Source organism: Dromiciops gliroides, chromosome 1, assembly GCF_019393635.1.
Source record: "Dromiciops gliroides isolate mDroGli1 chromosome 1, mDroGli1.pri, whole genome shotgun sequence".
Classification (NCBI taxonomy): Eukaryota; Metazoa; Chordata; class Mammalia; order Microbiotheria; family Microbiotheriidae; genus Dromiciops; species Dromiciops gliroides.
The window spans coordinates 163,403,857-163,475,945 of record NC_057861.1 but is presented as its reverse complement, the minus strand read 5'-3'; the positions used below and the strand labels follow the sequence as shown (position 1 = coordinate 163,475,945).

The following is a 72,089-nucleotide window of genomic DNA, read 5'->3' as shown; positions in this document are numbered from 1 at the left end:
AACAGATGCTTATTGCAAAAATTTCCTTCTCACTGAATTATGCCAACTGGGAACACCTAATAGCATTTAAAAGTCAAATAGTGCCCAGAATTTTTGGTAGCTAGGTGACTTAGTGGATAGTGTTGGACTTGGGGCCAAGAAGACTCGAGTTCAAATCCCACTTCAGATATTTATTAGCTGTGACCATGAACAATTCACTTTGCTTCTCAGGGTCATCTTCTTCATCTATAATATGTAAATAATAATTGCACCTACCTCATAAGGGTTTTGTGAGGATTAAATAAGATAACAAAAATAAAGCTCTTTGCAAATCTTAAAATGCTATAAATGCTAGCTATGTTGTTTGATTATGTGGCCAAATAAATAAGGGACAAGAAACCTAACTGAAGGAAAGAAATAAGATTTATTATTTTTTTTCTAATATGTAGTGATAGAGCAAGTCTTATTTATCCAGACTAGGGGAACTAACTAATGCAAAAAACAATTATAATTGAAAATATAGCAAAGGGGATACCAGTAGCAAATGACTGACCAAAGCCTGCCTCCTCCTAGGGTCCTTCTGTGGAAGAGAAATCCTCCCCATAGTACTGAGATCTCTTTCCTCAAACTACTGTCATTTTCCAATGCCCCATTCAAGACCAGCGAATGGCCCTGAATCCTGAAAGGCTATACTGGCAGAGCACACACTCTAACCCATTCTACTAAGCTGGATATTGTTTAAGCACTGACTAGGCTGGTGGACAGTAGGTCTGCATTCTGAAGACTAAATCTGGAGAAACACACCACCAGGCTGGCTGGAAGGCAATACATTTTTCTTTATTTTTTAATTTTTTCCTTAATAGTATTTTATTTTTTCCCAATTGGTTGGGGGTTGCAGGGAGGGAGGACAGTGAGGTGGGGAAAGGGACAGACTATGTAGGGGAAATGACCTTGAAATACTTTTTTATAAAAGTAACAATAATCATGTATAAGCATTTTGTAAACAAGTTTCCCCTCTATTGCCCCAACACATGAAATCTTAATGCATAGAGTCTAAAAGAGTGATGATCTAGAGTCAAACAACAAGAGATTGTACTATAATACACAGTCTCTGGGGCATTAGAATTTTTTGTTGTTATTGTTCAGTCACTTTTCAATCACATCTGACTCTTCATGACTTCATTTGGGGTTTTCTTGGCAAAGATACTGGAGTGGTTTACCATTTCCTCCTTCAGCTCATTTTACAGATGAGAAAAATGAAACAAACAGGGTTAAGTGAATCCACTGTGCCATCTAGGCTGCCTGGAGATGAAATCTCCTGAAACAAATGAGAAGGAATAGTATCAAGGGAACATGTAAAGGGGTTGGCCTTAACAAGAGATAGGACTTTCTCTTCATCAGAGACTGGAGTGAAGGACAATGTCAGAACAATGTGAAAGAGAACACCAATATAGAATATAAATTCTTGTCAAATGAGTCCAATATTCATTTATTATGTTCATTATCTTGAAATAGAATATAAACTCTTAGAGCAAGAAATTATTATCACCTAATATGACATCAAGAAGCAGTGAAGGAACAAGTTTACAAAATGCTTGGCAAGAGATCGAATTAATCCAAATCATCTCAACAGTCTTTATGTATGAAATTGGAAGGAATATAACCAGAAAATGGAAAAGATCTGTTAAGATATTTATTTTTAAAATGCATTCTCTTTCAATGATAGTGAAACTGCCACATTTGGACTCTAACATTATAGTCTCTGGTGTGCTGCATGAAGAAACAGAAATAGCACTAATGAAAAAAAGAGATGGGAAGAGCAGTTGGAGTGAATCAATTGTACACAGAGCATGTCCATACTACAAGTGGTACATTGTTGAAGGCATTAAGGAATCATTATTGAGATATCTGAAAGAAAAGAGAATGCCCAATACTTGGGGAAAATTGTGTATCTTATTAGTATCAGTTTTAGAAATGGAGATAGATAAAATGATAATTATTATTAACTAATTTGCTTCCTTTCCCATCCCTATAAAATCTTAATGAGAACCACCTAAACACATATCAAGTGTGATGTTATGAGAAAGTATGAAGGTATGAGAAGGGAACAGGTATATTTTCACAATCAATATTCTATAACAGATCACATCTTTAGACACATCATTAATGAGTACAAGACAAACATCCCACTACACCTATTATTTGTTGACTTCTTTAAACCAATTGATTTGGTAGGAAAAAAAAAAGTATCCTTAAATGCTCTCCTCCAACACAGTGTGAAGTCCCCATGCATATGCTTACATCATGTGAGCTCTTCAAAATTTTATAACAGAAATCAATTATCTTCTGATTATGGATATTAAGCAATGCATAAAAAAGAGAATAATACTTTCCAAAGGTATTTTTCCACTGTCATGGTGGATATCTCAAACAGAGTCTAAATAAAAAAGGGATTCCCTAAAGATAGTGAGTTTCTTTAGAAGCTCCTACTTATGCATGACATTGTGATGATTACATCAGGCTCTGGAATTTTACAGCCTTCTAAATGGGATCCATAATCACTCAAAGCTATCCAAGCTGTCTAACTATCCACATGGGAAAAACCAAATAGATGAAGAATGTCTATTGTCCAGATTGTGATATGCAGTTAGATGGACAAACTATAGAGCTAATCCTTCAGCATATCTATGGATATACTGCAAATTGACAGCAAGGTGAGCTTGAATAGGTGGAAGGGAGTAGACTGGATTCCATTTGGGAAAATGCATATTGCTTTTAATTACGTCAAAATTTTCCCTTAAGCAAATTCTTATGCTTTTAACATCAAAATTCTTCCAGTGGCATTGTATGGCTATGGGTCATGGAATGCCAGAATTAAAGTTAAAGGTTATTCTGAGGAAAATAACAAGATAGTGAGTGGGACTACACCAGAGAATATTATTATTAATAAAGAATGGTGCAGAATAAATGTCATAAAGGATGTCATCAGAGAGACTATATATAGCCAGGAATGGACAAGCTACGTGCTCCATTAGAATCTATGCAATGTCATGAGATTTAAAAGAAGGCCACCAGCATGTTTAATGGACTCCATAGCAAATGATATACAGAAACCCATGGACAAGAGTAGCACAGGATGAAAAGGTATGGATGGGTTGTGATCTTCACCACTGGAAAGAGTACTTCCATCAATGAGATAATAAATTGATAGAAGTATTGAAGTATTCCTGAGTTCTCCTTATACTTTTCACCTCCATGACTTTGCTCATGCTATTCCCTACATAATAGAATGTCTTACACATTTTTATATTCCTTTCCTCATTTATCATACTATAGGCATGTCAGTAAGTATGTGTTGAATTATTTGAAGTTTCACATGTAGTGCTATGGTTTAACAGGGATGTAGGCTGTGGTTGATAAAAATCATAACATCTGGTTCCCATTGCTAACTCTATGATTATTTCCCTTAGTCACTTGAATTTCTATCTATTTTTTAAAAAGGAAAAAGATATACTTTCTATTTTACCTAATGAAGTGTTGGTTTATTAGAACTTGTAACCTTTTCTAGAAAGAAATATAATAGCATTTTCTTTTTATCAAAATTCTGAAATCAAAAGTATACAGTGTTCCCTTATGAGAAAAGACTGAATGTTTCCGTCCCAAGGTTCTAGATCATGGTTCCCATAGCAAGAGAGTGACTATCACCAGTAGAACATTTACTGACAGTGAGATACATTATTACACACACACATTGAAGTTCTTGGTTTTAAAGTAGGATGTCATTGACAAGTTCTAAGACTATTTATGGATGTGTCAAGATAATGGAATGTGATAGATGAGATTTAACTCAGGGGCCCACCTGGAGACTGGTTTAAACTGATTGAATTGGATAAGGTGACTGACTGCTGACTGGATTATTGGTTTACTTCCAGTTTACTGGATTGTAAGCACATCTGGCTGGTACTTAAGGGTACTTAGGAAGGTGATTGTTCTCAGAAGCTAAGAACTTTGAACTTTACATGGAGACCACCTTTGGGTCCAGTAAACCAATGAATTTGAATGACACTAGCCAATCAGCTTGAAGAACCTCCCATTTCTGGGAGGGGAACAGGAAGGAGGAAGCAGACGCTGGTGAGAGAGCTCGGCCTCTTTTTGGTGCAAGAAATCATCATGGTGGCAGAGGACTTTAGAAGTGGGAGCTTAGGAAGGTTAGGATTGCCAGGTTGTAGGAAATCTATTCTCAATCTTTCTTTTACTATCTTTCAACAAACCCTTAAAAAACCTAAACTCATTTATCAGTGATTTTAGTCAGTTTCCCCCCAAAACTGGGAGGACAGATTAGAACCCACATTTAGAATTTTTTATTTTTGTTTTTGTTTTGTTGTTGTTGTTGTTTTTTGCAGGGCAATGGGGGTTAAGTGACTTGCCCAGGGTCACACAGCTAATAAGTGTCAAGTGTCTGAGGCCAGATTTGAACTCAGGTACTCCTGAATCCAGGGCCGGTGCTTTATCCACTGCGCCACCTGGCCGCCCCCCACATTTAGAATTTTAAATTACACATGAAGTTCAGTCTCAAGTATGGATAGACAAATATATTGATTTATCTTTTGGCTGTTGTTACATTGGCAAGCTAATGCTTGTCAAAGGTGAATAGTGATGCTAGCACTATTAGTCCAGCATAATCTATCAGCTATGTAAAACTGATGTGGATACAGGTGCCTGTCTCATGGGGCATATGAGTCCAAACTACAGCAGTGCTTACAGAAAGAGTGAAGGTGATGTCTGTAGAAATGACTGAAAGTCTGGGACTTCCACCGGAGGGTGTGATGTCAGTGAATGTGAATTTTGTTATACTGAACCCATTCTCCTTTACCAATTTAATTCAACAAACATTTATTAAGCGTCTACTATGTACAAGGCACTGAGAATGAACAGGCAAAAACCAAAAACCAAAAAGCCAGTACCTGACTTCAAGGAGCTTATGGAGAAATACAACACCAAACTACATTCAAAATCTATGCGAGGCAATATAGTGTAATTTCAAGAAAATAACAATTTGGGAGATCAAGAAAGGCCTCATTGAGCTATAGCATCTGAGGATTGCTTTGTAGTAAGCTAAGTATAAAACAATGGCAAGGGGCTGGGGGGAAGAGAAAACGAAGAGGGAATTCTTTCCCTTTATGGAGAGGGACACTTGTATGGAGGACAAAGAGGAGATCATATGTACAATAGAGTGAGTGTGATGGGAAGTCATTTGAAAAAAGGACAGATAATATAGGTGGGAGACAGATTACGGAAAGCTTTAAATGTTGAAGATTTTGTATTTTATCCTAGAATCAAGAGGAAACCATTGAAGATATTTCAGGAGAGGAACAACATGGCCAGACCTGTATTTTAGGAATATCAGTGTGGCAGCTGTTGGAAAGTTGACTGTCTTTGGACAATTGGAAGTGGAAGTAATTTTGTGATGAAGATGAGGCATCTAGGTAATGTAGGGGATTGGATGCTGGGTCTAGAGTCACATAGATCTAACTCCAAATCCCACCTCAGATACCGACCAGCTCTATGATCTTGGGCAAGTCCCTTTACCTTTATTTTCCACAGTTTATTCAAGTCTAAAACTGGGTTCATAATAAGAGCACCTACCTTTCAGGGTGGTTATGAAGATCAAGCTGTAGCTTCTCAATGGCAAGCTCAGTAATAACCTGCATTGACAGAAGCTTGGGCTCCACTAGGCCTTCATTTTAACTTGAAGTATATAAAATATGCCTTTGTACACCAGCGTGTTGGGGAAGGGTATAGAGGAAGGTAAATTCCTACTTTTAAATAATTAATGGAAATGCTAAATTACAGTTAGGGGAAATAAAGTTTTTTTTTCTTCTCATCCAAGCTTAAGGACCCCTGTAATTCCAGATTAAGAACCCCTGCCCCTAAACTTTTACCATTTTATTTGAAAGGAGTATCCCTAAAAACAAACCAATAAACAAAAAGTGAAGGTGGGGTGTCAACGGGGGAGGGAGCAGAAAAAGGGCATGAAGAAACAGAGATGTGGGCAAGGAGGCTAGAGAGTAAAAGAATGACACACACATCACATGTAGAGCTTAAGAAAAAAAATGGACGAGGAGGGGGAAGGGGGCTCTTTCTGTGGCAAAGTGAACTAAATATTATAGGGATGAAGCCAGTGTGTTTCCTTCAAGGTAGAAATGAGCAGTTTTGATCTGAGACATGAGGGAGTAAGGCCCTACCTGTGTAAGTAACAACATGTTCCAGAAACATAGCCATGTGGCTCTGGGCTCAAGAGCAGAAGGGAAGGACTCAGTTCCTCTTTCATTTTTTTTTAAATCAAGACAACTGGGGCAGCTAGGTGGTATGGTGGATAAAGCACCAGCCCTGGATTCCGGAAGACCTGAGTTCAAATCTGACCTCAGACACTTGACACTTCCTAGCTGTGTGACCCTGAGCAAGTCACTTAATCCCCACTGCCCCGCAAAAAAAATAAATAAATAAAATAAAAATCAAGATAACTAATAGTTTAGTTCATAGCCTTTTTCATAAAGTCAGCCCTTAGTTTCATTAGTTCAATGGTTTTCTTTAAATTTTATTAATCTCTCCTTTGATTTTCAGGATTTCCAATTCGGTGTTTAATTAAAGGTTTTAAACTTATCCATTTTCTACTTTTTTGAGTTGCATGGCCTATTAATTGATCAGCTATTTCTCTATTGATGTGAGGACTTAGAGATATAAATATTCCCTTAAGCACTACTTTTGCTGCTCCCCATAAATTTTGATATGTTGTCTCATTGTCATTCTTTTAATGGAATTATTGTTTCTATGATTTGTTCCATTACCCACTCATTCTTATTAGATTATTTAGATTCTAATTAATTTTAATTTATGTTTTCACAGTTCTTTAATGGATGCAATTTTATTGCATTATGATCTAAAAAACATGTATTTATTTTTTCTATTTTTATGCATCTGATTGTGAGGGTTTTATGGATTAAAACATGGTCAATTTGTGTAGGTGCCATGTACCACTGAGACAAGGTATATTCCTTTCTATTCCCATTCAGTTTTCTCCAGAGGTCTATTATATCTAACTTTTCTAAAATCCTATTCATCTCATTTTCTTTCTTGTTTATTTTTTTTTTGTTAGATTTATCTAGTCCTGAAAGGGAAAAGCTGAAGTCCCCCACTAGTATACTTTTATTTTCCATTTCCTCTTGTAACTCATTTAATTTTTCCTTTAGGAATTTGGATGCCATATCATTTAGTGCATATATGCTTAGTGTTACTATTACTTCATTGTCTGTGGTACCTTTTGGCAAAATGTAGTTTTCCTGATTATCTTTTCCGATTAGATCTTTTGCTTTTGATTTGTCCATGATCATGATTACTATTCTTGATTTTTTTTACATCAGCCAAAACATAATAGATTCTGCTCCAGTTCCTTACATTTACTCTCTCTGCTTCAAGTGTGTGTCTCTCTGCTTCAAGTATGTTTCTTGTCAACAACAATTTATCAGATTCTAGTTTTTAATCTACTTTGTGTGTGTGTATTTCCTCCAATCCTATTTCCCCGATTTTTCCTTTTCTTTCTCACTGCTTTTACCCTGTCCCTCCTCAAAAGTCTGTTTTGCTTCTGACCACTTCCTCCCCCAATCAGCCCTCTCTTTTATCAGCCTCCCTTCTTTTATCTCCCTCCCTTTCTGCTTCTCTGTAGAGCAAGATAGATTTCCATATTCAAATGAATGTATGTGTTATTCCCTCTTTGAGCCTCATTCTGATGAGAGTAAGGGGCAATTGTTACCCATCAGCCCTTCATTTTCCCTTCCACTGTAAAAGCTCTTACTTTTTCACTTCTTTTATGTGATATACCTCTCCCTGTCCCCTTCTCCCAGTGCATCCCTCTTTCTCACCCCTTAATTTTTTTTTAAATCGTCCCATCATAGTCAACTTACACACATACCCTCTGTCCCTCTGTCTATGTGCACTCCTTCTAACTGCCCAAATAATGAGAATGCTTTGGGGAATGACAAGTATTATCTTCACATGTAGGAATATAAACAGTTTAACCTTATTGAATCTTTTATGATTTCTCTTTCTTGTTTACCTTTTTATGCTTCTTTTGAGTCTTGTATCTGAAAGTCAAATTCTCTATTCAGCTTTGGTCTTTTCATCAGGAATGTTTGAAAGACTTCTATTTCATGGAATATTCATTTTTTGCCCTGAAGGATTATATTGATTCATGGTTGTAATCCTAGCTCCTTTGCCTTCTGGAATATTCCAAGCCCTCTGATCCTTTAATGTTGAAGCTGCTAGATCTTGTGTTATACTGACTGTGATTCCATGATACTTGAATTGTTTCTTTCTAACTGCTTGCAGTATTTTCTCCTTGACTTTGAAGCTTTAGAATTTAGCTATAGTATTCCTGGAAGTTTGCATTTTAGGATCTCTTCAGGAGGTGATCAGTGGATACTTTCAATTTCTATTTTACCTTCTGGTTCTAATATATCAGAGCAGTTTTTCTTTGATAATTTCTTGAAATATAATGTCTAGACTCTTTATGATTGTGGCTTTCAGGCAGTCTGATAATTCCTAAATTATCTCTCTTCGATCTATTTTCCAAGTAATTTTTTTTTTACGAGATATTTTACCCTTTTTTAAAAAAAAATCATTCTTTTGACATTGTTTTATTGTTTCTTGATGTTTCATTAAGTCATTAGCTTCCAGTTGCCTAATTCTAATTTTTGAGAAATTATTTTCTTCAATGAGCTTTTGTACCTCCTTTTCCATTTGGCCTATTCTGCTTTTTAAGGAGTTCTTTTCTTCACTGAAGTTTTGTACCTCTTTTTTCATTTGGCCAATTTTGCTTTTTAAAGAGTTCTTCTCTTCAGTGGATTTTTGTGCCTCCTTTACCACTTAGCCAATTCTGTTTTTTAAGGTGTTATTATTTTTTTCTTTTTTAGTATTTTTGTGCCTCCTTTACCAAGCTATTGTTACTTTCCCCAATTTTTGTTCTACCACTCTTATTCCATTTTTTAAATCTTTTTTGAGCTCTTCCAGGAATTATTTTTGGGCCTGTGGCCAATTTATTTATTTATTTGTTTGTTTGTTTGTTTATTTATTTATAAGAAACTTTGCATGTAGCTGTTTTGACTTTGTGTCTTGATCATCCTTGTCATCATAGTAACTTTCCATGGTTAGGTTCTTTTTTTGTTATTTGCTTACTTTTCCAGCCTATTTCTTAACTTTTAACTTATGTTAGAATCTAACTCTGTTTCTCAGATGGAAGGAGCACTGTCTCAAGGGGCCTTTCTTGCTGCTATTTTCAGAGCTAACTCTGGGAGTCTCTGGGGTTTTGGTTCTTCTAAAATGATATGATCTAAGGAAAGGTGTGATCATTTCTTTCCTGGCCTGTGCTCTTGTTTGTGAGTGACCTGAAACTATGACCAGGACCCCCACACTCCTGCAGCCACAAGCACTAGTGTGCTAGTGCTCCTCTTAGCTCTGAGACTGCAATCCTGAACTGCATATGGGCAATCCAATAGGTTCCTGCACCCAATGCCAACAAAGGTTCCCCTGTAATCTCCTTTTGACCAATTGTCCAACCCCCTTACTGTCTGTGGGTTGAGAGCTTCCAAAGTTGCTGCTGCTATTGTTAAACCGGCACTCTTGCACTTCCTGAGCTGATTGGCCTACACTGGACTCTAGGTCTTACCACCACCCCACCAAGATAGACTTTTCCTGCTGACCTCCTAAGTTGTCCTAGGCTAGAAAATTGTTTTGTCCCAGCCTTTTGTTGGTTCTGCCACTTCAGAATGTTCTTCTAAAGTTGTTTGAAGGAGAATGTGAGAGAGCTCAGTTGAGTCCCTGCCTTTACTCCACCATCTTGACTCTGCCTCTCCTATCTCTGTTTTGTTTGTTTTTTTGTTTTTTGTTTTTTGCAGGGCAATGAGGGTTAAGTGACTTGCCCAGGGTAACACAGCTAGTAAGTGTCAAGTGTCTGAGGCCAGATTTGAACTCAGGTCCTCCTGAATCCAGGTCTGGGTGCTTTATCCACTGCACCACCTAGCTGCCTCCCCCCATCTCTTTTTAATTAAAGAAAAGACTGGTTACTGATACCCCACCCAGAAGATGGGGAGAGGGAAGAGAATCCTTAAATCCTCTTATTAGGAGTCTGATGAAGCCTTGTTAACATGGCAGAAAGTACTGAAGTAACTCTCTGAGGAAGGGTCCCTGGCATTCAGCAACAGTTGTCCCATTCCTCCTACTCTTACAAATTCTTCTCCCCCCCTCACCCATGTCTTCATTATCCAATTCAGAATAACAATATGCATTTGCGAGCTATTTCCATGTAAGGATGACAGCTAAATTCAGAAATGACAGGAGTTGTTAGATGCAAGCATTAAATATGATGTTATTTAATTCATATTGTTACTAATTTTTTCTTGTGTGCCCACTTTGTCTCCAAAATAGATCTGCAAGCACCTTAGCCAAGAATCATTTCATATATTTATTTGTATATTCCACAACATCTAGTATGATTCTAGACAGCATATGGGTTTTTTAAGACTAACTGAGCATATAAATTATTCATATTCTCCTTTGAGTATTTGTATTTAATTACACATTCGATATCCTTTATCTTCTCAATCTTCTTTGCTGGATCTTCATCCATGTCATGCATGGCTCAGCCCCAGGCTACTCTTCTCTTTTTCCTTGATGCTATTTCACTGGGTGATTTCATCAGCTCCCATGGAGTCAACTATCATCCTAATGCAATTGATTTTCAGATTCATAAATGTAGCCCTAGTATCTGGTGACCTCTAGTCTCACATCATCAACTACCTTTTGTAAATCTTGAATCAGATGATCAAAATGAAGCTCATTATCCTTCCCCAACAAACATCTTCTCTTCCTAACTTTCCTGTTACTATCAAGTGCACCACCATTCTCCCAGTCACTCAGGCTTTTGTGACGTATAATTATGTCTTTTAAACTTTTTTTTATACATCACACTTGAAACCCTAGTGTTATCTTCAACTCCTCACACACACTCACCACATAAACCAACTCTGTTGCCAAGTCTTGTTGCTATCTTCACAACATCTCTCATATAGGTCCCATTCTCTCTACTCACACAGCTACCACCCTGGTGGGTTTTCATCATCTCATGCCCAGACTATTGCAACAGTCTTATAATTGGTACCAAGTTTCTCTTCACTCAAAATCCATCCTCTACTCAACTATTAAAGTGAATTTGCTAAAGAGCAGTTCTGACCATGTCATTATACCCCACGCCCCAACTCAAGAAACTCCATTAGTGCCCCATTACCTCCAGGCTCAAACAAAATGTTCTTTTGATCATTTAAAGCTCTTAACAGCTCTACCCCTTCCTACATTTCCAGTCTTCTTACATTTCAGCCTCATACACCTACTCTGTGATCCATTAATACTGACTTTCTTGCTGTTCCTCAAACATTACACTCAGTCTTCCAAATCTATGCCTTTTTACTGGCTGTCCTCCATGCCTAGAATACTCTTTCCCCTAACCTCCACCAACTAGCTTTCCTAGCTTCCTTCAACACTTAGCCCCAATTCTACATTTTACAGTAAGTAGGTCTTTCCCAATCCCCCCCTCCCCTTGCCCCTATTAGTACCTTCCCCCTGAGATTATTTACCATATTTGTGTTTATGTATGGATGGATACATGTATATCTATGCAGTGTATATTCTGTGTATACATGTGTGATATACACGTATGTATATATATGCATGTGTGTTGCATGTTGTCTTTCACAGTCTAAGGTAAGCTCCTTGAGTGTAGGCATTCCATATTTGCTTTTCTCTGTATCTCCAGCACTTAGCACAGTGTCTGGTACATAGTAAGAGTTTAATGAAGGTCCATTGACTGCCTGGCAAACAGCCTGTCCTTTTTCTTCCACTTGACCTCTCTGACCTTCATAAACTACCTGAAGCATACTCACTAACTGGTTGTTAGAGCTAGCTCCACCCTCTCATGAAGCTGAGCTTCCTCATCTATTATTCTGTGTTAGCACTTCAACCTAACATCCTTAAAAGCCATCAGGCCTTGTTGATGGGCGCCATCATTCTCTAGAACTTGTCTATATTATTATTATTATTATTAATTTAAGTATTCATATTAATTATAATAATAGGTAGCATTTCTATAACACCTACTATGTGTTAGGCACTGTGCTAAGCACTTGACAAATATTTCACTTGTACTCACAACAATGTAAGATAGATACTACTTTTATCCTTATTTTACAGATAGGGAAACAGGCAAAGAGAGGTAAGTGACTTGTCCAGTCACAAAGTTAGTAAGCGTCTGAAGTCAAATTTGAACTCACAGTCTTCTTGACTCCAGGCTCAGGACTCTATTCACTACACCACCTAGTGGCCTGTATCAGCACCTTCCAACCACCTGATACTGATTCCTCATTTCTTTCTGTTTCAAAAGTATATCCTCAGTGGACTTTCCACTAGGCTTTTGTGTTATATCTGGGATATGGCTCCAGTTCTCATCTAACTTGAAGACCAGATATGAATTCAGAGAATGAGTGTGTCTCCAAGGGCTCAGGTTACTCTTTCTAATTCTTGTGGATGACTCCTCCTTCATGTACTCCTAGGGAACTTTCTACAATCCTATCATTAAAAAATTATACTGTCAAGCATTCACATACAATAAGGATAACTTTCTGTCCAAAGTTTACCAGGAAGGGGTCTGTCATATAGCTTTCACAAAAAAAGCTGCTCTGGTTGCTACCAAACTAATTGCTAGTATATTATGAGATTCCCCAGTTGAGCTGGGGTCTGTGTATGTATGTGTATGTGTATGTGTATGTTTGTGTGTTTACATGTACATGTGTGTACATGGATGATATTCTTATTTTATATTTATATTTAATTTTATAGTTATATAATACTTATTTCTATTTATAATATATTTGTTTATTCTATATTGTTTAAATAATTTAACATATTTTTCTTAAATATTCAAAATTTTTGTTTAATATAAAATATTAAATAGTATATATTAGATGCTATAAATTACACTGGCACCTATGTTTATATAACTATTGTATAAAATACAAATATATTTATATAAATATTATATAGATTTGATTTTATAATATACTTATGAATATAATGTATTTGATCAAAATGTCTTTATAATTAAATAATTGCCACAATTATACATGTATTTGTAATCATTATAATTATAGTTAGTCATAATAATTACAAGTTTATATTCCTACATTCCTCATACATTCCAGATGATAACTCAAGAAGGCAAACTGTAACCTGAATAAAATCCCAGGTACATGAAGCCTATGTGCCACTGTACTCTGGATTCACACAAATTAGGGTTCAGATGTGAGATCACAGCTAGGTCCTGGATTAATGCAAATAGTGAATCCCATGAAATTGCAACATGTCTTGGAATTCACACCATTGCAAGTTATAATTATGTAAAATGTGATCATTGGTTACAGACTATTAGAAATATGCAGTGTAAATTCAAATAATGGGACCACTTCAGGGAAATTCATTATTAACCCTAAATGGCACCTAACTGTATTTTAAATAATTATCATTTCTTCCATTTTCAAATGTATATTCTCAATGGACTTCCCATTAGATTTTTGTGTTCTGAGAAATGACTCCAGCTCTCATCTAACTTGACCCAATATGAGTCTAATGAATGATCATGCCTCAGATACTAAATCACCATCACTGCCTCACTCTGAGCTCCACAGGTAAAACCATACTAAAGACCAGGCAAGGTATATGAATTTTAACCAATATACCATTTAATCAGAACTGAAACAAATAGCAAAATAATAGAAAAACGACCTCACACATTCATTCCAGAGTGAATGCAAACCCTCCATTTCTTTCCCTCTTCCAAGTATTTGTGAAACAAGCTTCTCCAACATTCATATGCAATATGGTGGCAAATTATCCCTCAGCACAGAAAGTCTTGCCATTATGCCTTGAAAATTGACATGGGCTGCTTTCTTCTTCCATTCTCACGTTCCACATCTCTGCAGTTCTCAGGTTGCCTGCCCATTACCCTATTATCAGTCATCTCAATGCTTCCCAGTTTGTTTCTTTTCCCTTAAGATCAAAGACCTCAGGGGGCAGCTAGGTGGCGCAGTGGATAGAGCACCGGCCCTGGAGTCAGGAGTACCTGAGTTCAAATCTGGCCTCAGACACTTAACACTTACTAGCTGTGTGACCCTGGGCAAGTCATTTAACCCCAATTGCCTCACTAAAAAAAAAAAAAATATCAAAGACCTCAGGCATAGGCAATATGCTTCCTTCTCTTCCTCCCTCATCCATGTGACACTATCATGCGGTTACCCAGGCTCACAACCTAGGTGTCAACTTTGACTCACTCTCTCCCACCACACATATCTGCTGCAAATTCTGTTGTAAAATCATAACTTCTCTTGTGTGTTGGTTTTTTTAATTATTTGCTAAACTAAGATGGCAGAGGAAAGGCAGTGAGCTCTCAAACTCATAACATGATCACTCCCAAAACATCCAAATAATGCCGTAGGACAATGTCTGGAGCAGCAAAACCCACAGAAGAATGTGCTGAAATCATCTTCTAACCAAGAATGGCTTGGAAGGTTGGAAGGAGGGAGCTGCTGTTCTGAGACAGCAGTGGAGCCCAACCCCACAGTCACCCTGACACAGATCCAGTCCCAGGAAGGTCTCACCAGAGAAGGAGACCCCCAGAGCCTCTGAATCAGCTGAAGCACCAGTGTCGTCTGGAAATAAGCTCACAGTCTGATCAAAGGGCTGAGCCCTTGGCAGGGGGAAGACTATAGGGATCTATGCTGGTGCTGAGGCAGAACTTGGGGTCTTCACCCCTGCTGGGAACCAAGAGGTAGGCTTGAGTAGCAGTGGCCCAGGTTGGGGAGGGGCACAGGCTTATTGGGGCTGAAAACCACAACACACAAAGCTGGTTGATTAGCAAGTTGGTCTGGGGTCCTCTACAGACCAGGGAACAGGCCTGGCCAGTGAAGAACCTGATCCTCCTTAAATCATACCACCTGGGACTTCTGAAGCTTGGAATACTGCAGCCTGGAAACAGTGCCCCACTTTAAGAAGCTAAAAGTCAAGTAAAAGAAAGGCAAGATGAACAGACAAAGGTGAGGACCATAGAAAGTTTCTTCAGTGACAAGGAAGATCGAGGTGCACCCTCAGGAAGATGTCAATATCAGGGTCCCTATATCTAAAGCTTCCAAGAAAAATATTAATTGGTCTCAGGCCATAGAGGCGCTCAAAAAGGACTTTGAAGATAAAGTTAGAGGGGCAGCTAGGTGGCGCAGTGGATAGAGCACTAGCCCTGGAGTCAGGAGGACCTGAGTTCAAATCTGACCTCAGACACTTAACACTTATAACTGTGTGACCCTGGGCAAGTCACTTAACCCCAATTGCCTCACCAAAAAAAAAAAAAAAATAGAATGGAAGTTAGAGAGTGTAAAGAATTAATTGTTATTTGAGATTTTTATGCCTCGGCGCGCACTGGCCTGGGGCTCCGCAAACCGCATGGTGTTCCACCCACTGGTTGTAGCAGTTACCAGGGCTCTGGCACCTCACATCATCACCACTTGCCGACGCCTACATGGGCCTGGCAGAATTATAAAGATTGGAAGCCTAGTGAGGGCAGTCATGTGACTGTCAGAGTGGCCATCCCATTGGCTGGGGCTGTGTGGGGTGTTTCTAGGTTTGGGGGAGGAGAATTGGGCATTCTAGGAGGAAGCTGGAAAGCGACAGGTGTTCTGCTGCGTATTTTTAGCTGATTCCTGGGTGGTGGTATTTTTTCAGGCATTATAATTTCCCTTTCCCCATTTTATTTCCTTTCCCTTGATCCTACTGATCCTGTTTGGGTTTTTTTTGTTTTTTTTAAGTTCGTTCTTGTTAAAATAAATCTTGTTCTGTTTTGAGGGAAGCTGCTGGTCTCCTTCCTTGCCCCAATATTGCAGTGAGCCGCTTAGCTAGCACTCCCCAATTAAAAATTGGTCCCCACAAGAGGTAGAGGAAAAAACGAAAAGAGAAATGAGGATGATGCAGGAAAGACATGAGAAAAAAGTCAACAGCTTGAAAAGTCAAATTGGCCAAATGGAAAAGGAGGTACAAAAGCTCTCTGATGAAAATAATTGCCTAAGAATTAGGATTGAACAAATGGAAGCCAGTGACTTTATGAGAAACCAAGACACAATAAAACATATCCAAATGAATAAAAAAATAGAGGGCAATGTGAAATATCTTCTTGGAAAAACTGCTGACCTGGAAAATAGGTCCAGGAGAGATCATTTGAAAATTATGGGTCTACCTGAAAACCATGATCAAGGAAAGATCTTAGACATCATCTTCCAAGAAATTGCTAGGAAAAATTGCCCTGACATTCTAGAAACAGAAGGTAAAATAGAAATTGAAAGAATCCACCAATCACCTCCAGAAAGAGATCCCAAAAGGAAAACTCCTAGGAATATTATAGCCAAATTCCAGAGCTCTCAGGTCAAGAAGAAAATATTGCAAGCTGCCAAAAAGAAAGAATTCAAGTACTGTGGAGCCCCAGTCAGGATAGCACAAGATCTAGCAGCTTCTACAGTAAAGGACTGGAGGGCATGGAATATGATATTCCAAAGGGCAAAGGAAATGGGATTACAACCAAGAATCACCTACCCAGCAAAACTCAGCATTATCTTTCAGCGGAAAAAATGGGACTTTAATGAAAAAGAAGACTTTCAGGTATTCATGATGAAAAGACATCTTTAGGGTTAAATTGAGGAATGCACTGGGGGAGGGGGAAGGGCAGAGGTGAAATCCTACATGAAAGAAATAGGAAAGAGCTTATGGAATGGGGGAAGAGATGGGGGAGTAGCAGGGCAGTAAATGAATTTTACACTCATCAGAAAAGGCTCAAAGACCTTAAACTCATCAGAGTTGACTCAAGGAGGGACTAACACACACACCCAACTGGGTGGAGTAATCTATTTAATCTGGGCAGTAAATGAGCCTAACACTCATCAGAATTGGCTCAAAGACTCATCAGAATTGGCTCAAGGAGGGAATAACATACACACTCAATTGGGTGGAGTAATCTCTCTAACCCTGCAGGAAAATAGATGGGGAAGGGAATAAAAAGAGAGGGGCAAAAGAAGGAAAAGCATATTGGGGGAGGGGACAGACAAAAGAAAATCCCTTTTGAAGAGGGATAGAAGGAAAGAAGATGGATAATAGGATAAATATCATGGGGAAAGGAATAGGATGGAAGGGAAACAGTTAACAATAGTAATCATGAAAAAAAGAAAAGGGGGGAAAATTGTACAAAACATATTTATAGCAACTCTTTTTGGTGGCTAAGAATGGAGAATCAAGGGAATGTTCATCAATTGAGGAATGACTGAAGAAGCTGTAGTATATGATTGTAGTGGAATGGTATTGTCCTATAGAAAATGACAAACAGGATGATCCCAGAAAAACTTGAAAAGACTCATGAACTGATGTATAGTGAAGTGAGCAGAGCTGGGAGGACATTGTGCATAGTGACAGCAGTATTGTTCAATGAGCAATTGCGAATGACTTAATTACTCTCAGCAATACAATGATCCAAGATAATCCCAAGGAACTAATGACGAAGCATATTATCCACCCCCATAGAAAGAACTGACAAAAAGAGCACTTGTGAATTATACATATATAACCTTGTTGCTGCCTTGTGGAAGGGGTAGGAAAGGGAGGAAGAGAGGGAGAAAAATTTGGAACTCTAAATCTTATGAAAATAAATGTTGAAAACTACCCTTACATGTAACTGGGGGGGAAACATATATATATATATACACACATATATATATATACATATATATATACATACATATATATACATATATATACATATATATACACATATACATATACATACATATATATACATATATATGTGTACAATATTGCTAAACTGTTTTCTAAAATTATTGCTATTTATATATTAATGGCTATTGCACCTGTTTTGGCAGTAAGCATTTACTATTAATTAATATCATATATACCAATAAAGAATTGACCACATGGCAGTTAGCAGCAGCAGGAGAAAAGCCCTAGAAGATCACGTGGTCTCAAAGAGAGTTCAGAAGCCCTACAAAACCTACACTGTCCTAAGAGGAAGAGTGCTCTGAGCCAAGGGAACAGGTACAGGGAGCCAAGAGAGAAGAAACTTTTATCCCCTTTGATAGAGGCGGGTCATTATACATTGATCAAAGCTAATTGGTTAGCATCATTCAGTTCAACTGGTTGACATGACTTGAGATTGATCCAAATTAAAATGAACTCTACCTGATGACATAATGGAAGAGACCCTCCCTGAGAGGCAAAGTGAAAAGTCCAGTATCTAGGTGTAGTTAATCCCATCAGTTCACTGAGCCAGAAAAAAGAATCAATTTCCATTTCTATTGTTCCCTTGGACTTGCCCCAGACAAGAGTTGCTGAAGTTCCTGGACTTTCTGGAGTGGAAGGTGGGAGGAGAGGGGGCTGAAACTGATCTCTGGGTCCCCCCAAGAAATTAATTATTAATAATTATTTTCTCACACTTGGTTGCCTCAAACAGAGACCTAAGAAAGAGCTTAATTTAGAAAGGCCAAAGTCTCTCACTGCATCCAAAGTCATCACCAGTCATCTTGACTTTTGTCTTGCCACTGGACTCTGATGACTCTGGAGGAGAGAGTGAGGCTAATGGACTTTGCACAGCTCTGCCTCACTTAAATCCAATTCACATGTAAATCAATATATTACCCCATGATATCAGTGTTCCTCTTTAAGAAGGAAGGACCTATAACAACAATAAAAATATCACTTTGTGCCCACTATCCCATGGAAATTGAAGTTCTGGGAACTCCTCCAATGAGCAATCACACTCTAAGCCTAGGAATCTGGGAAATGTATTACTTCTCTGCATTAGATAGGCCTCTGATCCATTTCCCCCCTCAATTAAAAATAAAATTGCAAGTCTTGTAAATGATACCTGGTACATATGTATAATTATAGATACAAGTGAAACATATGCATTATTTTACACATAGTCTAGCTAGACAGAAAATTATTACAAATGCATAAGCAACATGTATTTTCTCAGCAAAGATTCTGGAGTGGTTTGCCATTTTCCTTCTCCAGCTGGTTTTACACATGAGGAAACTGAAGCAAACAGGGTTAAGAGACTTGCCCAGGGTCACACAGCTACTATCTGAGGCCAAGATTTGACCTCCTGAAGATGAGTTCCTTATTCCCAGTGCTTCCTCATTCCAAGCCCAGTGCTCTATCTAATACCTAGCTGTGCACAAAAGGGATAGAGGCAGCTGTTGGAGAATAGCTAGCATTCATATAGCATTTTAAGGTTTGCAAAGCACTATACATATGGTAACTCATTTGATCCTTATAACAGTCCTGGGAGGTAGGTTATCCCCATTTAACAAATGAGGAAACTGAGATAAACAGAAGTTAATAGACTTGTCCTGGGTCATGTAGTCATTGAGTCTCTGAGGCAGAAATTAGATTCAGATCTCCTGGACTCCAAGTCTCATAGTCTTATCTACTGTTCATCTAGGAAAGGCTTCCTAGCAGAAGTAGCATTTAAGTAGAGTCTTGATATTCTATACAGACCAGAGTTAGGACAGTTTTTCTGTGGCTAATAAAGCCTGGGATATTTGGTAAAAGCCTCCAGCTTTATAAATGCATGCCTGAGACACCACACCTGAAACCAGATGTCTCTCTAAATCCCTCCTCCACCAACACCCCTCCAGTGACATCTTCAGCCTTGGGCAAGGGTTGGTGTCAGTCATGTTAGCTCTGCTAATAGACCAATAGCTGACACATCCAAGGGTCTATAAGCTAGAAGCCAGAATTTGGTGAGAGTTCTGCTTGGCCATACCAGACTTGATCTGAAGTGGCTGGGACCTGGAAAGAAAATTTAGGCTTGATATAAGGAAAAAAACCTCCCTAACAAAGAGAGTTACCCAAAAGTGTAATGGGATGCCTTGGATGGTTTCTTCTTCCTGAATTCCTTTAAGTAGAGGAGATTGCAGAGAGATTTCTTGTTCTAGCTAACTGGACAAAGTAACCTCTGAATGGCTTCCATCTTGGAGTTTAAGAGTGTGATTAAAAGGATTTTGTGAAATTTTAAAGTATTCATGCTCATCTTAGTTTAACCAGCAGGTGTCACTGTGGAACAAAATTGGCTGGACATAATTTTACTCCACTTTTATTTTTTCCCCCTCCCAAGGAGAAAAGGGGGAGGAGCTGAATTCTCCCATAAAAGGACTTTCTCGACATACTGGGCTGCCCAGGAGTGTAACTTTCCCTTTGGTCACCAACTCTCCCCCACCAGCTTGTCTTCAAGCCTGGAGTCAAGTCCTGGGTCAAAGCAACCTAGCCTGGCTACAATAAATAAGTTCATTTTAGCATATAGGTGAAATGGGAGATAACTCAGGACAGACATCCAAAGGCTCATTGTTTCCAAGCAGTTAAAGGTACAGTTGAGGCCAGAAACACACTCTAAAGAGACATGGATACAGTTACACCATCGAAAAAGCCGCTTCAAAGAGTAGGACCCTTGTCCAATCAAGAGTTGGCTCATAGAAAGAGGCAGACTCTGAAACCCCAGAATGGAAAATTTACAAACTGATAACAGAATTCTAGGCCTTGCAGTAGCAGACTTTTGAAATACGGCACGCATCCTACCATAGTATTCTAAGTCTGATTCCATGCTTCCTATGGAATTTGTATGCTCCAGGTTCATGGGAGAAATGTTTTATATGTTATTTGTTCATTTATTTATTTTTTGCTAAGGCCTAATTGTATCTAGGCAGCTAGGTGACACAGTGGATAGAACACTAGGCTTGGAATCAGAAATACTAATCTTCATGAGTTCAAATCCAGCCTCAGACACTTACTAGCTGTGTGACCCAGGGCCAGTCATTCAACCCTGTTTGCCTCAGTTTCCTCATCTGTAAAATGAGTTGGAGAAGGAAATGGCAAACCACTGCAGTATCTTTGCCAAGAAAACCCCAAATGGGATCACAAAGAGATGGACATGACTGAAATGACTGAACAGCAACAATTGTTTCTACTGACTGTTCATGGAAAGCACAAAGGGTTTATGGATGATAGTGTTAGCAACGCAGTACCACAGGTTAACCCTAGAGTCCAAGGTAGCAGCTACCCTATGGAAAACAAACCCCTGAGTGCAACAGAAAGCTGGAGGAATAAGCCCAGTTAGGGTGCCACATTGATGAAATATATGCATAAATAACTGTGGGCGGCTAAAAAATTAGCCTCGGGCTCTCAGGGTTTTTCTCTGAGCCAGGCTGGCACCACCCCTCCTCTGCTTCAGTGGCTGAGCTGAGAAGCCCCATGGGCCTTGGAGCCTTGGGGGGCAGCCCAGCTGGATGGCTGGGGAAAGCCCAGCTCCCTCCGCCCTGAGGGGATATACCCGGAGATCCCCGGCTAGCCCAGGCTGGCCCCTAGCGTGGCCCATGCAGAGGCTCTGGAGCGTACAGCAGGGGGCATGGTCCTCTCAAGCCCTGGGTGCAGCCAATGAATTAGCTTGGTGTGTGGGGGCGTGGTCAGCCTGAGGTTTGAGGGGAGAGAAGGGATATATAGCCTGGGAGGCAGAGACACTGTAGGGTCGCTACAGTAAAGAGGGGGTAGCTACGGTGAAGCAGGGGTCACTACAGAGAGAGAAGTTAGAAGAGGGGGATGCTACAGGAAAGCTACAGAGACAGTGAGAAATGCTAGGAGGGAGAAGAGCTAGTGAGAAGGTAGAGATGCTGAGAGGTCAGTGGGAGAAGAAGCACAGGGGAGCTACAGTGAGGAAGAAAAAGAGTGAAAGGGAGAGGACTGAGAAAGTGGCAGAGGACTGAAGGTGAACCAGTCCAAATGAGGCATGGCTGCAGGCGGCAGCAGCCAGCATACCCTCAGGTGAGAGAAGCACAGGCGGCAGGAGAGAAAGTTAAAAGAGAAAGTGGAGAGTTCATTGGCTGAGGTTTCAAGTTGTATATCTTACTTTCCTGTATTCTTATTCCTAAATTGGTTCTCATAAATAAACCCATTTAGTTAAATTGAAAGAGGCTTCCTAATCCTTTTTCTTGTAGTCTGGGAGAAGCAGTTGGGGAATTTGCAAATGGCCCTTACAGACTAGCTTAGGTAGCTAATAGCCAGCTATAGCTTTACTACCTAAAAGCAGTCAGATAGCCAGCCAGGAGTTCACAGATTAGGTCCAGTAGTTAAAATAATTTTTACATTGAGTGGTGACCATGGCAGGACTTAAGAGCCAGATATAATTTTTCAGCTAGCTATAATTTTTCATGTAAGTCCAGTTATAAATTTTTCAGATTAGCAGTTAAGTTAAATTTTTTTTTTTACATAACCAATATACAAAGTAGAAAATAACAGCATAGAGAAGTACTGACAAAGCACCATAAGATCCTTGAGGAAAGAGAGATGGCAATGACTGTTAAATGACTTGCCCAAGGTCACACAGCTAGTGTCAAGTGTCTGACGCTGAATTTGAACTCAGGTCCTCCTGAATCCAGAGGCAGTGCTTTATCTACTGTGCCACTTAGCTGCCCCCTGCATATAATTTTTTTTAGTGAGGCAATTGGGGTTAAGTGACTTGCCCAAGGTCACACAGCTAGTAAGTGTTAAGTGTCTGAGGCCGGATTTGAACTCAGGTACTCCTGACTCCAGGGCTGGTGCTCTATCCACTGCACCACCTAGCTGCCCCCCCTGCATATAATTTGAATGAATGGAGAGTAAGGATAAATGAATTCCAACTATATGGAATAATTTGAGCAAAGACAAAAGTGGGAAAGCCTAGGATGGATTTGTGAAATAGTGAGAAATTAAATTTGATTAGAGCATAAAGTTTAAGAAGAGAATAGTTTGAAATAAGGCTGGAAAGCTAGTCTAGAGTCAGGTTTTAGAGGGTCTTGAATGCTAGGTTCAGACTTTAGAGTTTAGACTTTGTTTTTTAAAAACATGGAGTAAAGTGATTACATCTGTGAACTAAAAGGGTTAGCTATGTGTAGGTAGCCATGTGTAGAATGCATTATAGGTATTGTGGTAGCTATGTGTATGATGTATTACAGGAGGGGAAAGGGTAGAGGCAGGGAAAACCAATTAACAGTAATCTAGTCAATGTTAAAGCAGAGACATCACCTTGCTGACAAAGGTCCATATAGTCAAAGCTATGGTTTTTTTTCTAGAAGCAATGTATGGCTGTGAGAGTTGGACTATAAGCAAAGCTGAGCACTGCAGAATCTACGCTTTTGAACTGTGTTGCTGGAGAGAACTTTTGAGAGTCTCTTGGACAGCAAGGAGGTCAAATCAATCAATACTTAACGATATTAATTCAGGCTATTCACTGAAAGGTCAAATACTGAAGCTGAAGCTTAAATACTTTGGTTACATAATAAGAAGACAGGACTCATTGGAAAAGACCCTGATGTTGGGAAAGATTGAAGGCAAGAAAAGGGGATGGCAGAGGATGAGGTGGATAGATAGTATCATGGAAACAATGAACATGAACTTGGACAGACTGCAAGAGATAGTGGAGAATAGAAGGGCCATGGGGTCACAAAGAGTCAGACATGACTGAATGAATGAAAAAAAAAAGAAAGAGGTAATTAGGACACATATTCAAAGAGTGGCATTCAGTCATTTTTCAGTTGTGTCTGATTCTTCATGACCCCATTTAAGGGCTTTCTTAGCAAAGATACTGGAGTAGTTTGTCATTTCCTTCTCCAACTCATTTTATAGATGAGGAAACTGGGTGAAACAATCTTAAGTGACCTGCCTACAGTCACACAGCTAGTAAGTGTTTGAAGCCAGATTTGAAGTTAGGAAGATGAGTCTTCCTGATTCCAAGCCCAGTGCTCTATCCATTGCTCCACTTAGCTGCCTTTATACAAGAGTAAAAGAAAAGAATAGTATAAGTAAGAAACAGATTTGGTTAAGAAAAGAGACTAGTATAGGAAATGATAGTGGTTGCCAGCTGGTGAGCCAGAAGCAGATTGGTCAGATGAGTTTTGGTGAATGACAAGAGGCAATATATCTGGTCTGCAGAGATTGGCATTACACAATGCCAAACATTTTCAGAGATTTAGATTGATAAAACTGCCAAAGTATTGAAAGTGCAAGTTGGTGGTGTGGAAATTGTAGTTGGCTCTATTCCTTCAAATCTTTGCTGAGCAATCTAGAGGGATAACAACCTGAGAAAGCCTGGAAGGAAGATTAAAGTACAAGATAACACAATTGGACACAGCTGGAAACATAATATTTATTCTTCTTGTTTATCTGCCAAATGTTTGTGCTTTAGATAATTTGGTCCATGGTTTCTCTTTATACTGCCTATTCCTTTTGGTTTGTTCATTCCCTGATTTTAACCCTAACTTTTTAGAAGATTAAAGTGTGTTAAGACAGATAGGAACTGGGGCAGCTAGGTGGTGCAGTGGATAGAGCACCGGCCCTGGAATCAGGAGGACCTGAGTTCAAATCCGACATCGGACACTTGACACTTACTAGCTGTGTGACCCTGGGCAAGTCACTTAACCCCAATTGCCCCACAAAAAAAAAAGATAGATAGGAGCTGATTCATCTACATCTAAGTATCCTCATTACCATTTATTTTAGGCTACTCTTTAGAGGTCATTCTTATTAGCTTCTGTTCAAACCCTTCTCTTTGAGACACACTGAGAAAAGAACACCAGTTCTGGGGATTCTACTCAAGGTAGAGAGTTAGCTAAAATAGAAAGAACATCCCACCCAGCTCTTACAATGCTTCTAGAAAGGATAAAAAGAGGGCACCAAACTGAATAACAATCAAGAAATCTGAGGAGAAACTATAGTTAAGTGTATTTTGTCAGCCCAGTTCTAGAAAAAGAGACAACCACAAGCTAGCAGCAACCTAGGAATGGGAATGCAACCTATGGAAGTTCCTTCCAATTGCTCATATAAAGTTAGCTTTCTACATTTCTCTGGGCACCTGTGTTTAAACCTGAGAGTTCCTACTCATCTCTGGTCTTTTCATCAGAAATGCTGGAAAATCTGCCAGTGGCATTAAACTCAAATAGAAACTGATTGCTTCCAGCAGCACATTGACTTTTAGAAAACCACAAATTAACATTATCTATGTTGTATTTTTATTTTGTTAAACGTTTCTGAATTACATTTTAATCTAGTTCAAAAGGCCAAGTTTGACACCTCTGTTCCCATAGCATTAAAGGTCCTCTTTTTCCTCTGTAAGTTATACTCAGTTTTGCAGGGTAAATTATTCTTGATTGTAAACCTATCTCTTTTTGTCAAGATATCGCATTTTTAGGAAAAGCTGCCTAGTCTTGTGAGATTCTGACTATAGTTCCTTGTCACTTGAACAACTTCTTTCTGGAATCTTTCAATAATTTTTGTCATATGAAGTCTGGATTTTGGCTGACATTCCTGAGACTTTTCCTTTTGTGGTATCTTTCAGGGAGTAATCAATGTACTATAAGGGTCTAAAATTCTAGCTGTGATGTCTAAAATCCAATGAGTGGTTGCCTTAAATTAGCACCAATCTTTGAGCATTAAGTATTTATTAAAGTATATTAGGGGTTAGTAAAGAGAAACACGTGGATAAAGCATCCCTATTCTGCCTGTCCCTGCCAACTCTGCCCACACACATACACACACACCTCCAAGCTAATTGGCTGGTGACACTGATTGACAGGACCCACGGGCAGCAGACATCACTTCCTGATGCTGATCTGACCTTTGAAAACCCAGAAAGGTCACTTCTGGACACTAACTCACATGCTTTCTTTTCATAGCGGAGCTTCTCTACAATGTCTTTCTCAACAGGTTGGTAGCACTCTAATTCTCATAGTATTCTCTCATTCTTTACCCTCTGGTTCTAATAGATCTGGAAATTTTTCATTTATGATTTCTTAAAATATAATATCCAGGGTTTTTTAAAAATCATGGTTATCATGGAGTCAGTGATAAATGGGAACCAGACCTCCAGGTAACAATTAACAAGAACCTGGGCCCTGACTTATGTTGATGAGGGCCCAAGTCTTAAGTTATCCATTAATCCCTTTCAGAACTGGGATCTGTAAGTTATGGCCCCTCTTGGAGTTCAGATCTAAAATAGAGCTCAGATCTTGGGTTAACTCTTCCTTTACCCCCTCCATCACAGTGGTTCTATCCACTTCACCACCTACCTGCCCACATTTGTCTATAGCTTCTGTCAAATACAAACCACTTTATAGAAATAAAGATAGGTGAAAATAAAGAAATATTAATTGCTCATAGCTGGGGTGGGCCCAAATCCCCCAAATGAAAATACTACCCCAATTAATTTATTTATATATATATATGTATAGATATAGATATATTAATTAATTGGGGTAGTATATAAATTATCTGGATATATAAATTAAGATACAAACCAAACTACTAAAGTATTACTTTAGAGAGTTAGAAAAATAACATCAGAATGCAACTGGAGGAACAAAAAATCAAGATCCTCCATTGAAAAAAACGAAATAAAAGTAGGAAGGGCCTGGCACTACCAGATTTCAAGCGACATTACAAAGTAATGATTACTAATTATATTTGGCACTAGTTAAAAAAACAGAAAAATCGATCGTTGGCACAGATTGCCAGTGTGTCAAAGCCCACCAAAGGTGTTTTGCCCTCACTGTTACACAGGCCTCCTGCTGTAATATCTATCGGCATTTGGAGTGAAGTGATCTGGTGTTTAAAAAAGCAGTTACGATATTTTTATGTCCCCCTGTCTTCCTGAGCATCCACTAGGGGCTGCCTACAGTGACCACCCCTTGTCTCGACTGAAAGGGAAGAGGGTGACCAGCATAAAGCTACAGATCTGGCATTTAAGAAGTCACTGGCGACTGAGCAAGGAGGAGTTTGAATGTAGTGTCCCCCATTACAGTGTGAGCTCCCTGCGGGCAGGGACAGTACTTCTGCGTTTCTTTTTATTCCCAGCTCTTACTTCCTGGCACACACAGCAAGAGATTATTAAATGCTTGTTGACTGACAGGGATATGGAAGGCTGGAGGGTGGGGAGAAGATGTCACAAGGATTTAAACAAACATTTTAAGTCCCAAAGCTCACCAACGTTACTTGCCTCACACCACCTTCGAATATTCACCCGAATAACCCCGGTTCAAGGAAAGGAGAGGATCAGCACGCGCATTCACACACACACACACACACACACACACACACACACAGGATCAGCACGCGCGTTCACACACACACACACACACAGGATCAGCACGCGCGTTCACACACACACACACACACACACACTTCCTCGCCGCTCCGCAGTCCAGACCGTGGCTTAAAAGCACAGGCTCTAGGACTATCTTGGTGCGAAAGAATCTTTGCACCAAGCTCGGCCCCATCCATCCCCTTCCCGAGCGACCCCCACCCCTGCCCGCCTCACCCCCGCCCTAAATCCGCACGGTTGCCGCCGAGGGCGCTCGGAACCACGGCTCGGGGACCATCTGTGGGCCCAAGGGAAGTAGCCCGCGCTCACTGGAGGCCCTCCCCTCCCGCCCCCGCCGCCTCCTGGGCCGCCTCCTGGTTCTATCCCTCCGCAATCGCGCGCCGCGTCCGGGGCGGTGCAGTTGCTGCAGCTGGTGGCAGAAAAGCCGCCTCGGAGGGTAAGTGAAGCTGCACGCGCGGCTCTTGGGCTCCCAGCTCCCTTATGGCTGGCTCTTCTTCCCGGCTCCGAGGCATGATCTCGGCTGCCTCTCTGCTTGCTTGCAGACGGCAGCCTCTTCCGGGGAATGCCTGGAGGAGGCAAGCACGGGAAGACGCGGCTGCCCCGGACCCGGAGCAAAGGGGACAGAGGGCCGGAGACCGGAAGCCCATGGCCGGGAGATAGTCCCTAGGCCCTGGCATGCGGGTCACCAGCCTTCCCCGTGTTCTCGCCTTCCCATCTAGAGAGGTTGTGGTAGCCGATTTATTTGCAAAGCTTCATTTCCGCCGAGGTCTTCTTCCCCATCCGTCTTTTTCTTTCTTTCTTTTTCCTTCCTTTTCTCTCTCCTTACCCTCTCCCTCTTTCTTTTCCCCCTCCCTCTTAGCTTCTCTCTCGTAACTTGGGTACACAGATGCTAAGTGTCTGAGGCCGAATTTGGACTGTCTGCCTCCCCCCAGGCCCAGTGCTGTCTCTCCACTGTGTCCCCCAGCTGTCCCCAAGTCAGATATTGTTCACCCCCATTTTACAGCTATGTACACTGCGGTTCAGAATGATTGTGTCTCACCCAGGCTTTGACGTTTCTAATTTCATTTTCTCTGGTATCAGGGGACAGGTTAGGTTCGGATCTAAGTTAAGGAGCTTGATTTCTGCCCTGCTGTAACCGTGGTTGGGTTTGTTTTTTGTTTTTCCTTTTGAACCAGATTTTGTGTGAACTCGGGCTGTTTATTGAAATTCTACTTGCACAATGCTTGGCTTGTAGTAACTCAAAAGTCGTTTCTGAATTGTATCCAACTCTCCCTGACCCCATTTGGGGTATTCTTCTTTTTTAAAAAAAATAATAATGTTTATTTAAGGTTTTGAGTTCCAAATTCTCTCCCTCTTCCCTTCTCTCCCCTCCTCTCTCCCTAAGGTAGTAAGCAATCAAATATAGGTTACACATGTGCAGTTATTATCTAAAACATTGCCATATTAGTCATTGTGTACAAGAAAACTTGGATAAAAGAAAAAAAAATGAAAGTCAAAAATAGCAAACTCCAGTCTGTGTCCAGTCAATACCAGTTCTTTCTTTGGAGGTAGATAGTCCTTGGGATATCAACTTACCAGTTCTATTGCTGGATCAAAGGGCATGCACAGTTTGATAGCCCTTTGGGTCTCATTCCGAATTGCTCTCAAGAATAGTTAAATCAGTTTACAACTCCACCAATTGGATTAGCACCCCAGTTTTCACACATCCCCTACAACATCCAGCTACTCTGGATATATTAGTCACTCTGATAGGTGTGAGGTGATACCTCAGAATTGTTTTAATTTGCATTTCTCTGATCAGTAGTGATTTAGAGCATTTTTTTCACATGACAAGGTAGTATTGATGTCTTTGAAAACTGCCTGTACATATCCTTTGACCATTTATCAATTGGGGAATGACTTGTATTTTGTATTTGAGAAATGATGCCTTACTGCAAAAATTCTTTGCCAGTTTTCTGCTTTCATTATAAATTGGATTACATTAGTTTTGTTTGTGTAAAACCTATTTAATTTTATATAATCAAAAATATCTGTTTTACATTTTGTAATGCTTTCTGTATCTTCTTTGGTCCTAAATTCTTCCCCTGTCCATAAATCTGACAGATAAACTATTCCATGCTCTCTTAATGTGCTTTTGGCATCACCTTTTATTTGTAAATCATATACCCATTTTGACCTTATATGGTGTGAGATATTGGTCTATACCTAGTTTCTGCCATACTTTTAACCAGTTTTCCCAGCAATGTTTGTCAAATAATGAATTTTTTGTTCCCAAACCTTGGAACATTGGGTTCATCATAATCATATTATAGTTATTTACTATAGTATAGTTCATACCTATTCTATTCCACTAATTCACCATTCTATTTCTCAGCTATATTGTTCTGATAATTACTGCTACTTAACACAGTTTGAGATCTGGTACTGCTAGGCCACCTTCTTTCATATTTTTTTTTTCATTGATTCTCTTGGTATCCTTGAGCTTTTGTTCTTCCAGATGAATTTTGTCATTATATTTTCTTGCTGTATCAAATACTTTTGATAGTTTCTTTGGTATGGAGCTAAATTAATTAATTTAGGTGGGATTGTCATTTTTATATCGGCTCTGCCTATCCATGAGCAATTATTATTTTTCCAGTTGTTTAGATCTGACTTTATTTGTATGAAAAGTATTTTATAATTGTGTTCATATAGTTCCTGATTTTGTCTTGATTACAAAGTATTTTATATTGTTTATAGTGACAAAATAAGGCCCATCAAGCAAGCCCTGCCCTGAGCTTGACAGGACAGTAATCCTTTGCAATCACCCTCTAAATGATCTCACCTTCTGGGCTAGTCACATAATTCACCAGGTGTTCTCTGATCAAAGACAAGCACTGGACAAACTCAGAAAGTCCTGCAGTGAACCAAACTTGTCAGATGCTTGCTGCTCCCTCATTGTCAGGGCTACAGTACACTGGGCAGCCACCAGTATAAATATCGAGATCTCCCCACACTGCCTGGGGGGCCCCAGCACCTATGTCTATAGCTCTTCCTTGATTGCATGACTTTTTCCTCACTCTGAAAATAAAACTTCTCTTTAATTCCTGTGACTTACCTGTCTCTGGCCTGCTCTGTTTGGCTCTGATTATTTACAGGTTAGAGGCTGGTTCTGTCCGGTTGACATTTTGGTGTCAGAAAGGGGATTGGACATGGAACTGGGCCTCTGGGTTTTCCATAACCAGCAGGAACAGACCAGGTACCACTGTAGATTTCTCTGGAGTCCTGCTACTCTGTGTCTCTTCCTGCTCCAATCCATCCCAAACTCTTACCTTTGATCAAGCCTGCGTTTTCTTTGTGAGGAAAAACCCCTGGGCCCTTCCAGTGATTCATCTTCGATCACTCTGCTAAGATGGATATCCTTTCATAACTGCGTTCTGGCACACCTCTGGTTAAATTTGCAAATGGTGTGTCTATGGTTTTTTTCCTCTGCACATCTCTGGTGTGCCTCTGGTTTTTGCACATTTCCAGTTAAAATCTACAAACTGTATGCTTTCTGTTGAACTGGTTAAACTGAGATTGTAATTGCCAGCTTTGTGAATTTGTGGCATAACTTGGCTTTATGAAATGCTGCCTGTGTTTGTTGTTTAAGTGGTGAAACTGAGAGCTTTGTGTCTGTTTGTATCTGTCCTATCATTTTGTCTGTGTGTCTTTGTAGAATGAATCAGGAAAACTTCTGAAGGCTGTAGCTAAAAAGTTTAGGGAGAAATTAATAACCTTTCATATTTGAAGCAATTGTGTCAGTAAGGAGGATTGACTCCCACTTTAGGCTTTCTGCCAGAGATTAGGTTATAAGAAAAGAGGAAGAACCTGTCGTTTAAACATTGGCCAAGTTGGAATTTCAGAAATGAAGTTAGATAATTAAAGTTTGTAGAACCATTAAAAACAACTGAGCAGATTCTGGAGGTTTGGTGATTAATCATTGAGTTTAATGATTAATGATTTTAAGATTCAGGAGAGAACTCCTGGGGTTTGTGGTCATTCCAGGAACTCACTCCCTTCTGAAATATCTTAGTAAGTTTTGGGGTGCCACTCTGTAGAATTTGTTTAAAGGAAAAATAAGGATTAAATTTTATAAAAGTTAAAAGTAGATGGGGGGCAGCTAGGTGGCACAGTGGATAAAGCACCGGCCTTGGATTCAGGAGTACCTGAGTTCAAATCTGGCCTCAGACACTTGACACTTACTAGCTGTGTGACCCTAGGCAAGTCACTTAACCCCCCATGGCCCCGCAAAAAAAAAAAAAAAGTAGATGACACTTCTCCAGAAGATTGATAACTTTGTTGTTCTAGGGCAATGATGGAAGGCAGCTAGTTTGAAAGTAATCCCAGAATGAAGAAAGAAAAAAAAATAGGTAAACATTTGCACTTCACTGACATTTCTGACCATGAAAAGAGAAAAGATTGTTTAAACCAAAGATCTCTTGTCAGAGGCCCTCTTCCTCTTATTCTGTTAACCCCTCTCAGATTCCCAAATGCAAGTGTTGAAAAAAAATGCTGGAAAGATGTAGGAAAACTTGAATTATGTTCTAGTTGCAGAAATTTATTAGCTGTGTAATCTTAGGCAAGTTATCTTTCTCTGCCCCAGTTGCCTGATCTGTAAAGAGGAAAATAATGATGGTACCCATCTCCTAAGGTTGTTGTGAGATCAAAATGATATGATTGTAAAGTACTTAACATAGTGACCAGCATATACTAAACATTACAATATTATTCTTTAATTTAATGTAATTATTCCATGTCTGATAATTTTAAAAGTGGTTTTAAAATGCCAAAGGTAATAAGATCAATGATTTCTACATGGGATAATTTGAAAATGCAATTGATGTCATCTGAAATTCTATTTCATGTTTTAAATATATGATATTGTTTGTATTATTATTTGTATTTCTCAAATTCTCTTATATTGTGAAATTTGATTGCTGTTAGACAAAACAACTTTTAATCTGGATACTGTTACACATAATTAGGCTTTTAAAAGGATATAAAAATATAGATATTTGAAAATTGTTAAATATTTAATATAATAGTGAATTTTCATTTGAAAATCTTGGCTATTATGAAAGTGTATAAGGTGGTTTAAAGATGTAGCTTCAACATATTAATGACAAGTCAACTATCAGGCATTTTCCGTATGTCTGAAGTCCCAGAATATGGCTAGTTTTAATTCATAAGTAAAGGATAAATGAAATTTTAACTGTTAGGGAAACATAAGGGAAGATATTCAAGCTTAGTTGTGGTTGGTGAAATTTTGCTATTTAAGGTAAAAATTCCTGGGACTGTAACTTACTATTATTTTGAGCTTTGATTACAGAGATAGTTGTATTGTCATGAAGCCAATAGTAGACAATGGTGATTGCTGCAGTCTGGAAACTTCTAAAGGTATATGGCATGTGATGCAGTCTGGGAACTGCTAAAGGTGAATGTCTATGCCTAGAAAAAGTTTTGGGGATGACTTTGCCCTGGTCCAAGTTAGGATCCTCATGACAGAGCACCGGCCCTGGAACCAGGAGCACCCGAGCCCAAATCCGGCCCCACACACCCAACACCCACCAGCCACATGACCCCGGGCAAGCCACCCAACCCCAATTGCCTCACCAAAAAAGAAAAAAAAAAAGAAAAGAAAAAAAAATGTGTTTCCAACTATTTCAGATACTATCACTTCTTTCTCTGTAGATGGGTTGCCATTTTCATAGTCCTTCAGGGTTATATTGGACCATTGCCTTGCTGAAAATAACCACATGCTTCCCAGCAGATCATTTTACACTATTGCTGTTATTTTGTATACAGTGCATTTCACTCTGCTTCAGTTCATGTAGGTCTTTCCAGGTTTTTCTAATAGTATCCTGTTCATCATACCCTAAATAATGTACCTTAAACTTGACAAAGAATTTTCTTCGTATTAGCCCAGCAAAGTCATCATAACTATTTCCCTCCATCCTATTCCCTTCCCAGGATATTTACTCTATTTTCCATCTTCTTTTAAACTATTCCTCCTCAAAAATATTTTACTTCTGACTGTCCCCTCCCCTACTCTGCACTCCCTTTTTTTTCACCCTTCCTTCCTTATCCTCCTCCCCTCATACTTTCCTGTAAGGTTAAATAGATTACTCCTCCCAACTGGGTGTGAATGTTATTCCCTCCATGAGCCAACTCTGATGAGTTTAAGGTCTTTGAGCTAATTCTATGTTCCAAATTTTCTTCCTCCCTCTCTCCTCAACCCTCCCTATGAAATCAAGCAATTCAATATTTCATACTTGTGCCGTTATGCAGAACGTCTTCACCTTCCTTGAAAGTATTTTGCTTTTTACTACTCTCTCCCAGAATCTGCCCTTCCCTCCTTCCCCTCCCCCACCCTTATCTCCCTCCCCTCCCTCAGGGCAAAATATATTACTATACCCACTTGAGTATGTATGTTAGTCCTTCTTTGAGTCAATTCTGATGATATTAAGGTTCAATCACTCCCCAATTCCTTCCCCCTCTTCCCCTCCCCTCCATAAGCTTTTTTCTTGTTTCCTTCATATGAACAACCTCTCCCCAGACCATCTCTCCCCTTCCCCCTCCCCCAGTCTATTTCTCCTACACCTCAACCCTATTTTAAGGATGTCATTATGGGTTAGTTAGGTGGCACAGTGGACAATGCACCAGCCCTGGACCCAGGAGGCCCCAAGCCCAAATCCGGCCCCATACATAAGACACCCCACAAAGAACAAAACATAACTTCCCTTCGTATTCAGTTCAGACCTGTGTCCTCTGTATTATCTTCCCATATAGGAATGTTAACAGTTTGATCTTTTAATATCCCTCATGAAGTCTTTTTCCTGTTTATCTTTTTATGCTTCTCCAGGGTGTTGTATTTGAAAGTCAAATTTTCTATTCAGTTCAGGTCTTTTCATAACAAATGCCTGAAAGTCTTCTTTCTCCTTGAAGTTCCATGTTTGCCTCTGAAAGAGGATGCTTAGTTTTGCTGGGTACGTGATTTTTGGCTGTAGTCCCAGTTCCTTTGCCCTCTGGAATATCATATCCCATGCCCTCCGGTCCTTTAATGTAGAAGCTGCTAGATCTTGCTTTATCTTTAATGGAGCTCCACAGTATTTAAATTCCTTTTTTCTAGCTGCTTGCAATATTTTCTCCTTGACCTGGGAGTTCTGGAATTTGGCTATAATATTCCTGGAGGTTTTCCTTTTGGGATCTCTTTCAGGAGGTGATCGGTGGATTCTTTCAATTTCTATTTTAGCTTCTGCTTCCAGAATATCAGGGCAATTTTCCCTCACAATCTCTTGGAGGATGGTGTCTAAGCTCTTGTTTTGGTCATGGTTTTTAGATAGTCCAATGATTTTCAAATTATCTCTCCTAGATTTTTCTAGGTCAGCTGTTTTTCCAAGGAGATATTTCACATTGCCTTCTATTTTTTCATTCAATTGGATTTGCTTTACTGTGTCTTGGTTTCTCATAAGCTCACTAGCTTCCATTTGTTCAATCCTAATTCTTAGGCAATTATTTTCAGCAGACAGTTTTTTTAATCTCCTTTTCCATTTGGCTTTTCAAACTGTTGACTTTTTTCTCATGACTCTCCTGCATCGCTCTCATTTCTCTTTCCATTCCTTCCTCTCTTTCTCTACATCTTCGTTCTATCTCTCCTACTTTCTCTTCAAAGTCCCTTTTGAGAGCTTCCATGGCCTGAGACCAGTTCATATTTTTCTTGGAAGCTTTGGATGTTGGAGCTTTGACCCTATTATTATCTTCTTCTTCTGAGGATGTACTGTGGTCTACCTTTCCCCCAAAGAAGTTTTCGATGGTCTTCTGCTTTCTCTGCCTACTCATCCTGGCTTACTGTTTCTTGGCTTTTTACTCCTTAAAGTGTAGCACTGCTTCCCGGACACACCGTTCGTGCTACAGCGTGGCCCAGGGGGTGATTGGGCTTCTTCTCAGCCTGCCTGGCTTGTGAGTAATCACAGCCGCTTTCTCTTTGACCCGGAAACAGAAGTCTGATTGAACTCTGATTCTCTATGGTCAGAAGCTTGGCGTGCTTTTACCCCTCCCTGACTGGGCCACCACCACTCAATTCAGCCCACTGGTTCAGACCCAGGGCGCTTTGCCCCAACTCCAGCAGATACTGCCTCCACTTCACCCCGGCCTACCTCCGAACCCCCTCACCAGTCCGTGATCAGAGCCTCAGAAGCTGCTGGTGCTGAAGACTCTGACGTGTTGGAAGCACTGTCCCTGGCTGGGTCCAGACCACGCGCTGAGCTGTTTAGCCTGATCAGTAGGTGATCAGAATTGCCCTCTTTTGCGGAGAAATAGTCTCACTCTGTTCTTTTGTGCATTAGGCTGTTCTGGGTTTTGATTTTTACCGAATTATTTGGGTGTGAATGGATGGGTTTATCTGGAGCTTGTGGGAGTCACAGCCTCTCCTCCCTTTCTTTTCTTTTTTTTCTGGACAGCATCTTTCAAGAAATTATCATGAAAAAGTGCCCTGATATCCTAGAAGCAGAGGGTAAAACAGTCATGGAAAGAAAACAATAATCACCTCCCAAAAGAGATTCCTAAAATGAAAACTCCAAGGAATATTATAGCCAAATTCCAGAATTATCAGGTGAAGGATAAAATACTGCAGGAAGCCAGAAAGAACAATTCAAGTGTCACAGAGTTGTAGTCAGGATTACACAGGGCACAGGGGCCAGGTCTCTTGACCTTGTCTTGGATCATTGTATTGCTAAAAAAAGTTAAATCCAATTCTTTACTACCACAAAAAGAGCAGCTATGAATATTTTTGTACATGTGTGTCCTTTTCCCTTTTTTAGTGTCCTTTTCCCTTTTTATGATCTCTTTGGAATATAGAACTGGTAGTGATATTGCTGGGTCAAAGGGTACGCATACTTTTAAAGCCTTTTGGGCATGGTTCCAAATTGCTCTCTAGAATGGTTGAATCAGTTCACAGCTCCACCAGCAGTGCATTAGTATTCCAATTTTCTCACATCTCCAAAATTTATAATTTTCATTTTTTGTCATATCAGCCAAATGGATAATTGATGGCCTATATTGGCTTTTAATGCCCTTCACGATCTGACTCCAACCTGTCTCAAGGTTTGTTCTTTACTCACTTCTCATTGTCTATGTGCTAGACAAACTACCCTGCTTGATGTCTATCTCCCATCTCTGCACAGGCAATCCCCTTTGCTGACATGCTTTCTTCTTCACTTTGCCTTCAAAGAATCCCTTGATTTCCTTAATTCTCCGTTCAAGAGCCACCTCTTTCAGGAATCCTATTTTGCCCATCTTGATCTTAATCCCCATCCTTCAGAGCTAAGCCACCACAGCAGCCGTCTGTTGAAATATTTTTGAATTGACTAGCCTAATTTGGGGGGCTACAGCTGACTGGAGGACTAATCTGGGACTTGTGACTATTTGGCTATCTGACTGCGTTTAATTTAATGTGGGCCGTTGATAAAGTTCCGCCACACTGCTCCCAAACTGATAGACTAAAGATTAAGAAGGCTCTTAACTAAATAATCAAAGCAGAGTTTATTTATGAGATACTATTTCAAATTAGGAATACGGGGAAATAAAGTACAACCTGACTGTTTTCCTGCGGTCTCTTTCCACTGCGTCTTTTTCGCACCTGCTGTACTTGGAACTTCTTGAATACAATAAGGGCCTTAGCCGCCTCCGGCCTCAGGGCACGTTACACTTTCCCTGGTTTGTATTAAGGCCTGTAACCTTCTGTCTGTCTGCTCTGTCAGTTTTCCCTTTGGCCTCTCTTTTGCCTGCTCCTAGTCCTTCTCGTCTTCTCCTGCGTCCTTGTAGCCCCGTCTCTAGTCTCCAATCTGTGCTGTCTCCTCAGCCGCCTCTTGACCTCTTCTTGTCCGTCCGAACCCGAGTCTTGTCTATCTAGTCTGTCCTCAGCCCGTCCTCTAGTCTGTCCTTCTTTATCTAGTCCATCTCCTTCATCCGTCCCCCCTCCTAGTCTCCTTCCTTTTCTCTAGTCCATCCTTCCTCCCTTTTTCTATCTAACTCCCAGGTCTATATATACCTTTTCTTCTCTCCACTCAAATCTCGGGGCTTCCTTCGCCCCCATAGACCAAGCTAATCCGCCAGCCAGAGCTGCAGCTGGTGGGGGGGGGGGGTGCTCTCGAGCCTTATGCCTCAGCACAGGCCATCCAGGATCCTTCAGATAGCTCCACTCAGGTCGGAGGGAGCTGGGGGCTTTTTTTTTTTTCCCCAGCTGTCTGACCTGGGGTCTTGTATAGCCCACGGGGCTTTTTCGCTCAGCTGAAGCTGAGGAGGAGGGGGAGAGACCCTGAGGGCCTAAGGCTTTCTAATCTCAGCCTAAAGGTAGGGTCCCCAAATCAAAATAAATTTCCACAAGTCTATGAAAATTTCCAATCAATAAAACATTTATTAAACATCTACAATGTGGCAGACTCAGTGCTAAATCCTGGAGATACAGAAAGAGACAAAAGATAGTCCTGCCCTTTCCAGGAGAGCTCTAGGCATATATACTCCTTGAGATGTCCTCTATAAACCAATTCAGCCTTCACCACATGAATTTTGGATTATCTGCTAAATAGCTGAGCAAGACAAGGATGTAATTGAAGAGAACACTGTATACAGTAATAGCAATATTGTTTTAAGAATGACCTTGACTAAGTTATTTTGTCTATTATGAATACCCAAATTGACTATAAAGGAAATATGAAGAAAGACACTATTTGCATCAAGAAAGAAGTGATAAATAGATGTATTGAATAATTTTACATATATATATATATATATATATATACACACACCCATTTGTGTCTAATGGTAGCCATCTCTAGGGAGGGAGAAAAGGGAGAAAAAAAGACATTAACATGATAATGTTGCTATATATTTGAAAGGAATAGCAAATTTGACATAATAGATTTGCAGTTTCATGTATAATCATCTTTTTTATTCTATATTATGGAAATGCTTGCTTTATTCCATAAATTAAATTTTTTTTCAAAAAAGGATGTAATTGGGGACAGCTTAGGTGGCGCAGTGGATAAAGCACCAGCCCTGGATTCAGGAGGACCTGAGTTCAAATTCGGCCTCAGACACTTGACACTTAATAGCTGTGTGACCCTGGGCAAGTCACTTAACCCTCATTGCCAGCCCCGCCCCCGGAAAAAAAAAAAAAAGATGTAATTCAATACCATTGCTCTCCCTGCTATGGCTTAGCTATTTGGCAAAGATGCAGTGAGCCTTGGAAATATCCAAGAAACAAACTGCTGGCTATTTAGTGGAACAGTGGAGAATCTAGGAGCAAGCCTTCTGCCTCACTATTCACATATTCTTCTAAAAGGAGAAACTGACTAAACATATTGGCCATAACTTTTCTATTAAAAAAAAAAACTCTTGGGTTTTATGCAATAGATTGCTGCATTCTAGCTTTTACAGTTGAGAACAATTACTTGTCTGTCTTAATTTAACAAACATTATATTTACTATGTAATTCAATGAAAGTCATTTAATTTTGGATGGCCTGTTTGGTCAACTAGAAATCGAGGGAGATAATCTAGATGAGGGCAGCTAGGTGGTACAGTGGTTAGAGCACCAGGTCTGGAGTCAGGAAGACTCATCTTCCTGAGTTCAATTCTGGCCTCAAACACTTACTAGCAGTGTGGCCCTGGGCAGGTCACTTAACCCTTTTTGCCTCAGTTTCCTTATCTGTAAAATGAGCTGGAGAAAAAATGGCAAACCACTCTTTTTTACAAGAAAAGCCCAAATAGGGTCATGAAGATTCAGACATGACTGAAAAAAAATCACCAAACAACCAGTCTAGATGAGCTCTAAGGTCCCTTCTAGAGGGCAGCTACATAGCACAGTGGATAGATCATGGACTTGGAGTTTAAAAAAACAAAAAACAAACCTGGGTTCAAATCCAACCTCAGATACTACCTGTTTGACCCTGAACAAGTCATTTAAATTCTCTCCACCTTGGTTTCCCCAAATGTAAAATGGGGATAATAATAGCACCCACCTCCTAAGTGTTGTGAGAGTCAAATGAGATAATATTTGCAAAGTTCTTAACAGTGTTTGGCACTACTTGTTAAATACACACAGTGGGCACTTGATAAATGCTTATTTGCTTCCTTCTAGCTCTTATATTCTATGATGTGTGGTAAAATTTATTTACTCTATTGAAGTACAACCTAAGGTGGTAGATCTTTTACTCTTGAACCTCCTGAATATTTTATTACTTTTGCTGAAAGACCCTATGTTTGGGTGGTTGTAAACACCTCAGAAATGAAGCATTCTGTGGGGTAGCTAGGTGGTACAGTGGATAAGGCGCTCGCCCTGGATTCAGGAGGATCTGAGTTCAGATGTGACCTCATTGCCCTGTCAAAAAAAAAAAAAAAAGACAAGTATTCTAAGAATGGCAAAGTCAAAAGCCACATCATGGCAGTGTCAAGAATTGCTGCATGTAGAGTGCAAAATGTGGTTATTTTTAGCAAGGCAATGATCCAATATAACTCTGAAGGACTTATAAAGATTGCAGCCCATCTGCATAGAAAGAACTGATAGTATCTGAAAACAGATGGAAACACATTTTCAAAATCTTTTTTCTTTTCCTCTTTGACAATTACTTAATCTGAAGTTTTGGATTTTTTGACTGTTTGCTCTCACAACTAGCTAATATGGGAATTTTTCCATGACTGCTCATGTATAACTTATTTTGAATTGTTGAGTTCTTGTGGGTGGGGGTGGGAATGGAGGGGGGAAGAGAAATTGAAACAGAAAGATTTTTAAAAATTGATGTTAAAATTTTGTTTTTACATATATTTTGGAAAATAAAATTCTATTCAAATCCAAAAAAAAACCCACCTTGGTTTGAATGTGGTCTCTGCTACTTACCACCTTCATAGCCCTGGACAAGCCCTCTTCCCCTTTCTAGGCCCTACCCATAAAATAAAGAGGTGGGACTGAGAGACATCTAAGGTATCTTTCAACTCTAATTTGGATGGATTAAAAAGGATTTTCATGGACTGAATGAGGTCCCTTACTCTGTTCCAAAATAGCATAAAATATAATTGGTTTTGTGCTGCCAATTCACTGACTATAATTCAGCTTTTGTGTTGCTCATGGTCAGGTGCTTCATCCTTAAGATTTGCTGTGGTAGGGGCTAGCTAGGTGGCACAGTGAATAAAGCACTGGCCCTGGATTCAGGAGGACCTGAGTTCAAATGCTGTCTCAGACACTTGACACTTACTAGCTGTGTGACCCTAGGGGCAAGTCACTTAACCCTCATTGCCCCCCCCAAAAAATTGTTATTGTAATGGTCATCTGTTTGTCCTTTTGGCCTATTCCTATCCTTTATCTCCCCATCTTACCAATGGCATTTTGGTTTCCTTCCTCCGAAGAGATTTTTGAGTAAAAATGTGGTTCCTATTTCTGCTTCAAAGCCTTCATTTCTCTTTACACTCAGAAGTGCTCCCTGAGATGAGATGAGTATCTGTAAGATTGCATAGAGATGGTTTTTCTAAGTATATTAGGTTACTGTGATTAATGTCCTCCCATTGATTCTATATTGTAGGCAATGACAAAAACCTCAAATGGTTGTTTGCTGTTAGCTCATCAGAGGAAACATTAGCAGTGTAGCAAAGGAGTCAGTATTGCTTTGGAGGGGTATCAGGGGTCATTAGGAATCACTCTGTAAATTGTCACATGCTTGAATTATTTGTAGGCAGCTTCCAGCCAGTTTTCCAGCACTTTAGCTGCATGGGACCAGCATGGCTATGAGAGCCAGTCAAGAAGACTTTGAAAGGGCAAAGAGGCAAGTGAAAGATTTGAAGGAGGATCCAGGAAATGAAGTGAAACTAAAACTCTATGCACTTTTTAAACAGGTAAATGAAGCATGCTTTTCCAGGGTGGGGGATAATGGATGGTAGTCTTCCCCTGCCCCCTTTCCCCCCAGATTAACATTTTTTTAATTTAATATTTTATTTTCCCCAGTTACACATAAAAATAATTTAAACATTCATTTCCCTCCTCATTGAGAAAACAATTTGACATAGGTCATACATGTGCTGCCATGCAAAACATTTCCAAATTAGTCATGTTGTGAAAGAAAACACAGGCCAATGGGGCAGCTAGGTGGCACAGTGGATAGAGCACTGGCCCTGGAGTCAGGCAGACCTGAGTTCAAATCTGGCCTCAGACACTTAACACTTACTAGCTGTGTGACCCTGGGCAAGTCACTCAACCCCAATTGCCTCACCAAAAAAGAAAGAAAGAAAGAAAAAGAAAGGAAGGAAGGAAGAAAGAAAACAGACCAAAAAAACCCCAAGAAAAATAAAGTTTTAAAAAAAGTGTGATTGAAGGTCTCAGCCTCAGTTTCCTCATCTTTAAAATGGGGGTGGGGGGCAGCTAGGTGGTGTAGTGGATAAAGCACTGGCCCTGGATTCAGGAGGACCTGAGTTCAAATATGGCCTTAGACACTTGACACTTACTAGCTGTGTGACCCTGGGCAAGTCACTTAACCCTCATTGCCCCATAAATACATACATACATAAAATGGGGGTGATAATAATAGCACCTTTCTCATAGAGATAATACATGTAAAGCATTTCACAAACTTTAAAATGTTCAATATTAGGGAAGGGGAAAGAATATTTATTATATAGTGCCTACTATGTGCCAGGCACTGTGCTAGGAGCTTTACAAATATTTCATTTGATCCCAGCTACAAGGTAGGTGCTATTATTATCCCCATTTACAGCTGAGGAAACTGAGGCAAACATGAAGCATCTGGGGACAGATTCAAACTCAGCTCTTCCAGACTCCAGGCCTAGAGTTCTCTCTGCCACACCACTTAGCTGCCTCTAATTTTATTCTTATTTCTCCATGTCCCCCAAGTTTGCTTACTTCATAGCCTTGATATTTGGGGTTCCCACATGCACTTGTGACTGAGGGCTGACCTAATCCTTCCTACTCTCCTTATAGGCTACAGAGGGGTCGTGTACCTCACCAAAGCCAGGAATGCTTGACTTTGTCAACAAGGCCAAATGGGATGCGTGGCACGCTCTTGGAAGCTTGCCTAAGGTGAGTCTCACAATCAGTGCTACTACTGTACTTTCTATTTCCTTACATACCAAAAGATCATTTCTTGGTGAGGTTTACAGTTCAAACTATCTGAGCTCCAGTTCCCCGGCTGGGGGCTCTCCATCTCCATTCATAATCTCCCTTTCCGCTGCTTTCCATACTGCATTCTTTCATTAACAGAGCTGTTATTTCCCCATAATGGTAGAGCCAGATTTGCAACGTATATATCTGCCTGATTTTGTTTGTCATCTTCATTTCAGGACACTGCGAGACAGAATTATGTGGATTTAGTATCAAATCTGGTTTCCTCTCAATCCTTAAGCCAAGAGAAGATTTCTAATGGTGGGAAGTCTGAATATGAAACCCTGTTAGTCACAAGGGAAGGCAATATTACAAAGATCATGTTTAACCGCCCCACCAAGAAAAATGCCATAAATAGTAAGGTAAGGAGACTAATCTCAAATAGTACTTTTGTTATTGTTCAGTCATTTAAGTCATGCCTGACTCTCCATGACGCCATTGGGGGTTTTCTTGGCAAAGATACAGGAGAGGTTTGTTATTTCCTTCTCCAGCTCATTTTATAGATGAGAACACTGAGTCATACAAGGTTAAGTGACTTGCCCAGAGTCACACAGCTAGAAAGTGTCTGAGACTAGATTTGAATTCAGGGAAAGAAGTCTTCTTGACTCCAGGCCTGGCACTCTATCCACTGTGCCATCCAGCTGCCCCTTAACTCTTGCTGTTGATTATGGCCTACTGTTTGTGACTCCATTGGGGGTTTTTTTGGCAAAGATACTGGAGTGCTTTGCCATTTACTTCTCCAGTTGATCTTACAGATGAGGAAACTGAGGCAAAGAGGGTTAAGTGACTTGTGCGGGGTCACACAGCTAGTAAGCACTTTACCTTTTTTTTTTTTCAGTGCCTCTCATTTAAGCACTCTGGACTTTCAGAATTGCGTTTTTCAGATAGTCCCTTATTGTGATCTGGAAAGTACCCTTTGGTTAGGAGGGAAATCTTTACTTCCTCTCTAAATAGACTTCTTACAAACAGAGACACAATCACTAAAGGTCTGAGTCAGTATTTAGAACTTGTGAGCCCCCAGAAGATTCAGAATGTTAATTTTGCTTTATAATGAATGACATGGTACAGTGAGAAGAGCACTGTCGCTGGAATCAGAGGACCTGGGTTCAGATCCTACCTCTGATACAACCAGCATGTATTTGGACAATTTACTTAACTTCTCTGGACTTCAATCTCCTTACTTATAAAATTAAGGCAGTGGATAGATGGTCTCTGTAATCCCTTCAAGCTCTGCATCCTGTGCCCTGCCAGGGACAAAAGAGGATTCTCTGGGCCTCAAGTCAAGCAGAGAAGGGTGGACTACATACTAATCAGTGTTTTTATTGAATTGCAAACCAGAATTGAAATGCTTCTTGAAGCTGTCTATCCTTTGTCTTTGGTTTTCCCATCACTGAATTATACAAATACCTTGAACAAATCTCAGTAGCACAGGGAATTCCCAGTGCGGGATCTCCTTCTACTGATAAAGGTTGCAACCAAACTTTAACTTGATTGATAACTGCTAGAAAGGTATCTTGGGTGCAGTAACTAGCCCAGGGTCCCCCAGGTAGTATCTGAACTCAAGTCTTCCTGACCCCAGGCTCACCACTCTATCCACTCTACCTCACTGCCTCTGCATCGTTGAATTGTCTACCCCCAATTTAAAAAAAAAAAAACATTGAGCTTGTCATCAGTGCTACACACTAGGATGAGACATGGTTGCAAACCTTGTCCATTGGAGTCATATTCTACATTATAGTGAACACATAATGCACAAGGTCTGGATAAAGTCAGATGTGTATCATTTACCTAAACTTCTTGATTTTCAATATGTTATCTGTTTTCCCTGATACTGCTGTGTGTAACCCCACCAGTCCTTCTTATTTCCCCATCCCATGGAACAGTGGTGTCAAACTTAAACAGAAGGGGCAGCTAGGTGGCGCAGTAGACAGAGTGCTGGCCCTGGACTCAGGAAGACCTGAGTTCAAATCCAGCCTCAGACACTTGACACTTACTAGTTGTGTGACCCTGGACAAGTCACACAATCGCCTCACCAAAACAAAAAAAAACAAAAAAAAACCCTAACAAACTTAAACAGAAACAGGGACTACTAAATCGTACATAAAAATCCCGCAGATCACACATTGACTTGGAAAACCATGGATTAACATTTTCTACATTCTGTTTATTTTTATTTATTTTGTTAAATATTTTCCAATTACATTTTAATCTGACCTGGGCCACGCTTGGAAGTTATCAAGGCCGCAGGTTACCTCTGCCATGGAACACATTTTGATCTTTGACCACATATTATATATCACTTAGGTTGTTTATGAGAGATAGCATGGCACAGTGAAAAGAGAACTGAACTTCGAAGTACAGGATTTTTAAGGTTACTTCATATCAGTGTGACCCTGGAAAACACCTAGGTTTTAGGCTCCTCCTCAGTAAAATGGGGGGATTGGATGAGATGGTTTCTGAGGTCCCTTTTTTTTAGCCCTTGGGGCCTCTTCAGTATCTATACCCTGAGTTATTTGTCTGTCAAATTAGATATCAACATTAGTGATATCAGTAAAGTAGGATGTTGCTGTTGAGTCATTTCAATCATATCTTGACTCTTTGCGACCACTGGAGTGGTTTCCATTTTCTTCTCCAGCTCATTTTAAAGATGAAAAACTGAGGCAAATAGGGTTAAGTGACTTGCCCAGAGTCACACAGCTGGTTAATGTCTCAGGCCATATTTGAAATCAAGGGCCAGAACTCTTATCTACTGTGCTAGCTAGTTGCTAAACTAAGATAGTTTATTTAATCCCCCCAGGGGTAGAAACCAACTTTTTTTTATGTGTGAGACATGTTGCCTCACCAGCATGGCTAACAGATAGGCTTTTAATAAAGCCATTGCTTGATGATTTCTCTTCTCAAGGCTAATTCTTCCCTTCTGTCTTCCCATTCCTATAGATGTATGATGAAATTATGCTAGTCCTCGAAGCTGCAGGCAAGGATGATTCGCTCCTAACTGTTTTCACAGGTATTATTCTGTTTTGTGGGATATCTTACTCCTCTGTTTCGGTAGATCTCTGGTCTGGGTGGGAAGTTGGATTTCCTGACTTTGAGGGTCCTTTCCAACTATAAGATTCTGTGATTCTCATCCACTGATGATGCTAGGAAAATGCTTTTCTTTCCACAGATAGTTTTGATATTCTCTATATTTTGACTTTCAGACTTGATCAGTTTTAGTGTATATACGTGAAAAATGAAAACAAGACTGTTTCCTCCTCACTAAGAAATCAGTGTCCCATAAGCCAAGATAATGGGCCTCTTGACCATTTCTCTGCTTCATTCTTCCATCTGTGAAGTGAAAGTGCAGGTGATGGGCCCTACCTAGGTTTGAGAATATGTGGAAAGCCTGACCAATTTTTAAAATTCTTTAAGCCATTCACCTTCATTTTCCCACCCTTTGTCAGATAGGAATTCTTCCTAAAGTCTACTGACATAATGATGAGGCATTTAGTTATATATAGATTCAGTAATTTAGAAGGTAAAACTCCCTTAGCATCAGTGCCTTGGATGGAATTTTCAATTTTTTCTTAGTTCTATTGGTTGGGTCTTGAGACCAGGTTGATTTCCTTAAGATTCTGTGGATCTTCCTATTAATTATTTTAATATCTTATTAGGATACTCTTCTTCAGGATATAGTGTATTGAACTGCCTAATTGCAGAAATAATTGTACACATAGATATTAGTGATAGCATCACCATTGCTCTTATCTATTTTATTCAGTAATAACTCCTCATATTTATATGGCCATTCAAGGTTATTGAGCGCTTTCCTCACCACTAGTACTGTTCCTACTTTACAGATGAGAAATTTGAACCTCAGGAAGATTAAGGAACTGCTCCAGGGTGGCACAGTAAATTTCATCAATCAGTATTTGCACCCTGGTCTTCACACTTCCTTAATACATCATGTCATAGTAGACAACTTCATGAGTTTCTGTTGCCAAAAGAAAGTTAATTCCAATATGCCAATGATTAGAGGATTTTGAAAAATCCTTTAAAATGCCTATTTTTTCAGGGACTGAGAGAAAAGCTCAGACTTTGAAGATTTAGATCATCTACTACACTTGTTAATAAAATAAGGATGGAGTGTCTACTTTGTTGAATAGACCATGCTGGATGCCAAAGGAAATAAAAAGGGAATGAGGTCCCTCCTTCCCCCCAAAGAGGCTTACAGTTTAGTAGGGGAGATCAGACATAGAGATAACATAACACACTATTTATATTATGTATATACATACTATACTAACCTAACTAAATACACTATTTAATAAGTACAATAAAAGTGGCTCTCTGGGAAAAGGAGGGCAAGGGATAGAAATGTAGTTGAGGTAGAAGCAATGATACCAATAAAAATGTATTCCAAAATAGAATGTGTAGATATCAGACAAGCTAGAGATCTCTGTTTTGAGCCAGGCCTTGAGAGATGGGCAAGATTAAACATGAGGAGCCCTGGGAAAGCAGCCCATGCCAAACAGAAGAAGAGTAGAAGAAAAGTACAAGAATGCCCAGGGCTTGTTTAGGGCACAACTGGCTTATTGGGTGTACCGAGCAGAGACAGTATTGGGAAATAAGGCTAGAAAGTGAAGTCACAAAATATGTTGTGTATGACTGCATATATATAACCTATATCAAATTGCTTACCTTCTAAATGAAGGAGGCAGGTAAGGGAGAAAGAGAATTTGGAACCCTGTGCACAAGGAGCAAGCCCAGTGTGGTGAGGAATCCAAAAGCCACAGAGGCCTCAGAACAGAAAGCCAGTGACCTGGCCCCTATCCCCCAGCACAAGAAGCTTGCAACAGTGACCGCTGTGCTCCAGGAGCTGATGCCAACTTTATAAGTTTAAAAATATACTACAATATGAGTAAGAAACAAAAAAGGACCCTTACCACTGACAGCTCCTATGGTGAAAGGAAAGACTAAAACACAAACTCAGATGAGTTTGTCAAAATGCCTACAAGTGAAGCCTCAAGTGGGAAGACGATCTTGCCTCAAGACCAAAAAGTCTTCTTGGAAGAGCTCAAAAAGGCTTTTAAAAATCAAATGAGAGACTCTGGGCAAGTTACTTAACCCTCATTGCCCTGCAAAAAAAAAAAAAAAATCAAATGAGAGAGGTAGAAGAAAAAATGGGAAAAGAATGAGAGTTATGCTGGGAAAAGAAGCACAAAAATTGACTGAAGAAAACAATTACTTTAAAAATACAGTTGACCCGGCGGTTAGGTGGCGCAGTGGATAAAGCACTGGCCCTGGAGTCAGGAGGACCTGAGTTCAAATCTGGCCTCCGACACTTAACACTTACTAGCTGTGTGACCCTGGGAAAGTCACTTAACCCCAATTGCCTCACTTAAAAAAAAAAATACAGTTGACCAAATGGGAGAGGGAAAAAATGGCCAAATGGAAAAGGAGGTGCAAAAGCTTACTGAGCGAGGCAAAGCACTGGCCCTGATTCAGGAGGACCTGAGTTAAAATCTGATTTCAGACATTTGACACTTAATAGCTGTGTGACCCTGGGCAAGTCACTTAATCCCTATTGCCCCACAAACAAAACAAAACAAAACAAAAACCTAAATAAATAAATAAAAGCTTGCCAAGGAAAATAAAGTCTTAAAAATTAAAATTGGGCAGATGGAAGCTAATGACTCCATGAGACACCAAGAATCTGTCAAGTAGAATCAAAAGACTGAAAAAAATAGAAGAAAATGTGAAATATTTATAAAAATACAGATTGCCCAGATTAAATGAAGAGGAAATAAAATCTTTAAATAAGCCCATTTTAGAAAAAGAAGTTGAACAAGCCATCAATGGACTCCCTAAAAAAAAATCTCCAGGGCCAGATGGATTTACAAGTGAATTCTACCAAACATTTAAAGAAAAATTAATTCCAATACTATACAAACTACTTGGAAAAATATGTGAAGGAGTTCTACCAAATTTCTTTTATGACACAAATATGGTGTTGATACCTAAATCAGGCAGAGCCAAAACAGAGAAAGAAAATTACAGACCAAGTTCCCTAAATGAATATCGATGCAAAAATCTTAAATAAAACATTAGCAAGGAGATTATTATAGCAGTTCATCACCAGGATAATACACTATGACCAGGTAGAATTTATGACCAGGAATGCCAGGCTGGTTCAATATTAGGAAAACTCAATATAATCAACCACATCAATAACAAAACTAACCAAAATCATATGATTATCTCAATAGATGTAGAGAAAGCATTTGACAAAATACAACACCCATTCCTATTAAAAAGACTAGAGAGCATAGGAAAAGGTGGAGCTTTCCTTAAAATAATAAGCAGTATCTACCTAAAACCATCAGCAAACATTATATGTAATGGGGGTAAGTTAGAGACATTCCCAATAAGATCAGGAGTGAAACAGGGATGTCCATTATCACCTCTGTTATTTAATATTGTACTAGAAATGTTAGCATTAACAATAAGAGGAGAAAAAGGAACTAGAATAGGCAAGGAGGAAACAAAACTTTCACCCTTTGCAGATGAAATGATGGTATACTTATAGAATCCTAAAGAACCAACTAAAAAACTACTTGAAACAATTAACAACTTTAGCAAAGTTGCAAGATATAAAATAAACCCACATAAATCATCAGCATTTCTATACATGACCAACAAACCTCAGCAGCAAGAGATAGAAAGAGAAATTCCATTTAAAGTGACTGTAGACAGTATAAAATATTTGGGAGTCTACCTGCCAAGACAAACCCAGGAACTCTATGTACACAATTACAAAACACTTCTCACACAAATAAAATCAGATCTAAATAATTTGAAAGATATCAATTGCTTATGGATAGGCCAAGCTAATATAATAGAAATGACAATTCTACCTAAATTAATTTACTTATTCAGTGCCATGCCAATCAGACTACCTAAAAATTATTTTATAAAGTTAGAAAAACTACTAACAAAATTCATCTGAAGACCAAAAGTCAAGAATATCAAGAGAAATAATGAAAAAAATGCACAGGAAGGTAGGCTAGCTGTACCAAATTTGAAGCTATAATATAAAGCGGCAGTCATCAAGACTATTTGGTACTGATTAAGAAGTAGAGTGGTGGATAAACAGAATGGGTTAAGCACAGGAGACAAAGTAGTAAATGACTATAGTAGTGTACTGTTTGACAAACCCAAAGACTCCAGCTTCTGGGATAGGAACTCAATATTTGAAAAAAAACTGCTGGGAAAACTGGAAGATAGTATTGCAGAAACTAGGCATAGACCAACATCTTACACTGTATACCAAAATAAGGTCAAAATGGGTACATGATTTAGGATGATACCATAGGTAAATTAGGAGAGGAAGGAGTAGTTTACCTTTCAGATCTATGGAGAGGAAAACAATTTATGCCCAAACAAGAGATAGAAAATATTATGAAATGCAAAATGGATGATTTTGATTACATTAAATTAAAAAGGTTTTGTACAAACAGAAGCAATGCATCCAAAATTAGAAGGGAGGCAGAAAGCTGGGAAACAATTTTTGAGGCCGGTATTTCTGATAAAGGCCTCATTTCTAAAATATATAGGGAACTAAATCAAATTTGTAAGAATGCAACTCATTCCCCAATTGAGAAATGGTCAAAGGATATAAACAGGCAGTTTTCAGATGAAGAAATCAAATCTATCTATTGCCATATGAAAAAAAAATGCTCTAAATCACTATTGATTAGAGAAATATAAAATAAAACAACTCTGAGGTACCACGTGACACCTATCAGATTGGCTAATATGACAAAAAAGGAAAATAATAAATATTGGAGAAACAGTGGAAAAATTGGAACACTGATGCATTGTTGGTAGAGCTGTGAACTTATCCAGCCATTCTGGAGAGCAGTTTGGAACTATGCCCAAAGAGCTATAAAGCTGTGCATACCCTTTGACCCAGCAATACCACTACTAGGTCTGTATCCCAAAGAGATCATAGAAGAGGGAAAAGGACCCGCATGTACAAAAATATTTCTAGCAGCTCTCTTTGTGGTGGCAAAGAACTGGAAATCAGGAGAATGCCCATCAATTGGGGAATGGCTAAACAAGCTGTGGAATATGAATGTAATGGGATACTATTGTGCTGTAAGAAACGATGAGCAGGAGGAGTTCAGAGAAACCTGGAAGGACTTGCATGAACTGATGCTGAGTGAGATGAGCAGAACAAGGAGAACATTGTACACAGAAACAGCAACATTTTGTGATGAACAACTGTAATAGACTTGGCTCTTCTTAACAGTGCAATGATCCAAAACAATTTCAAAGAACTCAGGATAGAAAATGTTCTCCACATCCAGAAAAAAGAACCGTGGATTCTGAATGCAGATTGAACCTCACAGTTTCTACCTTTGGCTGCTTTTTTTCGTTTTTTGAGGTTTTTCCTTTGCGTTCTGATTCTTCTTTCACAGTATGACTAATGCAGAAATACGTTTGATGTGATTGTACACATATAACCTATATCAGATTGCTTTCCGTCTTGGGGAGGGGGGAAGGAAGGGAGGGTGGGAGAAAAATTTAGAACTAAAAAATCCTGTGAAAACAAATGTTCAAAACTATCTTTACATTTAACTGGAAATAATAAAATACTTTTATGATTAAAACCCACAAAATCTGGTGCATTTTTCCTTCTGAAATTCTTTTATGGTGATGTTGATTTTGGTTTGTTTTAGGAAATGGTGATTGTTACTCCAGTGGGAATGACTTAAGTCAAGCTATGAATATTCTATCAGATGAGCTTGAAAAGATAATTAAAGAAAGTACTGTGAAACTGAGGTAGGAATGGCAGTTACCTGGTTCTAAAAAACCTTTCATTGTTCATCAGAATTATACTTTTATGTGCAGAAGTGAAAAAGGGTTTCCTATGTCTATTAAGAAGATTTAGCAAGGAAGAAAACATAGTTCTTTATTTTTAATTACATTTTTATCTTGTTGAACATTTTCTAATTACATTTTTTTAAACTTTTAACATTCATTTTTTAAAATTTTGAGTTCCAGATTCTCTCTCTCCCTCTTGTTCCTCCTCCATCCATGGAGAAGGCAACCAATATGATATCAGTTATACATGTGAAGTCATATAAAACATATTTCCCTATTAGCCAAGTTGTAAACACACACACACACACACACACACAAGCAAGAAAAATAAAGTTTAAAAAATAAAACATAGGGGGCAGCTAGGTGGCGCAGTGGATGGAGAACCGGCTCTGGATTCAGGAGGGCCTGAGTTCAAGTTCAGCCTCAGACACTTAACACTTACTAGCTGTGTGACCCTGGGCAAGTCACTTAACCCCAGCTGCCTCACCAAAAAATAATAAAAAATTAAAAAAAATAAAACATAGTTCTTTAAACTACTCCCATCTGTTATTTGATGTGTAGCAAGTAAAACTATTTTTGGTCACCCCATTTCTGTCCCAAGTGTAGGGAAAATTAGCTGGAGTTTAATCATATATTTGTTACTTAGAAAATTAGAGGCTACTGTACCAGTTTGGGGTCATTATGCATTTATTAAAGTATATTAAATATTAGTAAAGAGAGCGCACATGGCTCTGAAAGATGGGAAAGCCTAACAAGAAAGAGAAGAGAGAAAAAATAGAAAATGGGGAACCCTAGTGGGCTGGGTCTGCTCTCACCAAGTTCCCTGGCCAAAGAGAAATAACTCAGCTCTCTGAGGGAAGAGGCAGAGCCCGCCCTCACACACAGCTTAAAGCTAATTGGCTAGCATCATTCAAATCTATTGGTTCACTGGATTTGAGGGTGGTTTGAAGCAGTCATGCTGATGTCAGAGCCAAGAGGACAGATCCTCTGACTGGAACAAGGCTTTCAGGTGGGTGTGGTTTTGAATGAGGTAACTTCCTGACTCTCAGCTGGCCTTAAGAAATGTCAGGCCAGGTTCTTTCAATGGGGCCCTCCGGGAGTCCCAAAACCCCATTATTTCCTCAAAGATGTTCCTACTTTTTGCAATTTGTTAAGTATAACTGATACTTCTGTCCATTAAAATTTGATTAAGAATCAGTTGACAAGGGGCAGCTAGGTGGCGCAGTGGATAGAGCACCGGCCCTGGAGTCAGGAGTACCTGAGTTCAAATCCAGCCTCAGACATTTGACACTTACTAGCTGTGTGACCCTGGGCAAGTCACTTGACCCCAATTGCCTCATTTAAAAAAAAAAAAAAGAATCAGTTGACAGCTCTTATTAGCAATACTACGATCCAAGACAATACCAAAAAACTCATGATGAATAATACCCTCCACATTCAGAAAAAGAATTATGAAGTCTGTATGCAGATTGAAGCATACTGTTTTCACTTTTATTGTTGTTTTTTTTGTTTCTTCTTTCTTGTGTTTTTTTTTTCCTTTTGTTCTGATTCTTCTCTCACAACATGACTAATGTGCAAATATATTTAACATGATTTTAACAACTAACTGTAACAATTGGAATGATGCCACCTGCTGGAGACTTACTATAGCAAAGCTCTACCATGAGGAGAAGGCGTCTGAAGGCAAGACATCTGGGTCTTTGGCATCAGGAAGTGATGTTTGCTTATGGGAGGAAGAAGGGGCGAGGCTGGCTCTCTCGCTCTTTTTCGTCAGGACTCTGGTGGAGAAGGGAGCTAGAAATGCACTCTCCCTTTAATAGATAGATGAATCTAGGCCTTTCTCTTTCTCTTCACCAAATTCTTATTCTCCTTAATAAATGCTTAAAAGTCTAACTCTTGCTAAAGCTTATAATTTATTGGCAATCACTCATTAGATATTTTAGACAGACTAGCTAGAATTTTAGCCCTCTACATAACCTATATCAAATTGCTTGCTGGCTTCAGGAGGAGAGAGGGAAGAGAGGGAGAAAAATTTAGAACTCAAAATCTTTCAAAAATGAATGTTGAAAACTATCTTTACATGTAATAGGAATAACATAAAATACCATTTTTAAAAAAGAACCAGTCAGGGCAGCTAGGTGGCGCAGTGGATAGAGCACTGGCCCTGGAGTCAGGAGGACCTGAGTTCAAATCTGGCCTCAGACACTTAACACTTACTAGCTGTGTGACCCTGGGCAAGTCACTTAACCCCAATTGCCTCACTTTAAAAAAAAAAAAGATCCAGTTGACATATGGAATGTTTCTACTTCTTGAGTTAATGGGCAACAGATTTTAGCAAATACTCAACCTAGCTAATGACTAGAACCACTTCTTCCAATGATCAATTCTTCTGGATAGGACCTATCTTATTTTCATAAAAGTTTTTAATAATCTTTAATAATAGTATTAATATTAATAACAGTATCATAATGGTACTACTGCAACTAGTAATCTTATCTTTTAATAATAGCTTTTGATAATATTTTTTCTTTGAACATTTCAATAGAGAAGGGGGAGGCTTGTATGTTCCTTCCAGGGTTTCAATTTCCACTGCTAAGACACCATAGCATGATACCTACAAGACCCATACTTAGGGGCAGCTAGGTGGCACAGTGGATAAAGCACCGGCCCTGGATTCAGGAGGACCTGAGTTCAAATCCAGCCTCAGACACTTGACACTTACTAGCTGTGTTAACCCTCATTGCCACACACACACACACACACACACACACACACACACACACACACACACACACAAAGACCCATACTTATCTGAAAGGTCACTGCCTCCTTACAGATCACTGCATCAGTACTACTGTTCACATTAAAATGTTGGAATCTTGAAATTTGTGGAATGCACGCACGCACGTAATTTTTTAAAAGCCCTGTGTTAGAACCTTAAAGGAAGACCTAATCGAGATTTACAACATCAGATATGTCAGACCCTCTCCTGTCTAAAATTAATGTGATGGGATACAAAAGAATGTTTAAAACCAATGTAAAGATACAGGCCATTGTATTGGACACTCTTCATCTGGTCACAGGGATCCATTAACTCAGGCTTAAAAATATTTTTCCTATGTTATATAGCTTCATCATTGATGTACTGGGGGGGAAATGTAGAATATTATGTCCATTGTTTTTCTTTGTCTTTTAGGAAATTTGTTGATCATTTTATAGATTTCCCCAAGCCCCTAGTTGCAGTGGTAAATGGCCCAGCTGTAGGAATCTCAGTTACACTTCTTGGGTTGTTTGATATTGTATATGCAACTGACAGGGTAAGTTATCTTTTCATTTCTCTTTTTAAATTATCAGCATCATTAATATAATTCTTTGCAGCAATGGCATGGTCACCGAATGAATTGCACAGAATTTTGGTAGCTACATTTAGATTTCCAAAGTCTAAGTCCAATTGTAATAAGAATGACTTTTTGGGGGGCAGCTAGGTGGCACAGTGGATAGAGCACTGGCCCTGGATTCAGGAGGACCTGTGTTCAAATCCAGACTTAGACACTTGACACTTACTAGCTGTGTGACCCTGGGCAAGTCACTTAACCCTCATTGCCCCTCACAAAAAACAAACAAAAAAACAGAATGACTTTTTATTTGGAAGAGGGGTGATTCCTCCCCACACTTTTTTTCCCCTGAAAAATCAGCTGAATTGTTCTTAGTGAGGCATGGTTGTCTTTTTGGGTATTTTTGTTTTTTAGTGAGGCAATTGGGGTTAAGTGACTTGCCTAGAGTCACACAGCTAGTAAGTGTTAAGTGTCTGAGGCTGGATTTGAATTCAGGTACTCCTGACTCCAGGGCCGGTGTTCTATCCACTGCGCCATCTAGCTGCCCCCATGCTTGCCAATATATTAGGCAGCCTATTCATTCTTCTGTTCTAAGATTGCTTTATAAAAATGTTGCTAAATGATTATGTCAGATTGTCATTAAAAAATCATTAATGTGGATAGAGCACTGGCCCTGGAGTCAGGAGGACCTGAGTTCAAATCTGGCCTCAGACACTTAACACTTACTAGCTGTGTGACCCTGGGCAAGTCACTTAACCCCAATTGCCTCACAAAAAAATAATTATTAATGAATGAAAAAATAATCATTTTGTAATCTACTTCTCCCAAGTACACAAATCTTAGAACCATAAGTTATCCATGCTATAATCAACTTTAAAGGTTATATAATCGAATCAAATGAAATAAGAGGAAATAGGCATTGGAACAAGCATTTACACAACACCTACTATGTGCCAAACATTGTGCTAAATATTTTTAATTTTTTAATAATTTTTTAATATTTTAATTTTTAATAATTTAACTCGCAGTTGATTCTCATAATGACCCTATGCAATAGGCAAGACATATATTATTTATTTATTCATGACTGGTATTCATATTGTACCTACTATGTGCCAGACGCTTGCTATTCCTCACAACAATGAAGTAGATGCAATTGTTATTCTCATTTTACAGTTGAGGAAACTAAAACAGAGATAAAGTGACTTACCCAAGGTAACACAGCTAATGTCTATCACCAGATTTGGATTTGGGTTTTCCTGACTCTAAGCCCAACACTTTATCCACTGCATCACTAGCTGTCTCTGATAATAGATGTAAAATGCTTTGCCGACCCTAAAACACTAAGTGCTAGATATATTCTTATTTTTAGCATATATAATAGAAACCCATCATTTTACTAAGTCCCAGAAACTGAGTCCCAGAAAGTTTAAGTGGCTTATTGAAACCCATACAGCCAGTGAAAGACTTTATTTTCTCCCAAATTTCACCTTTAATAAGAGGGTACTTTATTCCTAGATATGTTTAACCCAGCCTAGCATAGAGACCCTAGCTAATTTCATGGGCCTAGATCTATTTCACATGATAATAATCTCCTTCCCCAGTAATTTTTCCTCACATTTTTATGTGTTCCCAATTCAGCAGATGATCATGATCTACTGGTTATTTAGGAGATGTTTTGTTTTTCCTAAGGAATAGATTTCTTGTTCTGTGCTAATTATTCCATCTAGGGAAAGATAGTCATGTATCAAAACATTTAGTACCTGAGTGACTATGCCTGGTTATCTCATCACCAGAGTCTATTCAAACAGACCCTGGAGACCTCATTGTCAGAAATAATGCTTTAAGCAATCATTCCACAAGACTATTAAATGCTTACTCTGTGACCAGGCACCATGTACATTGAGGATATAAAGAAAAATTTTTGTTAATCCTAAAAATCAAAAGAGAGATTAATAAATTGAAAGTAAGAGAGTCATTGAACTAATAAATAAAACTAAGAGCTGGTTTTATTTTTTAAAAACCACAATAAAACAGATTAATCATTGGTTAATTTGATTTAAAAAAAAGAAAATGAAATTACCAGCATCAAAAATGAAAAAAATTAATTCACCACCAATGAAGAGGAAATTAAAGCAAGTATTAGGAGCTATTTTCCCCAATTATATGCCAATAAATCTAACAATCTAAGTAAAATGGATGAATATTTACAAAATATAAATTGCCCAGATTAACAGAACAGGAAATAGAATACTTAAATAACCCTGTCTTAGAAAAGGAAATTGAATAAGCTGTCAGTGAGCTCCCTAAGAAAAAATCTCCAGGACCAAATGGATTCACAAGTAAATTCTACCAAACAGTTAAAGAACAATCAATTCCAATAATATATAAACCATTTGGAAAAGTAGGCCAAAAAGTAATCCTATCAGATTTTTTTTACCGTACAAATATAGTGTTAATACCTAAGCCAGGAAGAGCAAAAACAAAGAAAGAAAACTATAGGTCAGTTTTCCTAATGAAGTTAAATAAAATACTAGCAAGGAGATTATGGCAGTATATCAAAGATCATATACTATGAGCATGTGGGATTTATAGCAGGAATTCAGGGCTGGTTCAATATTAGGAAAACCATCAGCATAATTAACCATGTCAAACAAAACCAAGAGAAATCATATGATTATCTCAGTAGATGCAGGAAAAGCTTTTCACCTAATACAACACTCATTCCTATTAACACTAGAAAGCATAGGAATAATACACAGTAGTAAACAACCATAGTAATCAAATATCCAAGATTTTGGCACAAGAACTCACTCTTTGACAAAAACTTCTGTGAAAACTAGAAAATTTGGCAGAATCTAGGTATAGACCAACATCTCACACCAAATACCAAGATAAGGTAAAAACAGGTACATGATTTAGATATAAAGGGTTACACCATAAGCAAATTAATTAATGGAGCATGGAATAGTTTACCTGTTAGATGTGTGGATAAGGGAAGAATTTATGACCAAATAAGAGACAGCATAATGGAATGTAAAATTAATCATCTTGATTACATTAAATTAGAAATTTTTCCCACAGACAAAAACAATGCAGCCAAGACTGGAAAGGAAGCAGAAAACAGTGGGAGAAGGGGGGAGAGAGGGGTGTTTTTTTTTAATAAGTATTTCTGATAAAGGCCTCATTTCTCAAATATATAGAGAACTGAGTCAAATTTATAATAATACAATCCATTGTCCAGTTGATAAATGGTCAAAGGATATGAACAGACAGTTTCAGAAGAAATCAAAACTATCTATAGTCTAATGCAAATTAAAACAATTCTGAGGTTCCAGGTCACCCCTATCAGATTGGTTAATTTGACAGAATAGGAAAATGAGAAATATTGGAGAGGATGTGGGAAAATTGGGACATGTTAGTAGAATTGTAAACTGACCCAACCATTCTGGAAAGCAATTTGGAACTATGCTCAAAGGGCTATAAAACTATGCATACTGTCACAATTAAAATCTACAAATAAAGGAAACAGGTTCAAAGTTCTGAGCGCAATGATCTATTTGCAAGGCTAGCAGTTGCCAACAAATCAGGTCACCTGCCTCCTCAGTTGTCAGAGACAAACACAGGGGTTTTACAGAGCTTCTTTTACAGTAGTAAAACAGGAGCTGGGGAATTACAGAACCTTGAAAAACTTGTTTTGAACATATTTTGATTGGATGAGACATTATACCTGACTTGTGATTAGGCTAGGTACGTCCTGTAATGGGGAGGCTCTAATTTGTCACTATTGCCAACATTTGGGGTGTAGGCATGTTGGGGTTAAAAGAGGGCATTTTGGAGGAGGGATAGTCACCAGACTATTTATCTTAATTCATCAAGATACCACATCAACCAGTCTCCATCAAGGAAGTTGGTGGTTGTTGTCCTTCCTTCTTAAAGAGGACCAAAATGACAGGTATGGTGTGTCCTAGTATGGCTGATCAGACCAATACAAGCTTAGAAAGCTCTACCACAGGTCAGGCACAAGTAGTTTGTATGAACATTTGGAGTGGTGATTCTTTAAATTTGCACATCTCTTTGTTTCTTTTTGAACTCCTTCAATTCTGCTTTGCTTATAGAGAACAGAGCTTTCTTTGATGCAGGTACACCATACTGGGTAGTCCCATCAAGGGAGTATTGTGCTAACTGAAATGTCCTGTTACTGTGGTAGGTGCAGTGAAAATGTTAGCTGACCACAGAGCTAAACACAGAGGGTAACTTAGATTTGAGAAATGAGGAAATGTTTATGTTAGCTTAACTCAGTTGCAGGGGCTTAGCTCTACAGAAATGAGGAACTTGGTCTCTGTCTATAGTGATTATATACTTTTTAATCTAAAAGGTGTTTGAATTAGACCTTACAAGCCAATATAAATCATCAGGATAGTCAATACTAACTCAATTAGCAATTATTTCTCTCAATACCCTTTGACGCTGCAATACCATGATTAGGTCTGTATCCCAAAAAAGGTTTTTAAAAATAAAGGGAAGGGGGCAGGTAGGTGGTGCAGTGGATAAAGCACCGGCCCTGGATCCAGGAGTTCCTGAATTCAAATCCAGCCTCAGACACTTGACACTTACTGGCTGTGTGACCCTGGGCAAGTCACTTAACCCCCATTGCCCTGCCAAAAAAAAAAAAATAAAGGGAAAAGACCTATGTGTACAAATATATTTATAGCATTTCTTTTTTGTGTTAGCAAAGAATTGGCAATTGAGGGGATGCCCATCAATTGGGGAATGACTAAACAAATTATGTTATGTGATTGTGATGGAATACTATTGTGCTATATGAAATGACAATCAAGATGGTTTCAGTAAAAACCTGAGACGATTTATATGAACTGATGAAAAGTGAAGTGAGCAGAACCAGTAGAACATTTTACACAGTAACAACTGTGAATGAATTAGCTATTCTCAGCAATATGTTGATCCAAGATAATTCCAAAGGACCCATGATGAAAAATGCTATATCCACCTCCAGAGAAAATAAATGATGGAGTCTGAATGCAAGATCAAGCATACTTTTTTCTTTATTTTTCATGTGTGTGTGTTGGGGAGGATCCTGTTTTATTTCACAATATGACCAATATGGAAATATGTTTTTCATGATTGCACATGTATATCCTAAATCAAATTGCTTGATTTCCCAAGGAGGGAGGAGGTAAAGGAAGGAGACAATTTGGAACTCAAAATTTAAAAAAATATATATTAAAAATTGTTTTTACAATTGGGAAAACAATCCCTGCCCTCATGGGTTTTACATTCTTTTTTTTTTTACTGAAAATTTTCTTTATTGTATCGTAGTAGTATGTGGGATAATGCACAATTCAGGTTTAGTGAGTTGCTGATGAATGGTCACGTGGCTATAAGTGTCAAGTATCTGAGGTAACATTTGAACTGAGGTCCTCCTGGACACCGTTTAGATGATTCCAATTTTGTTGGCAACATCCAAAGCGTCATAGTCTGGAGCCAGTCGGACATAGGCCTTCTTCCCTCCATCAGGCCTGATCAGTGTGCTGACCTTGGCCACATCAATGTCATACAGCTTGCTTAATCCGATGCTTGTTGGCCTTGGCATCCACAATGAAGACAAGGGTGTTGTCCTCTGTCTTTTTCACAGCAGACTCAGTGATCAAGGGAAACTTAATGATGGCATAGTGGTCAAGCTTGTTTCTCCTTGGAGCACTTTTCCAAGGGTACTTGGGCTGCCTTCAAAGTCTTAGAGTCTTGGGTCGACGGAAGGTGGGGGATGTTTGGATCTTCTTCTTTTTGTGGCTGTGCACACCCTTCAATACTGCCTTCTTGGCCTTCAAGGTCTTGGCCTTGGCTTCTGTCTTGGGGGGAACAACCGCTTCCTTCTTCGCCTTTGGTACCATCTTAAGGAAAAGGGGGTTTTACATTCTAATAGCACAAGCAAGATATACATAAATTGGTACATATAAGACAAGCACAGAGTAGATGTAAGGTGGTCTTAGGTAGGTGGGAAACACTGTGCTATGTGCTAGGAATACAAATATTTAAAAAAAAAATCCTGACCCCAGGGATCTTAGAAGGTGGGAAGGAGAGGGAGATAAGTAAACATAGGATAATCTGAGAATAATTGCTAGCATGTATGTGGGGTTTGCAAAGCACTTTACAAATATCATCTCATTTGATCCTTTGTGAGGTAGGTGCTATTATAATTCCCATCTCACAGATGAAGAAATGAGGTAGACAGAGGTTAAGTGACATACACCCAGGAGCCACACAACAAAATAAATACCCAGGCACTCCAAGTCCAGGACTTTATCTACTGTAACACCAAGCCACTAGATGAGAAAAGGAAAATCATTTAGATTTTGTAAGATTAGGAAAGACTTTCCCCTAGGAGAGAACACCTAAGCTGACTGGAAGGAAAGATCTCAGAGGTGAGGAGGCAGTGCATTCCTAGTACAGGGGACAGGTTATAAGGATACTGAGGTGGGATGTGAAAAGGCAGAGTTCTGAAGGCAAGAAGTTGAAAAATTTGACTGGAGCATGAATTGTATAAAAGAGAGTGGGACGAATTAAAGATAGCACCAGGTCATGGGACTTGACATTTCCTTTAGAATTAAAAAGAAGAGCTATATAAACACCTCTCCCTACACACACCCACAATTTTTACCATTTTTCATCTCTATTTTAGGATTCAGGATGAGAAAGAGGTGATTCTGTCAAAGGATTTTGCTCAACAGTATTGTAAACAAAGGCATTAAAGGGAATACCTGCACTGGTAGACATAAAAATAAAGAAAGCATCACTCCCTATTAAACAGGGCCCCAACTTAAGTTAGACCAGCCATCAGCTAATGACTAGCAAAGGAAAGGAAAGCATTTTGGACTGGGAATCCAGACTCGTGTACTCTACTGACTTAATACTTAATAAATACCTTCACACAGGGGGCAGCTAGGTGGCACAGTGGATAAAGCACCAGTCCTGGATTCAGGAGGATGTGAGTTCAAATCCAGCCTCAGGCACTTGACTGTGTGACCCTGGGCAAGTCACTTAACCCTCATTGCCCTGCAAAAAAAAAAAAATGATAAATGAATGAATGAATGCCTTCACCTTTCCAGGCCTCAGTTCCCTCATGTGTATATAGTGAAGGGGTTGGACTAGATGACCTCAAACAACCCTTCCAGCCCTGTAATTCTATGCAGTAGGAGTTACATATACAAACTGCAATTACATAGACAAGAAGCACCCCCTTTCCCAAGCTGAGGACCTTGCCTCTTATTTTATTGAAAAAATAGTCATTGTGCCAAGAGCTCCATCATCTCCTTTTCTCATCATCTCAAAACTTCTTGACATCATCCCCCACTCTCCCCTCCTTTAATCTCTGATAATGAGGCAACCCTTATCCTTGCCAAGGCCAAGCCCTTTACATATGCCCTTGATACCTTCCCCTCCTATCTTTTCCAACAGACTGTATCTTTAATCATCCCCTATCTTTTTTAATCTTTTTTTATGCAAAGCATATTTCAATATTAGCCATATTGAAGAAAAAAAAGAAAAAGAAAGTAAGTAAAAAAATAGTCATTCTGTGTTCAGCTCATCAGTTCTCTCTGCATTTTTCTGTTCTTTTTTTTTAATTATTTCATTAAATATTTCCCAATGTAAAAAATTTTAACATTCATTTTTTTTTATTCTGAATTCCAAATTCTCTCCTTCCCATTCTTCTCCCCCTTGTTGAGGATGCAAGTAATTTGTTATCAGGTATACCTGTGAAATCATGCAAAATATATTTCCAAATTAGCCATGTTGCAAAAGAAAACAGACAAATGCAAGAAAAATAAAGAAAATAAGAAAAATATGCTTCAGTCTGCATTTGGAATTCATCAGTTCTCTCCCTGGAGGTGAATGGCATTTTTTATCATGGGTCCTTTGGATTTATCATAGATCATTGTCTTGATTAGATAGAAAGAGAGACAGGATCAGAGGAAGAAAAATGGACGATTTTGATTACATAAAAAGCTTTTGCACAAATAAAGTCAATGCAGCCAAGATGAGAAGGAAAGCAGAAATTTTTACAGCAAGTTTCTCTGATAAAGGCCTCATTTCTTAATTATATAGGGAACTGATCCAAGTTTATAAAAATAAAAGCCATTCTCCAGCTGACAAATGGTCAAAGGATATGAAGAGACAGTTTTCAGAAGAAATCAAAGTTATCAATAGTCATATGAAAAACTTTTATAAATCAGTATTGATTAGAAAAATGCAAATTAAAACAACTCTGAGGTACCACCTCACACATATCAAATTAGCTAACATGACAACAAAGGAAAATGACAAATGCTGGAAAGGATGTGGAAAAACAGGTACACTAATGTACCACTGGTAGAGTTGTAAACTGGTCTAACCATTCTGAAGAACAATTTTGGAACTATGTCCAAAAGACTACAAAATTGTGTATAATCTTTGACCCAATAATAACACTATGTCTGTATCCCAAAGAGATTTTTTTTTAAAAGGAAAAGGACCTATATGTACAAAAATATTTATAGCAGCTCTTTTTGTGGCAGCAAAAAATTGGCAATTGAGGCAATCATCAATTTGGAAATGAGTGAGTAATTTGTGGTATGGGATTATTATGGAATACTATTGTGCTATAAGAAATGATGAGCTTGATGGTTTCAGGAAAATCTGGGAAGACTTATGAACTGATGCACAGTGAAATGAGCAGAACCAGGAGAACATTTTACACAGCAACAGCAATAATGTAATGATGATCATCTGTGAAAGACTTAGCTTCTCTAATCAAGACAATAAATTTTAAAAGTACCTTTGAAAAACATTGAGAGAAAAAAATCAGCCCATGTATCAAATCATAATCTAAATAAAAAGCTAAATGAAATCCAAGCATTCAGTTTAGACTATAATTATTGTAAATTAGTTCCCTTCCATCTAAAATTCATGAAGACTTTTATTCTTTGTGAAGCACAGAAAAAAAAAATTCAAGACCTGAGGAAAATCTAAGAATTTCCATGTCCATGTTTTAGGCATTTTTCAAGTTAACTAAAAATCATTAAAAACCAACTGGTTTAAAAAAAAACCCCAACAAAAACCAACTGGTTTTCATTTAAAAACCAAACTGGGCATGGTGGTGGCACACACCTAAAATCCCTGCTATTAGGAAAGCTGCAGCTGTTGATTCTCTTGAGTTCAGGAGTTCTGAGCTGTAATAGTGCTAAAGCTTATCAGGTGGCCATACTAAGTCTGGCACCAATGCTATTTAATCTCCCTTCTACCTCCCCAGGATGGGGTGGGGGCTCACCAGTCCACCTAAGGAGGCCCAACCAGCCCATGTCAAAAACAGAACAGGTTAAAAGGTTGGTGTCAGTCAGGAGTAGGAGCAAGCCCCATTGCATTTCCAGCCAGATCAAGATATGGAGACTTGATCCCCCCAAAATAAGGATGAATGGATGGATGGATGGATGGATGGATGGATGGATGGATGGATGGATGGATGGATGGATGGATGGATGGATGGATGGATGGATGAAACCAACTGAAAAGTCACAAGAAAAATGTTCTTGTTTGTTTTAACAGGCAACATTTCACACACCATTTATTCAACTAGGCCAGAGCCCAGAAGCATGTTCCTCTTATACCTTTCCAAAGATAATGGGTCCAGCCAAGGTAAAATCATTGAAATCTTGGTGGGTTGCATGGGGCGAATAAGGTCAATGTATTACATACCACCTTCTTTTAACATTTTACACCATATATTGTTTTGAAGAGTTATGCAGAACCAACACCTTGGGAATTTGGGCATTTGCGTATTAACCTATGGAAAGAATATGTTACCTAACCAGAAGAATGATTGGTTTGTGGGCAGGAATGATGGCCTGCTGAATTTGAGTTGAGCTTTTACATATCTGTTCCTCACAGTTAATCAGGGTCTGACTCTCTGCTCCATAGGCCAGATACACTCTGATCAACTAGGCTGACCCTAGGGGCAGAATTTCTAGGGTGTCAGGGAAAAAGCCATCTCTTGAGACAGTCCCACCATTAGAAGATACTGAGATATTGAAGAAAGGCAGTCCATGACAGAGTGGTGGTAAATAGGTTTTATTGAGGGAGTTTACTTACAAGGCTGGTCCTGGTGACAACCAGCCCTAGGCAGGAGTTATCCGGGAACAGAACAAAAGATGGCCCACGGTTACATGGGTAGTTATGTAAATCCTACAAGAGCAGTTACATAACAGAGCCATGTTACTGTTATATAACCATAATAACCAGATATAAAATATACTAAGGTGACATCCTTGCTTTCTCCACCCCCCTACACAGGGGGTGTCCCTTCTGTCAGGAGGGGCTCCTGGGAGTTAGCATTTTATAGGAGATCTTTTAGGGTAGAAACTAGGTCTTCAGTAAAGATCAAGCTCAGTATTTGTCCATGCTTACCTCTCACCCATCTCTCTCTTTCCAGAGAGGTATAGATTACACCAAGCAAATGTTCCAGTACCCACATCAGATAGATCAGCCCCAGACTACCAGATGCCTTATGTTTATTTCTTCAAGCTAATACTGTCCAACCTTCCTCTTAAATTTAGGCAGCTGAAATGCTTATTTTTGGAAAGAAGTTGACAGCCCGAGAAGCTTATGCTCAACGACTTGTTACCGAAGTTTTTCCAGATAGCACTTTTCAGAAAGAAGTTTGGACCAGGTTGAAGGCATACTCACAACTTCCTCCAAAGGTAAGTGTTCGTGTTTTCATATATATAGATCTTGGGAAATAACTTTTTGAAAAAAGAGGTAATTTGCCTTAAAGGAATGAGTAGGAAGAGGAAGACAGGACTTGGAATGTTATCATGGTTTCTAGATTTTTTATTTTAGAAATATTTATTTATATATATACCTTTGAAAGTCCTACCTTTAGTCATTCAAATACTGTGTTAAATCTTGAAGCCAATGACTTACAATATATATTTCAGAAAACTTAAAATCACAGTCTTATGATACTTAGAAGCTCTTCAGGTGAGAAAGACCTCAAGAAAAGACCAAGTTGACATTTGTTATTTTAGTGACCAGTAATGGAGAGGGAAAACTAAGGGAAGTAGTATTCATGGCACTTACTAGCCTTAATGCCCCACTTCTAAAGCCAGTTTTCATTTTTTTTAAATACTGATTTAAAATATTGATTAAATATTTAATGCTAGGTATAATTATTTTTCTAGAATAAAATAAAATCTCTTCAAAGGAAAGAAAGTCACATATCACATGGTTTTAGTTATTGTGAGCAGTAAAAAGTGGGCTTTACTTTGTAGTACATTGACTATGATTTTTATTCATTCATTTTGAAGGCCATTCAGTAATTTTAAAATTTTTATCTATTTTTTTCAGTGAAGAAAAAAAAATCTATTCTCTCTCTCACTTCCTCCATTGAAAAAACAAAAACAAACCCCTTAAGACAAATATACATAGTCAAATAAAACAAATTCCCCCATTATCCACACCCAGAAAAAAATAGATGTCTTTGTACACTGAGTCCATCACCTCTCCATCAGGATGTGAGTAACATGCTTCATCATTGTATCGATCAGAGTTTTTAAATCTTTCAAAGTTGGTTATTTTTCTTTCTTGTCTTGATAATTGTACAGACTTTCCTCCTGGTTTTGTTCAATTCCTCTCATCAGTTCATACAAGTCTCAGGTTTCTCTTAAGATTTTTCTCAGGGCAGCTAGGTGGTACAGTGGATAAAGCACCAGCCTTGGATTCAGGAGGACCTGAGTTCAAAGCCGGCCTCAGACACTTAACACTTATTAGCTGTGTGACCCTGGGCAAGTCACTTAACCCCCATTGCCTCTCAAAAAAAATATTTTTTTTTTCTCTTTTTTCTTATAGCGTAATAGTATTCAATTACATTCATGTACTTTACTCACTCATTCCCCATTGGATAGGCAGTCCCTTTGTTTCTAGTTATTTGCCACTAGCTGAAGTCTGAGTTTTAGAAAAAAATCCTTTTCCTTCCCTTCTCTATCTTAGCTTCTATTAAGCATACTCCAAATCAGCAAAATGGGGAAAATCATTTTTACCTTGAGTCATTTGCAAGGCAATATATAAACTCAAATTTTTCCATCAGCATAGTCCTGGGGTCTTAAAAAATCACTGAGGTGGAATACGTGTAAGTATATAAGCAGGAGCAAGAATGTGATACAGGGGCCTTTTTGGACTGTTCAGTCCCATTGATTTACATAGATGGAGTTAGGGGAAGGCCACAGAGATGATACATGGAGGCAAGAAGGCATACTCTATGAGAAAGTGAACAAGAGACAAATGGGCTGTGTTGGGTACAGTATCCTGGTGACTACACTCATAGGGTACGGTATCCTGCTCAGTATGCCACTTGTTGGGTACTGGCAGGGGCTCAGATATATACTTCCCACATACCTCCCCTATATCTTGTAGATAATAACTCGATACCAAAGAAAGCCATTGGCTGCTCCAGAGTTAAAGAAACAGGATTTATGTAAAGGAGACACTTAGAGGGGGTCAGTGTCTGGGATGGCTGGAGGATGTTATGTGAATTCCCGTCTCACTCCTCCCCAACCTTCCCTGATATTTATACATATAAGCATACCTGGCAGAAAGCCTCCTTTGTCCATGCAAGTGTGGATCAGAGGTATAGGGACACTTGCACAGGGGGGTTGATGATGAAAAGGTTGCGTGACTTCCCTGTGATGGCTAGCTCATACTGTATGCACCTTAAGTGCAGTCCAGAAGTCTCTTCCTAATTTGGATGTTTCATTCTGCATGTCTTGGATCCCACACTCCAACTCTACTTCCCTGGGAAACTATTGATAAGAAAGCCTTGGGGCGGCTAGGTGGCACAGTGGATAAAGCACCAGCCCTGGATTCAGGAGTACCTGAGTTCAAATCCGGCCTCAGACACTGGACACTTACTAGCTGTGTGACCCTGGGCAAGTCACTTAAGCCCCATTGCCCCGCAAAAAAAAAAAAAAAAGAAAGAAAGAAAGCCTCTAGGACTGTCAAGGACGAACTAACAATGTGGTAATGTACTTGAAAGATGCGCATGCTCACATACTTCCCCTTATGTAACAGGGTGAATGGGAAGTCATATTTTTCCCTTGTGAGACCCAGCCATGTAACTAAAGCCATGATACCCTACAGGCTGCCACTAGTGACTTCTAAGCAGATAATACAACTACCTAACATGACAACCTTGTGGATTTATTAACTGTACCACTTGCTTTGTTAATTTGGTAGCCAGATCACTTATTGTGCATCTATATAAGCCTGTATCTAAAGGTTTAATACGATAAAGTATTGGAGCATACAGTAGGGAAAAACCAAACAACTCTGAGATAGCACTTAAAACACACTGCCTTTTATTACAGTAATTTTATGTTTATATATACACACATATATACATGTATGTACACGTGTGCACATATGTGTGTATGTATGTGTGTATATACATGGAAAGCACATACACACACACACATTTATGATGTCTCTAATTAGATCACAAAGTCCTTATGAGCATAGACCATACCTGGTATTCGTTTGGGCCAGGACCTTACACATAATGGGTACTCAACAAGTAATCTTTTTCTTGAATGAATGAATGAGTGAAAGATGGGATAATCTTATATTTATCATACTTTTGCCTTCCATTTTCTTCAGGCTATGATGTCTTCAAAACAGTTACTTCGAAGTTTCGAAAAAGAGACACTGCACAAAGTTAATCTTGAAGAATGTACTTTACTTTATGAAAGATTCTTCTCTAATGAATGCCTAAATGCCATTGTAAACTTCGCCAATAAAAAGTCAAAACTCTGATTGTTTTGAAAATGAAGATCAAATATTTCTGAATCCATAATTAATTTCCTCTTGTTTAAGATACATGGACTAAACTCAGGTTGCCTTTTGCCATTATTAAACTATTGTTCTGATAACTATATTTCATGGTAGACCCAGATAATTGTGTTAAATGTTCTTTAGAGCTTCAGCAAAATTGTTTTCTGTAATTGCTTACATTTCTTATTTTTCGACATGAATTTATGGTACCAATAACACTGTAGCCTTGTGCCTGGAACATCAGCAGGAAAAGCAGACACTGCTCTACAAGCTGAAATCATATTCTCGTATATAATTAGAGCACCTTGTCGTCCCAGAGTAGTGACTGATTCAATAGGGCCAAATACTAACAGCTCTTCTGTAACTGATTTTTGATTCAGTGATGGTTTCATGCTTCTTTCCAGCCATCTAATATAAGAATAAAAAGAGAAAATTATGTTACCAAAAAACATTAACTTAACAATAGTTATTCACAGTGTAATAAAGAGAATAAAAGCAAAATGGACACTATGATCAATAGTTATCACCTTATTTATTACACAGGGCTCACCCTCCTGGTTGAATTTAGTATTGATATGAGTAAGGTACCTGAAAGATGCTGTTGCCTTCTGTCCAGCTACCTGTTTGCATTTACTACAGGATAAAGACTAGATGTATGAACACAACCTCTGGAAAGCATTCATAGTCAATTTTGGCACCTGAATGACAGAATCTCAAAACTTAAGGGGCCCTTAAGTTCTGATCCATTCCATAAATGAACAGGAATTGAGGGAGGTGAAGCCAAGGTGGCAAAGTAACAGGGATCAGTGCAGAAAATTGCCCCTCCCCACCAAATTCCTCCAAACAGATCTAGAAAATGTACCAGATCAAATCCTAATGGGGAAATTCAAGAAAAAGTCGTAATGAGTGATTTTTCCAGCATAGGGAAACAGAACTGTGGACACTCAGGACAGAAAGAGCCAGAGGCAGCTGTGAGAACTCCACCACACAGAGAGAGGCTGTGCACCAGGACGAAAGGAGGTCTCAGACATATACCAAGGTACTACAGGGTTCAAAAGCACATGCCAACTAGCAGTTTTGTCAGTCGTTACCCAGTTCTGGGTCACAAATCGAGAGCAGACCGTTTAAGGGGCCCTGCACCCTGGACTGGCATGCTGTGATATGGAGCTGGCTCTAGGCTGAGAGGAACAAGTCCAGAAGCAAACAGCTGCAGTTGTGACTAACCTCAGGAGCAGAGCAGGGTTTCCATTCCAACTTCTAACCCAATCTAAAGCCAGCAGAAGAATAACCAGGGCAGAAATCCCAGACCAAAGGGGAGCCTTTAATTCTGTACCTCAGAACCAGCAGACCTTCTAGCTGACTGATGGTGGCTAAGTCTAGCAGCAACCTACTGTTGCTCAGACTCAAACCCAAGTTAGGAACTTATAAATCTTAGACCAGAAGGGCAGTGGACAGACTTTGTCCTGGATCAGACCACTTTGGGAGCACTGAAAGCTTACAGGCCCCCAGCCTCAGCTGTCTCTGAGATCTTAGAATAACACAGTGTTCAATACTCCAAGAAAGCAGCAACAAGACCAGCCCAGACCTTCCCTCCAAAAGTATGCAGGAACCAAGCCTAATATGTGAAGAGCAGAGAAGTAGGCTAGAATAATAAGCAAGAAAAAAATCGCTCCAAAAAAACTATTATGGTGACAAGAATGCTCAAAAAAAAAAAATCCAGAAGAGAATGACTCCAAACCATTTATAAGCAAAACCTCAAAGAAAAACACAGCTTGGGAACAACTTCAACCAGAACTCCTAGAAGAAATGAAACAAGAGTTTTTTAAGAGTTCCAAAAAAATTCTCTATAAATAAAATAAGAAGAGTAGGGGGAGGACATGGAAAAGAAATGAGAGTTATGGAAGAATTGGAAAGAACCTTGCCCAAGCAACAAAGTTCCTAAAAATCGAATGAACCAAATAGAAACCAATGACCATGGGGCAGCGAGGTGGTGCAGTGGATAAAGCACTGGCCCTGGATTCAGGAGGACCCGAGTTCAAATCCAGACTCAGACACGACACTAATTAGCTGTGTGACCCTGGGCAAGTCACTTAACCCTCATTGCCCTGCCCCCAAAAAAATCAATCCGAAACCAATGACCATGAGACAACAAGAAATATTAAAGTCAAAAGACTAGAAAAATAGGTGATATAAGGTATTTTGTATCAAAAACAACTAACTTAGAAAACAAATGGAGAACATAATTTTAGAAACACTGAACTACATGAACACTGACCAACCCCATCCCCCCCCAAAAAAATACCTAGATTTCACGTTTCCATAAATCTTAAAAGAAAACTTCCCAGATCTTCTAGAACCAGAGGGTAAAGAAATAGAATCCACTGATCATCTCCTGGAGGGTTCCCAATAGGGAACTTGTAGGAATGTTGTACCCAAAATCCAGAGCTTCCAGATCTAAGAAAAAAAAAACATTGCAAACTGCCAAAAAGAAAGAATTTAAGTACTAAGGAGCCACAGTCAGGACCACACATAATTTAGTAGCCAGCACTCTTATGGAACAAACAGCTTGGAATATATTACAGAAGCAAAGGATATAGGTTTACAGCCAAGAATAATTTACCCAGCAAAACTAAGTATAATCCTTCAGTGGGTAATGTATCTTTAATGAAACAGAGAACTTCTAAGCATTCCTGATGAAAAGACCAGAGCTGCATAGAAATTTTGAAGTTCAAACATGAGAGAAGAAACAAAAAGGTAAACACAAATGAACAACTATAAAGAACTAAACAAAGACAAACTGCTTACATTCAAATATGAGATCATTTGTCTCTTCTGAGCCCTTTCATCATTAGAATTCAAAGAGGAATTCCAATTAGACCAGGACTGAAAATTATTCTTTTATGTCTTGCCCTAAAGAGAGGGGAAGAAGCATGGGTAGGAAGGAGAATAGGCAGGAAGGAAGGAAGGTTAAGGGGAAATGCCTTATATAATCAGTGTACACAAGTACACATCTTTACAAAGAAGAAAGGTGTTTGGGGAGGAAACAACCTAAAACTTGAACCTCACTCTTATTTGAACTAGTCAAAAGAGGGAAGAATTCACACACAGGTTTGGGTACAGAAATACATTTAACTTATTGGGGAAATGAAAGGGAAGAAGAGAGAATTAGAAGGAAGGTTAGATTAAGGGACGGATTGGTCTTGAGCAAAAAAAACTAAGGATATACAAAAGCATAACTCTTTTTGAGATGGCAAAGAATTGAAATGTGATGGGATGTCCATAAATTGGGGAACAGATGAACAACTTAGGGTAGATAAATGTAATGAAATGATACTGGGCTCTAAGAAAGGATGGAGATGGTTTCAAGAAACCTGGGAAAACTTGTATGAACAGACACAGAATGAAGTGAACAGAGCTGGGAGAACAGTTTATACAATGATGACAATATGGTCAAGACAAACAACTTTAAAAGATTTTAGGAATGATGATCAATCTCAATTCTAGAGGACAAAAGATGAAACATG

General features: G+C 39.1%; 1 protein-coding gene and 1 pseudogene across 3 annotated transcripts; one reads left to right on the top strand and one right to left on the bottom strand.

The window, feature by feature from the left end:
• The first annotated feature begins 25,854 nt into the window (after positions 1-25,854).
• ECI2 (enoyl-CoA delta isomerase 2) lies at positions 25,855-69,078 on the top strand. 3 transcript variants are annotated; one of them, XM_043977808.1, is made up of 10 exons: positions 25,855-25,911; positions 41,049-41,208; positions 42,308-42,406; positions 42,667-42,849; positions 45,425-45,494; positions 51,211-51,313; positions 54,552-54,672; positions 64,291-64,380; positions 65,298-65,441; positions 68,392-69,078. In XM_043977808.1, exons 2-10 carry the CDS (start codon positions 41,095-41,097, stop codon positions 68,545-68,547), a joined length of 1,080 nt encoding a protein of 359 aa, XP_043833743.1. In that variant the 5' UTR covers positions 25,855-25,911; positions 41,049-41,094; the 3' UTR covers positions 68,548-69,078. The 3 variants fall into 3 exon arrangements, with proteins under 3 accessions (XP_043833743.1, XP_043833742.1, XP_043833741.1); XM_043977807.1 differs by lacking the exon at positions 25,855-25,911 and adding an exon at positions 27,650-27,740; XM_043977806.1 differs by lacking the exon at positions 25,855-25,911 and adding an exon at positions 27,749-27,879.
• LOC122735924 lies at positions 60,046-60,602 on the bottom strand (annotated as a pseudogene).
• Positions 69,079-72,089: the final 3,011 nt, after the last annotated feature.

Coding starts and splice junctions, on each gene's coding strand:
- ECI2 (XM_043977808.1), top strand. CDS start 41,095: ATGGCTATGAGAGCCAGTCAAGAAGACTTTGAAAGGGCAAAGAGGCAA. Junction 51,314..54,551: donor GAAAGTACTGTGAAACTGAG/GTAGGAATGGCA, acceptor TTTGTCTTTTAG/GAAATTTGTTGATCATTTTA. Junction 54,673..64,290: donor TTGTATATGCAACTGACAGG/GTAAGTTATCTT, acceptor TTGTTTTAACAG/GCAACATTTCACACACCATT.